General features: G+C 47.7%; 1 long non-coding RNA gene across 1 annotated transcript; it reads left to right on the top strand.

Annotated features, from left to right (window-relative positions):
* The first annotated feature begins 12,813 nt into the window (after nucleotides 1–12,813).
* Nucleotides 12,814–62,335, top strand: LOC146026511 (uncharacterized). Its single transcript, XR_014454474.1, has 4 exons — nucleotides 12,814–12,992; nucleotides 15,151–15,248; nucleotides 15,836–15,981; nucleotides 61,787–62,335. It is a non-coding gene; the product is annotated as an uncharacterized LOC146026511 (long non-coding RNA).
* Nucleotides 62,336–72,089: the final 9,754 nt, after the last annotated feature.

Raw genomic sequence — 72,089 nt, 5'->3', positions numbered from 1 at the left:
GAATGTCAGTCACATACAACACTCATTAATATACTGCATTAGTATTACCAGGCAGCAACCACTATATGATCATCAGTGAAGTGTTGGTCAGAGATTGTCTGTTTCTGTGAATATAGTGAGGAACAACATACACAGTCCTGGGGTACCAGTGGAATGGACCAAGCTAAAGGTGCCCATACACTGCTGCGAGGCCTCGCAGCAGTGTACGGACACCCGACAGCCTGCAAGCTGCCAGGACCTTCTCGGAAGCACGGACGCATGCGATCCGTTGTGATGGATGCATGCGTCCCTGCTTCCGGCCCGCCTCACCGCCAGGAGGAACGGGTGGACGGCCTGCCGGTCCGACCACCTGGTCGGGTCCGATGCGCACGGGACCCAACGGCATGTCAGTGAGAGGCGATTTGGTCCGATTTAACGTGGCGATTGGTCGCAATTGGCCAAAATCAGACCAAATCGCCTCAGTGTAGGGGCACCTTAACTGTTTTTATATATAGTGAACTATTTTTTTATATTACGTGACCTGTTCGCTCAGCGACTGAATTGCTGGTTATCAGTATTTTACTGGTGACCAGCGATTCTAGCAAGTTCCTGCGACCGTCGCTGGGCTGCGGTGGGAGCGCACACATGGCGAAGGTCGCTAGGTATCACCGGCAATATGGTCACTGAGCGACCATATAGCTGACGATGGAAGCTAGAATCGCCTAGTGTGTAGCATTATTAGTGGTGCCCCCTCAGATCCTGGCACCCTAGGCAGCTGCCTAATGGTAGAGCTGGCCCTGCTCTTTGCAATATTTATCTCACCATATTAATGATGTGATGACCACTGTACCATCATCTCCCTTATTTGTGTGTGTGTGTAGTTACACTTGCCTTAATAAATAGACATTTTCCTATCTGGAAAAATAGTGAAACCTAAAGCGAGTTAGTTTACAATTTATCTATTTTTATTACATTTTGATTACTTGCTGTTAAAGTGTTAATAATGTGTACAAAATGAATATACTACTTTATCATTGGGCATTGTGTGAATATTATATATGTATATTATACACACAATGTCCAGTGATAAAGTAATATGTTGCTCAGAGCCTGGGCCCTGTCACCAAACCCAATTACCACCTTACAAATGGCAATACAGGCTTTTGCGCATGCGCTAGTCATATAACTAGTTTTCACCATCGAATACTTTTGATGCGATGGTTAATTACCATCGCATCGAAAGTTTCAATGGTGGAAGTACTGCCATCATTTGATGGTTGGCTTCCAATGTCCATCCCTAATAAAGACTGTGCTTTACTGCTGACTGAGCCAACCTGAAGAGACTGTTACACATCATGTGATCTGCAGGATTATTACAAGGAATAGTGACTATTGAGTTGTATCTGGGTACCCAGTAGTAGGATGATATAGCAGAGTCTAGTTAATGTATGCAGCTATTGCACATAATAGTAAGTGTATTGTGAAGAGAAGTTTGCATATATTGCAGGTAAACAGATTGTGTTACAAGAATTGAATTGTTCATCGGATTGGATATATTGTACTCTTCCACTAAAGATGTGTACAGAAGTGTGCAGTGCTTTGTTTGCTTGATACCATAATTGCCGTTATTACTGAAGGTGATCATTTATACCCTCACCCAAGAGTCACAAAATAAACCATTATAATTGTACCAACTTGTCCATTCATTGTGAGCAGAAAGACTCCTGACCGAATTGGAAAAGAAGAACTGAAGTAACCTCACAGTGTGAACTCCACCCAGTTCAGGTAAACCCGGGCCACCACTGGCCTTGGGGGTGTCACATTAGCGCCTGTCTTTTTTCAAACTCAGCCTTTAACATGACAGTTAGAAGCTGATCTGATTGGCTGGTTGATTATCACTGTCCACTTTATCACTTTTTGAAGCTAAGTGCATCTGGACTAGTATCTTTAGTAAACTGGAGCATGCAGGCAAGATGAGCTGCTTTCCTAGCTCTGTAATTATTTTTTAAACACAATTAAAAGTGTTTATTATCTTTCTCTTCAGATGTGGCTGTGTTCGTATGCATGTGATTTCAAAGATCTATCAACCGTCTGTTCTGTTGCAATGTGGTCAATATGCCGGCAGTCGAAATACCGAAGCTGAAATCCCGACCGCCGCAATGCTGGCACTTTATCAATCTATGGGTGTCCATGACACTCACAGAGGAAGAATAAAATATTGTGCCGAGCGTAGCGAGGCACCGGGCCCGCTGTGCCCTCCCTGTGCTTTTTCATAGCATTATATCTTACACCTTTCATCACCCCTGTTTTGTATACATGTAGCACCCTTCACATTTTATTATTACCCCTTACTTATGTAAGAATTATCACATATCATTTTTCCTATATCCCTATACTATCACTTGAATTTTACACCAGTGTGATGCCATGAGGTGGTTCTGTTGGGCTGGCTTGGGGAGACCTGTGCCCTGGACTTGTACCATAGTAGTATTAGGGACCTGTCTGATAGAGGTTACCTGGGCGCGGTTGGCAGGTCCACAGTAATGGCCATCATTATGCTAAGATCCTCTGAAATGCGATATAGTAATATTATTAATAGGTTCAGCATTTGTATTTATAGTGTGCACCTGCACTCTCCTCCAGAGTCACAGGTGTGCCAAATGTGCCCACTTCACTCCACAGATCTCCTGTTCCCCCTCTTACTTCAGTAGGCATGTGGTGATGGGAGTGATGAGAGAAATACAAGCTGCATCTACTGTTAGGTAGGTACGACAGTGTTCTCTGCATGATGCCGTCCAGTATCTGTGGGTCTCGCTGGGCAAAAAGTGGTAAACTCGGCCCATCAATATTGTTTCCCCTACATGCTTTATCCAATGTAAAGCTTTGTTATTTTGATAAAATCTGGATATTAACACACGCATACAGTTTGTGTGTGCCAAGGGAGTATGGAAATGCCAGAGACCTACTCTGGGGAGGATTCAGACCCACCACCGATGGTCATACTCACCAGGGTCCTCCGGCATAGATCACAACCTCTTCTGTCCATGTAGACATCCATGGTATTTGGCAAAATAAAAAAACAACTGGTCGTGATGCCGCAGAAAGGTGTTTTTATTTTCTGCGGCTCCACCCCCCGAATAGTGCCATTGGCCGCCTATGGACTCCTGATTGGCTGCTAGGTGGCCAATAGCGACCTGAAAAGGTCGATATGGGGGTAAGGTCGACACAAGCATGATGTAGAAATGGGGAAGGTCGTCAGTCAAAAGATTGGGTTTTTCACTTTTTTTTAGCCGACAGGCGGTATTTCAAGCCCTACCATCCGCTAAGAGTAGCGAGGCACCAACCGCAAAGCATGGCGAGCCAGGCAAGGGGACGCGGTGCACTTTTTCAGTGTTCATGTCAACTGTGTCGACATCAGGGACAGAAAACATGAAAACCGGTAACAGATTGTAATTCTTATTTATGTAGCATCATATAGAAGAGATAGAATCTAATTGGTTGCCCATAGCAACCACCCATATTCAATAGAATTCCCATCTTTGTAACTAAACCCCTTACTGTCTGTGAGTGATTGAGCTTCTGAGTATGAAAACACTTCAGCAACACACCTGCAATACTCATATCATCATCATATAAGTTGGACCATTCATGTTTGGCTGTTTGTCTACTGCACCTCCCAGTCACTGCCCAAGAATGCCAAGCACTTATACATACAGTACATCTCTAATACAGAGCGTATCAAGCAAACCATCTCCTTTGTGTGTACATTCTGCTTAATGCTTTCACTATGGGAGTTTGTAGTGTTTGTGCTCACACACCCAGTAGAAAGAAATTGCACAACTGTGAGTACAATTGCATAGGGTGTGGCTCTGAATCATCGCACAAAGGTGCTTATGCATCTATCAAATGGTGCACAGTAAATAACGATGCACAGTGGCAGAAGCTTCTGTTTAGCTCATTCCTTGCTGCTCCCAGTCATTAATAATTTCAATAACAATGTCACTCCTATTACAGTAGCTGTTGAAATGGTATTAAGTATTTGATATTGGTCCATGGCATGAATGCAGGGTTGGACCATTTACATGAATGAATGCGGTGGAGACAAACCATATATAGGGTCATTTGTCTGCATTTAAAGGACTTTAATTCTCCACTATTGCTGAAATTTAATTTAAGGGGGCAATTTTGGGCTGTTTTCTAAGCATCATTATCCTCCAGGGCATAAATGTGTCCAGAAAGGCTTTGATGAAATCTCAGAGGGCAGAGTTTGAAAAGTCCTGTATCCAGTTGATATTCCCGACAGGGGGAGATATAAGAAATAATAAAAAGTCAAAAATAAAGTCACACTGGTAATCCTGTTACTATTCTTTCTTGCTCTTTAGCTGTACATCAAATAGCGTACCCCACTCACACGTAAAGGATGTAATTTAAAACATATAAAGGTTTCTTTTCTGTATGGTAGTCATCAAAGACTTTACAGGGGCGTACCTCTACTCACATGCATACACGATGTTACAGGCTTATAAAGGTATCTTTATTGTGGATATTTATACGAAGAGATCATACCCCTACTCACTCGCAAAAGGAGGGGATAACTCCTATAAAGGTATCTTTATTTAGGCTGAAAAAGTGATCACAACTCATGAAGGACCAGAAAAGGTGTCTGGCGTACCCTTTACTCACATCCAAATGAATGTGGAAACACTCATAAAGGTATCTTTTTAAGGATCAAAACACACACAGATGGTGTACCACACTCACGGTGTCAGAAGCAGGAACCAAGCATATCTGGGTATCTTTTTTACTCTTGTGTCCTTTAATACTCAGATGTGGGGTACATTTAGAAATCCCCAAAAAAGAAGAGTAGGTGTATAAAAAAAGTATCTATTACACAAGGCCCATAATAGGGCTAAAAAATTCCAACAAACATAACAGAAAAAGACAATATACTTCTAAAAAACATGAATTTAAAAAAAAAGGCAGGCTGAGCCTCAGAAACCAGAAGGAAACAAAAAGAAACCACAGCACACTCACTGCAATAGATGGTAAGGTCCGGACAAAGTGAATGGTGTTGGAATCCGAAGGTTACCTCCGTGGTTCTGGTGGGCTCAGGATGCAAGAAAAAAAAAAGTCCCCAGGTCAACGTGTTTCGGCTCACTTGGAGCCTTTTTCAAGACAAGTGAGCCTTAACGCGTATTTTAGTTTAGAGAATCTCCCCCTATATCACTTAGAAAATAAACAGGCATCGACCAATGTGTATGCCCTATAGCGATGGCGATGTGTGCCATTGCTTGTTCAGATCTAGATAGATCCCCTGCATGTGCTAAAGAAAGAAGTGATTAGCACAGATCTCTCAGCACATATTGCAATGTGTGTATAGGGCAATGAGGGAAGTTTTTTAAGCAAAAAACGGTACTTGTGTACTATCACGGCTCCCATCTCATTGCATACCATAAGGCTTAAGATGGTATGCAATGAGATGAGATGTGCTGCGATGGGACCCGATCTTATACAATTTAAAATTGTATACCATTGTATATGGCATACGATGAGATGAGATTTTAAATTGTATAAGCACACTAATGGGTGCTTTCAAGGTCAATTGGCCCCCCTATAAGATTTTTAATTGTATAAGCACCCTAATGGGTGCTTACAATGTTAAATGCACCCCCACGCCACCCCACTATCAACACGTCCTCCGACCTTTTCATACCCCCACTATCCATGTCGACGTGGAGTTGATTTTATATAGTGTGGCGAGCGCAGTGAGCCACCGAGCTTAAAGCGTGGCGAGCGGATGCGTAATACATGTAAAGTATTACGCGTCCGCTAGCCACGCTTCGGGCTCGGTGGCTCGATGCGCTCGCCACATTATATAAAATCAACTCCACGCCGACATGGATAGTGGGGGTATGAAAAGGTCGGAAAACGCGTACCGCCACCCCTCGCGGGCTCGCTGCGCTCGCCACGCTTCAGGTTGGCGTTGATAGTGGTGGTGGCGTGGGGGTGCATTTAACATTGTAAGCACCCATTAGGGTGCTTATACAATTAAAAATCTTATAGGGGGGCCAATTGACCTTGAAAGCACCCATTAGGGTGCTTATACAATTTAAAATCTCATCTCATCTCATCGTATGCCATTGTATGCCATATACAATGGTATACAATTTTAAATTGTATAAGATCCCATAAGATGGAAATCGTGGGAGCCGTGATAATACACAAGTACCCAAAAAACTCCTAAAATAGGCATACTTCTATAAGTAAATACACCTATTTTAGGCGTATTCGTATTTTCGGCATTTATTATGCTGAAAATACATAAATACGCATTCATGGCACATTTGTATTTGTATTTACGAATATCAAGTAGATACGCCATCAATAGAATATGACTTCGAATGAATGCTGATTCCCAATTTACTAAGCAGCCGTATGTAATATACAGTCGCTAATTAGCGAGATACGGCCGCTAATATACTCCTGGAAACTACACTTCATTTTACAGGCGTATTTGTCAGAAGCCTGCACGGTTCAGTCAGATCCGTGCAGGCTTCAGTGTACAATAAGGGGATTTTGATTACCTACCGGTAAATCATTTTCTCGTAGTCCTTAGGGTATCCTGGGATTCAGGTAGACAATGGGGTATAGATGGGTCCGTAGTAGCCAGTGCACTTTAATAAAAATTAACATCCCGTGTGCTGGCTCCTCCCCTTTATGCCCCCTCCCACAGCCCAGTTTAGAAAACTGGGCTGTGGGAGGGAGATGGGGGAAATTTACTAAGATGAATTCGAAAAAAAAAGTCGTATTCGTACATGAAAACACGTGTTTTTTTGTTGTATTCCTATTTTTATAATTTACTAAGTTGGAAAAACTTAGATTCGTATAAGGCGTAATGTCGTATTTATGACGTAGTAATGTCGGATTCGTAGTTATAAATACGAATACGAATGTCTACGAATGACTACACCATCGATAGAATATGCCTGCTTTTAACATTGGCCAACCGTATTTTCTGCATTTACTAACAAGTCGTATTCGTAAAACGGCCATATACGATTCGTAAATACATACGATTCGTAACCCAAATACGAAAAAAACTTTACAGGGGCGTACCTCTACTCACATGCATACACGATGTTACAGGCTTATAAAGGTATCTTTATTGTGGATATTTATACGAAGAGAGCATACCCCTACTCACTCGCAAAAGGAGGGGATAACTCCTATAAAGGTATCTTTATTTAGGCTGAAAAAGTGATCACAACTCATGAAGGACCAGAAAAGGTGTCTGGCGTACCCTTTACTCACATCCAAATGAATGTGGAAACACTCATAAAGGTATCTTTTTAAGGATCAAAACACACACAGATGGTGTACCACACTCACGGTGTCAGAAGCAGGAACCAAGCATATCTGGGTATCTTTTTTATTCTTGTGTCCTTTAATACTCAGATGTGGGGTACATTTAGAAACCCCCAAAAAAGAAGAGTAGGTGTATAAAAAAAAGTATCTATTACACAAGGCCCATAATAGGGCTAAAAAATTCCAACAAACATAACAGAAAAAGACAATATACTTCTAAAAAACATGAATTTAAAAAAAAAGGCAGGCTGAGCCTCAGAAACCAGAAGGAAACAAAAAGAAACCACAGCACACTCACTGCAATAGATGGTAAGGTCCGGACAAAGTGAATGGTGTTGGAATCCGAAGGTTACCTCCGTGGTTCTGGTGGGCTCAGGATGCAAGAAAAAAAAAAGTCCCCAGGTCAACGTGTTTCGGCTCACTTGGAGCCTTTTTCAAGACAAGTGAGCCTTAACGCGTATTTTAGTTTAGAGAATCTCCCCCTATATCACTTAGAAAATAAACAGGCATCGACCAATGTGTATGCCCTATAGCGATGGCGATGTGTGCCATTGCTTGTTCAGATCTAGATAGATCCCCTGCATGTGCTAAAGAAAGAAGTGATTAGCACAGATCTCTCAGCACATATTGCAATGTGTGTATAGGGAAATGAGGGAAGTTTTTTAAGCAAAAAACGGTACTTGTGTACTATCACGGCTCCCATCTCATTGCATACCATAAGGCTTAAGATGGTATGCAATGAGATGAGATGTGCTGCGATGGGACCCGATCTTATACAATTTAAAATTGTATACCATTGTATATGGCATACGATGAGATGAGATGAGATTTTAAATTGTATAAGCACACTAATGGGTGCTTTCAAGGTCAATTGGCCCCCCTATAAGATTTTTAATTGTATAAGCACCCTAATGGGTGCTTACAATGTTAAATGCACCCCCACGCCACCCCACTATCAACACGTCCTCCGACCTTTTCATACCCCCACTATCCATGTCGACGTGGAGTTGATTTTATATAGTGTGGCGAGCGCAGTGAGCCACCGAGCCCAATGCGTGGCGAGCGCAGCGAGCCCCGCGAGGGGATGCGTAATACATGTAAAGTATTACGCGTCCGCTAGCCACGCTTCGGGCTCGGTGGCTCGATGCGCTCGCCACACTATATAAAATCAACTCCACGCCGACATGGATAGTGGGGGTATGAAAAGGTCGGAAAACGCGTACCGCCACCCCTCGCGGGCTCGCTGCGCTCGCCACGCTTCAGGTTGGCGTTGATAGTGGTGGTGGCGTGGGGGTGCATTTAACATTGTAAGCACCCATTAGGGTGCTTATACAATTAAAAATCTTATAGGGGGGCCAATTGACCTTGAAAGCACCCATTAGGGTGCTTATACAATTTAAAATCTCATCTCATCTCATCTCATCTCATCGTATGCCATTGTATGCCATATACAATGGTATACAATTTTAAATTGTATAAGATCCCATAAGATGGAAATCGTGGGAGCCGTGATAATACACAAGTACCCAAAAAACTCCTAAAATAGGCATACTTCTATAAGTAAATACACCTATTTTAGGCGTATTCGTATTTTCGGCATTTATTATGCTGAAAATACATAAATACGCATTCATGGCACATTTGTATTTGTATTTACGAATATCAAGTAGATACGCCATCAATAGAATATGACTTCGAATGAATGCTGATTCCCAATTTACTAAGCAGCCGTATGTAATATACAGTCGCTAATTAGCGAGATACGGCCGCTAATATACTCCTGGAAACTACACTTCATTTTACATGCGTATTTGTCAGAAGCCTGCACGGTTCAGTCAGATCCGTGCAGGCTTCAGTGTACAATAAGGGGATTTTGATTACCTACCGGTAAATCCTTTTCTCGTAGTCCTTAGGGTATCCTGGGATTCAGGTAGACAATGGGGTATAGATGGGTCCGTAGTAGCCGGTGCACTTTAATAAAAATTAACATCCCGTGTGCTGGCTCCTCCCCTTTATGCCCCCTCCCACAGCCCAGTTTAGAAAACTGTGCCCGAAGGAGATGGGGGAAATTTACTAAGATGAATTCGAAAAAAAAGTCGTATTCGTACATGAAAACACGTGTTTTTTTGTTGTATTCCTATTTTTATAATTTACTAAGTTGGAAAAACTTAGATTCGTATAAGGCGTAATGTCGTATTTATGACGTAGTAATGTCGGATTCGTAGTTATAAATACGAATACGAATGTCTACGAATGACTACACCATCGATAGAATATGCCTGCTTTTAACATTGGCCAACCGTATTTTCTGCATTTACTAACAAGTCGTATTCGTAAAACGGCCATATACGATTCGTAAATACATACGATTCGTAACCCAAATACGAAAAAAATACACCTTTTTGAGGTGTATTTGGAAGTGTATTTCACCTGCTTCAATGGGACACGTGTTTTAAGTTTCAAATTACTTCACAGACAATTATAATCACAAATGTGTGCCTTATAAAAGGGAAATAAGCACCTAAACACACTTCCCAGCTTCTAACATGGCAGACGTTGTAATGTATGACAGTCTATCAGTGTGGGCTTTCAGGCAGCTAATGTCCTGTCAGTGGCAACAAAGAAGACACCGCCGTCATAAAACTGATCAGCAGGTACAGCCGGTATCCCAGAGGCTGTGTAGGCCTCATTTATTTAGAGAGAGTTTGTGCTTAGACGTATTGCCGGATGATGTGGTTATACAGATGTTCCGGCTTAATCGTACCAACATTCTCCTGTATGATCTCATTAGACTGGAGCTAGATCCTGTGACACAAGGCCAGATTATAATGGGGGCACAAGGGGTCAGTGCCCCTGGGCCCCCCTCTAGCTAGGGGCCCCCTGTGGTTGGCATGTATTTAAAAAAAATATATATAGGTTTTGTGCATGGGAGTGGGGTAATGCTGCAGCTTCACATATCTACCAATGTGACAATGATTAATGGTGCTGAGCATTGGGAGCCAAGTGTGCGGTGCATTACTGGGAGTTGACTAAGTCCCATGACACTTTGCACCAGAGGGCAGAGGCTGAGACGCTTGTGCTGAGCTCTGCTTGGTAGAGCTCATTACATGCTTCTCAGGCCCATGGATAACAGCAGCAGCAGCCTAGTCATGGGAGGGCAGCACTGGGACTGTGAGGTCTCCTACAGAGTAAGGTGCAGAGGGACAAACACAGGCTTTTCATGTGGTATGTATGTATGTATGTATGTATGTATGTATGTATGTGTGTGTATATATATATATATATATATATATATATATATCCCCTGAAGTTACCTATTGTCCAAGTTTATACTGCCTTTACTCTGTGTTTTGATAGTGTAATATTCCCCCATGCAGTTTGCGGCCAGTAATGACAAGTGCAAGGGGGCCCCCCTGTCTAAAGTGCCCCGGGCCCCCCGAAGGCTTAATCTGGCACTGCTGTGACAGGACGCTCATGCGCTGTCTCAGGTTTGCACAACCGGATGGCTGTGTTGTACTTTCTGCCGTCCGGCAGTTTTCAATATGTCACTGGCAGAGGCATTGGCATATCTCAGCCCACACTGTCCAGGTACCTGACCCAGGTGCTTGAAGCCCTTGAGCCGCATATAGATGCCTCAATCTGCTTCCCAAGCAGGAGACAGAGTGGCATGATGTTATGGTAGCATTCCATCACATTGCACGCATGCCCAGTGTGCTTGGTGCAATGGACTGCACCCACATTCCACTGAGACCGCCTCGTGATACTGTCCGTTCCTATTATAACCGTCATGGAACACAAGTACCAACGTGCAGGTGGTCTGTGATGCCAATCTTAAGATCATGAGTGTATTTGCAGGCTACCCTGGCTCATGTCATGACTCCTACATCCTCAGCCAGTCAGTCCTCTTTGATGAGTTTCAAGCCGGATTAATGCCAGAGGGCTGGCTACTGGGTAAGTGTCTAATAGTGTGTAGAGTGCAATCTGTGATACATAGGGAAATGATTGCAGCCATGTCTCTTTCTCTCTCTCTCTCTCTCCCTCTCTTTGTGTGTGTATGTATATATTAATATATAATATTATGTGATGGATGGCTGTATCTATGTTCAATCCTGCATGTTTACATGATTTATATATGCTTAAGAAGATGCAAATCCAAAATAGTTTTAATCTCTGTACGATACAAAATAATGTAACGCATATGTGTCTAAATGTGTGTCCTTTTTCAAACATGTATTGAAATGTTTTTGGGCGGGATGTATTAAAATACATTGCCCAAAGGTGGCGATACCCTGCCTGGCGATATCGGTGTAGTCGGATTTTAGTAAATATGAAAATGCGGAAAAGCAGGGATTTTACTGCATTTTCATTTTAATACATCTCGCTCTTTATGTATGGCCCTTTAATGTTTTTCAGGTGATAAGGGGTTTCCCTGTTTATCCTGGCTCCCGACTCCACTGTCTGCCCCCATTTCTGATGCAGATCACAATTTTCATTAGGCCATCAGATATGTGATAGAAAGATGCTTTGGAGTATTAAATTCTCGCTTCCGGTGCCTAGATAAGTCTGGTGGCTTGTTGTTTTACGGCCCCGAAAAGGTGTCAAAAATTGTGATGGCTCGCTGTTTTCTTCACAACCTCTGTCCGGATCAACATCTACCAGACATTGAGAATGGAGAAGACAGGGAGGCTGCATTGGAGAATGAAACATCTGGCGATAGATGGAGTTCAGCGTCTGGGTGGAAGATTCACAATGAACTCATACAGGCATCCTTTAGTGGTGAGTAACTATGGCATATAGGCAACATTGACTCCATGCTATATGCACATGGCAGCGCTAAATGTGATTGTACCTCCTAGACTTACAAAGTGCCTTCACATGTCTACCATTATTATTATTCTGAACAAGTTGTTTATAGATTCTGTGAAATAACAATTGTCTCATTGTTTAAATGAATGGTTTTAACATATGTTTTTTTTAGCTCACACCCACATACCAATACATGTTATTGTGGTAAGTCCAGTATAATTAATGACAATCTCTTTCTGTAGGCTGATTGTGTGCGTATCCCCCACACACACACACATGTGGGTGGTGCTTGTGTTCCTGGGTTGGCTGGTACCTGGATTACACCTGTATTTTTCCAGTAAGTATTGGTTTGAAATGATGCTGTTATTTGATATGTCTAAATGCTGTTGTTATGTGTTCCATTTTTGTGATGTAATATGTTGGTTTGGTAAGCAAACTTGTGTTTTGTATGTTTACCTCAGGCAAACACATCATATGGCATACTTGCCGATGCTCCCGCATTTTGCGGGAGCCTCCCGCTTTAGCCCCCAGTCCCCTGGCCCCCCGAAAAGCCCTCCCAATCCCCCGGAATTTCAAAGTCCAGTTTGAAAATCCGGACTGCGCATGTGCTAGTCCGGCGCGATGGGGGGGGGGGGCAGATCTTGGCACAGTGCTGCTGCGGCGCCCAGCAGACAGAGCCTCCAGGGAGACTTTACAGCAGCAGCTGCGGAGTCTTCACTTCACCCCCGCATTGTGGAAGCTGCTGCAGGCAGAAGACAGTGACAGGGGGAGTGACGGGGAGCTAGAACAGGAAGCAGCTCGGAGGACAGAATGGGGGAGGAGCAGGAGTGCTCCGTTCTCAGGTTAGTGCATGTGATGATGACAGTATTTCCACTTCGGCACTGCTGCTCCATGCTGGCTGGTACTGTGCAAGCAGCTGAGCTCTGTGATGTAGGGTGTTCGTTTTTGTGTTTAAATACTAGCTTGCCACTGACACCAATATGTGTGTAGGTGACCCCTGTGTGTGTGTGTGTGTGTGTGTGTGTGTGTGTGTGTGTGTGTGTGTGTGTGTGTGTGTGTGTGTGTGTGTGTGCTGGTAGTGGCCCCTGTGTGTGGGTGTGTGTGTGTAGGCTGGCAGTGACCCCTGTGTGTGTGTGTGTGTGTGTGTTTGTAGGCTGGTAGTGGCCCCTGTGTGTGTGCAGGCTGGTAGTGGCCCCTGTGTGTGTGTGTGTGTGTGCTGGTAGTGGCCCCTGTGTGTGTGTGTAGGCTGGTAGTGGCCCCTGCATACCTCCCAACTGTCACGATTTCCGCGGGAAAGTCCAGATATTCGGGGACGTTCCCGCATCCCGCCCGGGGCCGCCATTGTCCCGCGGTGGGGGGGGAGACAGTTGGGAGCCCCCCCAGCTTGCCGAGAATAGACGCTGTGCGCATGCGCACAGCGTCTATTCAGCGCTGACGAGCGGCGAAAACGGGGCGTGGCCGGAGTTCGCGTCACCCCCGTGAGGCCACGCCCCTTTTCTTGAGGCCGCGCGAACGTCCCGACCTCCCAACTTCAAAAGTTGGGAGGTATGCCCCTGTGTGTGTGTGCTGGTAGTGGCCCCTGTGTGTGTGTAGGCTGGCAGTGACCCCTGTGTGTATGTGTGCTGGTAGTGACCCCTGTGTGTGTGTGCTGGTAGTGGCTCCTGTGTGTGTGTGTGTGCTGGTAGTGGCCCCTGTGTGTGTGTGTAGGCTGGCAGTGACCCCTGTGTGTGTGTTTGTAGGCTGGTAGTGGCCCCTGTGTGTGTGTGCTGCTAGTGGCCCCTGTGTGTGTGTGTAGGCTGGTAGTGGCCCCTGTGTGTGTGTGCTGGTAGTGGCCCCTGTGTGTGTGTGTGTGTGTGTAGGCTGGCAGTGACCCCTGTGTGAATGTGTATGTGTGCTGGTAGTGACCCCTGTGTGTGTGTGCTGGTAGTGGCCCCTGTGTGTGTGTGTGTGTGTGTGTGTGTGTGTGTATAGGCTGGCAGTGACCCCTGTGTGTGTATGTGTGTGTGCTGGTAGTGACCCCTGTGTGTGTGTATAGGCTGGCAATGACCCGTGTGTGCGTAGGCTGGCAGTGACCCCTGTGTGTGTGTGTGTAGGTTGATAGTGACCTGTGTGTTTGTGTGTGTGTAGGCTGGTAGTGACCCCTGTATGTGTGTGTGTATATATAGTTAGGTACTGATCCCTGTCAGTGTGTGTGAGTACACTGGCATTGTGTGTTTGTGTATAGGAGAACACTGTCCTGTGTCTGTGTGTATTTGTGTGCACGTGTGTGTATGTGTAGGCTGGTAGCTGGCAGGAGGCTCACATTTTAGCCGCCAGTCCCCCCAATGCCATGCATAGCCCTCCCAATACCCCCAGAATAATCAATCCCCATCTAAAAATCTGGACAGCACAGCGGAGCCTGGCACAATCATGCCTAAGAGGCCTGCCAAGCACCGCTGCCCGTAGTTCGCACAAGAGCCACCCAGGCCAGCAAAGCCTGCTAGTGGCCAGCCACCAGGGGAAAAAAATGAAGAAAATGGGTGTCGCTGCACTGGGCCATGCCCACTTTAATGGAGACCACGCCCACCTTCTTTGTAGCCCCATCCCCATCCAGGCGTGGCAGGTCCTGGTTTTAACCATGCACAACTTGTGAGGTATGGAATCTCCCTGAAACCAGTTTCCGAAAGTAGGCAAGTATGTCATATGGTCAGAGCCGAATTTCCCATTAGGCACGTGAGGCACCGGCCTAGGGGCGGCACATGTTTGGGGGCGGCACTTGGATGCCTGTGATAGTACTGTCATCCCAAAATGTACCAATAACTGGAAAATATCCACTGTACTGTACTATATTCCATCTTAAATAGAGTGTAAATGGATAGGACATGCAGATACTGCCCCTATAATCTGTCCTACTTAGTAAACATTATTGTTGTGCCTAGGGGCGCCCTCATCCCTAAATCCGCCCCTGCATATGGTGGTATTGTGATTAACACCTACAGTACCTCTCTTTCTCCCCTGCAGCCTGATGGGGTGCTTGGAACACAGCTATGTGGATGTGTGCTGTGCTGCTGCTGCCATGCCCGATGTGTGCCTCACACCTCCATTCCTTCATTTTTACTGTAAGTGTGTCTGAAATCATGTGTGTCAATTCTGGCCTTACTACAGATAGCGCAGGGCTTGTCTTTGCTGGGGATGGCGGAGGACTCGCCACCCGCCATCCCCCGCCCCGCGCCATCTGTATGTCGGAAGGGGACGCGCGTGCACGAGGTGCACGCGCGTCCCGTTCCGACGGAGCTTTTGCCCGGGTCCCCGCCGGCTTCCCCGGGTCCCCGCCGGTCCACACCGCCCCCCCGCAGCCCCCCGCAGCCCTGCCCGTCTCCCTGAAGCTGGAGACGGGCAGGACTGCACCCGCCTCGCCGCCTCGCCGCCCGGCTATTGAGACGCTCGTGCGTGGGAGACGCACGAGCGTCTCATTCAGCCAGAGCGCCAGATTGCTGGCGGATCGCCAGGGACACGGTCCTGGCGCTCCGCCAGCAATAATAAGCCCTGCTCCATCTGTATATGTGAAAGGGTGAACTAATGTGGTACAGGATTGCCCCTTACAATGTTGGCATGCTATGCTAATTGATGTTGTTGTAAACCCTCACAGGCATACTTACTATTGTATTGTTTGTGATTAACACCTAACTCTCTTTCTCCCCTGCAGCCTGATGGGGTGCTTGGAACACAGCTATGGAGCTTGCTTCTGAAGTCCTGGTTTGGCTGGATTGTGCCTCCTGTGGCTTCATTGTTCACTAAGTGATTACAGTTATGTTTTGCAATATGTGGTGCCATGCTGTATACCTTTTAGAAGTAAGTGTTTGTTATATTTATATGTGGATATTTGTGGTGATTGTACTAATGTATTTTTCCTTTGTGTAGGATTTCTATTTTCTGAACACAGCGTTGATGTTTCCTTTTTGTGTTCAGGACTGGACATGTTGATCATTTCTATTCTGCATAGTTTTTTTTGTATTTTTGTGTGTGTGTGTGTGTGTGTGTGTGTGTGTGTATGTGGGTAAACACTAAGGCGCCTAGTGAATTATGTTGTTGTTGCTTATCTATACCACTCCTTAACTCTTATGCCTAGAAATAACTGACACGAACACCTTATCTAAAATAAGACACGGACACCAACTGCGTAAGGTTAAAAGGTCATAATTATTTATTGAAATGGTATGACCCCTATTTGTATAAGGGATGGCAAAGAAAACACTTGAGACCAGCACCAGTTCTGGGTGTTGCCATGGTAGCGACCGTAGCGCCCCAATCTGACAACACCCCTTCCCGTGGGGTACAGCCCGCGCTGTGACGGACATACCGCCCCCTTCTATTGCATGACGCGGACCTTCCAGGAAGTGTCCGACGCCCCCAGCCGGAGCATGGGGACTCGCCCGCCTTCTTGGCAAAGGGGGGGCAATACCGCACAGAGACCACCTGACACCCCACCTGACTGCTGGTCGAGAGCGCCTTCTCGCCGATTGTTAACTAAAGCTATGGCATAAATGCCGAATTTGGTGAAATGGCGTCAGGCCAGGTAGAACAGAGGAAAAAAGGGGGTAGGGAGAGTGGGGATCCAGACTCAAAGAGGCTTACTTCCTGGCTACAATCCCTAATATACCCCTCTCTAGACTGACGCCCCCTTGCACCCTGATTGGCAGGTCTACCTGCCACTCCACTGCTATTACCTATGGCTTCGCCCTGATGTTGCTGTTAACAATGCTTCTGGACAACAAATTCCCAGGCTCTTAAATTCCCTCTGACCTATGCGGCCCTCGCTCTATCTAAGGCGCCTAGTGAATTATGTTGTTGTTGCTTATCTATACCACTCCTTAACTCTTATGCCTAGAAATAACTGACACGAACACCTTATCTAAAATAAGACACGGACACCAACTGCGTAAGGTTAAAAGGTCATAATTATTTATTGAAATGGTATGACCCCTATTTGTATAAGGGATGGCAAAGAAAACAATTGAGACCAGCACCAGTTCCGGGTGTTGCCATGGTAGCGACCGTAGCGCCCCAATCTGACAACACCCCTTCCCGTGGGGTACAGCCCGCTCTGTGACGGACATACCGCCCCCTTCTATTGCATGACGCGGACCTTCCAGGAAGTGTCCGACGCCCCCAGCCGGAGCATGGGGACTCGCCCGCCTTCTTGGCAAAGGGGGGGCAATACCGCACAGAGACCACCTGACACCCCACCTGACTGCTGGTCGAGTGCGCCTTCTCGCCACAGCCTGAGTTCCAAAGACCCGAGGGGTCGTCACCCGGAACCAGGCCCCGCCATCCAACAAATAACAAACCTACGCTAAACTAACCTAAACTAGCAAAAATGTCCTGAAGAAAAACCGCCATACCGGTGTCCGACAGATGGACCCCGCCCGGCCTATACAAACCGGGGGACCCAGTCACTATGGAGGGATGCCTAACCGCCGTGCCGCCTATAGCGACAACGTGCCTAGTCACCGCGTGATTCAGCTTCCTCCTGGCCCTTTCAATTGCTAACACATTCCGGCACCCACGCCAGTTAACGCGTGGAATGACGTCAGACCAAACCAGTCTTAAACCAGGCCAGAGTTCCAATAAGCGCGACAAATCTGTCTTGATCTTGATCGTCAGATCGATACCAGTACTTTTTACCAAGTTGTTGCCACCGAGGTGGATGACTAGCACGTCGGGGCGGCCCCACCTACGGGCTTTGGCGGACATGAGGTCCCAGAGACCGTCCCACTGTAGGCCCCGGACCCCAAACCAGCGTGTTTCTAGAGCCCTCGCTATGACAGTAGCCCCGGAGGCTAATGGGTGCCTAGCAGCCCAGAAAATAAAGGAGAGCCCTACGAACCAAACCCTACCCAGAGTCAATAAGGAGGGGGAAGGGGCTGAAAAAGAAGAAACCTATTGGTTAACATCATGATATACTGTACACACAACAGAAATACATTTACTACGACCCAAGTGAAATTGAAAAACTTAAAAAACCTCCTGTGAACTTTAGGGGGGAAGCCAATTGAATTAGTCCACCATAGAAGGAAAAATTAAAAAATTCCCTTCACACCGTCGATTCCGGAACGCTAGCATTCCAGAACCGATTGTAAACAATCGTTTTTGGGCCGGCGCAACAGGCGCCTACTCTACTACTTATCTAACTTATCTAATCTTACATATCTCTTATAAGCGGAAGACTTCCACCTGCCAACCGCCTGAATAGCGGAAGCCCCGCCGCCGCTGCGCAAGTGGCTGCTCCAATTCGGAAAGAGTGAGTTCCGAAATCTTGCTCCCGCAGACCCAATTCACCCAAACATCGCCGAAACACAGCCGAAAACTGGAATCGGGTCAGCGGTAGCCCATCCGCATGTGCTAGGAACTGCAAGGCAGCCCCTGGTCTGCGGGAGCTATAGTCCTCATACAAGGACACTGGACATGTAGCAGCGTTAGCCTGCGCTTTCAGGGTAACCCAATGGCCCCTGCCTAGCTGGTCCGTTTTGGACCTCTTGATTTTTCACAACACCTGTCCTCCTCGTGAGATTACGTCCTCCCCGAGGAGTCCAGTGGGGGAGTGCTTGCTAGCTGCCACCAGCTCGCCTATGCGAAATGCGCCATAGAATGCGAATGCGAATGCAACCTTAAATAAAGACGCCTCAAACGCGTTCTCTGTTACTGAGGCTAAACATCCTATCAGCTCCCCTAGCAAGTTCTCGTCTATGGGTTTGCGTGAATCCGGGGGCACCGGACGCACCTTAGCCCAACCCTTCATGGCTTTAGACAGGACAAAGGACCTTGTGGGGTCGGGGTCGCCGCGCAAGCGCGAATGAAAAGCGATGCCTGCCAAAGCCGCCGCCATAGCCGACTTTGACCTGCCTCGCCTATGGTGACCCCAAACGAAAGCGAGTAACCGGTCGTTGACCGACTTACCGCTGGCCTCGGGAGAGCCCTGAAATCCTGCCAAGCAGCCCCTTAAGCTCTTCGGGTGGAAGGGGCCAAGGACAATAAAGCCAGGTCCGTCATGCCGGCTCTATGATCTGCCACACAGAAGGGGGACAACTAAGCCCCAGTGGTGAAGCTTCTGGAGCCAACTCCCGAAACCTCCCAAACTGAAATCTAGAAAGAGCGTCCGCTACACTATTATCCACCCCCGGGACATGCTTGGCTCTAAAGTGAATGTTGTGCCGTAAGCAGAGTAACACCAAATGCCTTAGGAGGCGTAAGGCCTCGGGAGAGGCCGTTCGCTGATTATTAATGGCATGCACGACCCCTAGGTTGTCGCACCAGAACACTATGTGCTGGTTCGCTAGACGCGAGGCCCACAGTTCTGCCGAGACTATGATCGGGAAAAGTTCCAGCAGCAGCAGGTTGACCGTGAAACCACGGTCAACCCACGACTGAGGCCACTTTGCGGCGCACCACTCCCCATGGAAGTACGCCCCGAAGCCCGACGATCCCGCGGCGTCCGTGAACAACTGCAGTTCCACGTTAGAGGCGGGGTCGGAAGGCCAGATGAGCTCCCTGTTAAAATGTTCCAGAAATGTGGACCACACCAACAGGTCATCCCTCATTTCCCTGCAAAGTCTAACGGTGTGATGGGGGTCCCTTACCCCTGCTGTGGCCCTTTCGAGCTTACGGCAAAACACTCTACCCATGGGGATGATGCGGCATGCGAAGTTAAACGATCCTAGCAGAGACTGCAACATTCGCAGCTGGACCCTCTTTTTTTGTCTGCATTCACCTATGAGGGCGAGTAGTTTGACCACTTTGTCCTCAGGGAGTCTACAACAACCTGCCCCTGTATCTATCTCTATGCCCAGATATGACAGAACCGTGGTAGGGCCCTCCGTCTTATCCGCTGCGATGGGGACCCCTAGTGAAACCATGATCTCCATGGCTGACGCTAATATGTTCGCGCAAGTGCCCCGGTCGCCTGGCCCTACAAAGAGAAAATCGTCCAGGTAGTGCGCAATTCCTCGACAGCCCGTGTCGGTTTGAATGCACCAATGTAAGAAGGAACTGAATTTCTCAAAATAAGAGCAGGAGACCGAGCACCCCATGGGCAGGCACTTGTCGATATATATCCCCCCGTCTAGCCGGAAACCCATGAACTTAAAAGACTGTGGGTGTAACGGGAGGAGGCGGAAAGCTGACTCTATGTCCAGCTTAGCCATAAGGGCGCCCCTACCGAAATCCCGGACCATGACGAGAACCTCATCGAACAATTGATATCGCATGCTGCAATAGTAGTCGGGGATGGCGTCGTTGATGGACGCCCCGTGGGGGTAAGACAAATGCTGAATTAGCCTGTATTTGCCGGGTGTTTTCTTGGGGACCACTCCCAAATGGGAGAAACACATCCCAGGCAACGGCTCAGTCTGAAAAGGCCCCGCCATGCGGCCCAGCCCTATCTCAGCTCTTACTTTAAGTCTTACCACCTCGGGGAAGTCCCTCGCTGACTTGAGGTTTTTGTGGGACACTACTGAAACTGACTCAGGGATGGGTAAGTGGAAACCGTGGGTAAAACCTAGGCCCAGGAACGATGCGTCGGCCCTGTTGGGATAACCGGCAGGGCGGCGCAACAGCTCCTGCACCACTATCGGGGAGGGGGCCTTATTTATTGCTAGTGCCGGCGTCGCCCTGGTCGGCGTGGCGCCCGGGCGCTCGACAAGATTTGGCCGGGTGGCCTGCTCCACAATAACGGCATTCGTGACGGAAGCGGCATTTTGCGCCCCGATCACACTTGCCGTCATTAAACGCAAAGCACTTCCCCTTGCCGCCGGGTTTAGCCCCGGGTTTCCCCCCCTGGAAAGGACTTTTTTGAGGTGGGCTCTGTGGAGGGTTGCCCCTTGCCTATCACCTCCAACCAGATTTCGACGTGCTTGCACCCCATAGGCATAACCCTGGACCCGTCGTGATTAAGCCGAAACTTCTCGTCATATTCACGCCAAGCATTAGCCTTGTAAGACATGAATGTCTCGTTAATCAAAAACAGGTAACGGACGACATTCATGTGTTCCTCGGGCCTGGTGCTAAGATAACACGAGGCGAACACCAGGAACCCCTTCAGCCAATTGTGAAAACTCTTAAAGGCGAGCTCACCATTGCCTGAGGCCTTTTTGGCTTTGTCCAGGTCCTTCTTCATGTCCGTGGTGAGTGCGAACAGGTCGACAAACTTGCCCCTTCTAATCCTGTCCTTGACCCCCCTGCGCAAACCTCGCGACACAGCTGTGTTAGCGCAATGCACCATGTCCCTGGAGGGGGGCGCCTCGGCTGAGGCGGTCTCCCTCCTAGGGCGCTTGGTACCCCTGACCTTCTTCGCTACCGCGCGTGCTATTAATTTAGCTAGCTTACGCGGGCGCTTAGGGGAACCAGACCCGTCACTACTGGCAGACGAGTGATAAGATGAGGAATCACACATCGAAGAACCAGTATGCTCACATCCCATAGATGTCTCGCCTTGCTCAACCGCGGCTGATGTCGAAGGTACTGTGTCGGCAGCCGCCGATGACAAGCCCAATGCCGGGTGATCACTTGACGTAGAGCCGGCGGATTCCATGCAGGCAGAGGCCGGCGGTGTGGGTGGTCGAGGTGGTGGAGCTGCTTGCCGGACAGACACGTTGACGGCACTGCGGGATGGCCCTCTAGCCACTGCATCGGGACCAGCACCTGCGTCACGCTCGGGAGACAAAGGCAAGAGATTACTGGCTGAGCCATAACGGGAAGCCTGCGCCTGGTCATACCCCACAAACTGCCCGCCCAAGGCGCTACTAGCGGATGAAACATGGGGCTGGGTGGGTGCAACGTGCTGCTGCTGCGCTTGGGGGTACCTGACGCCATGATTAATATGCTGCTGGCCGGTCGGCCAATGCTGAGCTGCTTGCGGAGGGTACCCCTGCCAGGGAGGGCCTGAAACCCTGCATCCCAAGCCACCGGTGCCAGGGAAATATGGGAAACCCGGTGATGGGCCCCAGGCTGGCTGATGTGCAAACTGCTGCGGTGCGGGCTGGTAGCCTTGGTTAGCACCCGCCAGAGGCGTGGCACCAGACCACACCTGAGGAAACTGTTCTGAGGGAGTGTGGTGTTGGTAGGGCCCGAACCCGTGGGGCCCTGAACCGGATGCCCCATGCTGCATCTGAGGGGGACCTTGGAAACCCGCAGAGTAACCCGCCCCCGGGCCCATGCCCGGATACCAGGGCTGTTGCTGGGGGTATGCTGGGGCTGGAGGAGGGGCGGGGGCTGTGGCCTGTGCCCCCTGGCTGCACCTGGATCACCATGGCAGCGAGGGGAAAAACTCCTGGGACTGCCTCCCCCCTTCTAGAAACGGGGAGCCCCCCGCCCCTGGGAAATGCCATGACCTGGCCAGCCATGAGGGGAATAGGACTCCTGGCTGGTCCCCCGGTAATAAGCTGTATGGGGCTCCCTATAGGAGTGGATGTCCTCAGATTGCCAGGGAGGGGACCTGCGGGAGAGCCCGGCGTCTGTGCGCCATCTAGGCCCAGGCGCCCGCCTCCTTCTTAGCGGCTTGCAGGGAGTGTTAATCCAGGGGCTTTAGCGCCTACATCCCGTCAGCGTCGTGCCCGGGGTGTCTCCACTTGCCCCCGTTGTCAGCGCTGCCCAGGCGCTGCCTATTTCACTGTGGAACTACAAGTACAAGTGGTAACACTATTGGCTAGAAGTGCTGTAGGCGAAACCCCTGCCGCCATTTGCAGATTGGTCCAGTTACACAGTAACCAATGCAGATCAGGTTCCTGCACAGACCAATCACAGAGCAAGAACTGGACCCTCCTGAGTGTGTATATAAGAGGAGGGCGATATCGCTGGCACAATCATTGTTTCAACTACAACTACAAGTACAACTACAAGCGCGCTGCTGCTGCCCGGCCGCTACGCTGTTAACGTAGCTGTCAATACGTAGCTTACAGCTAGAGCGGCACAAGCACAGTCAGGCAGAGCTAGAGCGGCATGCACACAGTTAAACAGAGCCTCTGGCAAGCTGCCAAGTTTCTGTAACAGACTGTGCGCGCGGCGGTGCCGTGAAACTACACAAGTACCGTCTTCCTTACTGACGAAGGCTATGAGGGGTTGGGCTAGGGTGCAGCCGGTGGCACCGAACTCACGTAGGCCTATAGACGAGCGCATGCTGGGAGAGCCTGTGGCCTGCTTAGCCATCGTGGCCCAGAATGAGTTTGAGATGGCCCTCTTTAGGGAAGCTTCTTCATTTGTTTTCTTTGGCGCATTTTGCATTGGCGAGCTGGTTTCTGCTGGCTAACGATCCCGCACCGGCCTTCTCCTGGAGGACGTAATCTTTTAGGATGGGCTGATAATGGGCGGGATTAGGAGGTCTAAAATGGACCAGCTGAGCAGGGGCAACTGGGTTACCTTTAAAGCCCTGGAGGACAATGCTATCTGTCCGGTTTCCCTGGCTAGGGAATATGGCTCTCACAGACCGGGTGCTGCCTTACAATTTTTGGCACACGCTGAGGTGTTGCCTCTGACCCGATTCCAGTTCATGGCTGTGTTTTGGGGCTGTTTGGTGGTTTCAGGTTTGCGGGAGCAAGATTTTGGGAAGAACTCGTCCCATATTGGGGCTGCTACTTACGCAGCGGTGGTTGGGGTTCCACCGCCATTCAGGCGGTTGGCAGGTGGAGGTCTTCCGCTTATAAGAGTCATATAAGATTAGATTAAATTGTAATTATGCGCCTGTTGCGCCAGCCCAAAAACGTTAGTTTCCAATCGGTTCTGAAGCAGGTAGTGTTCCGGAATCGACGGTGTGAAGGGAATTTGTTTACTTTTTCCTCCGATTGTGGACTAATTCAATTGGCTGTCCCATTAAGTTGACCAGAGGTTTTTTAAGGTTTTCACCTTTACTTGGGCTGTAGTCAATGTCATTTACAGTTGTGTTACAGTATATCATTGATGTGAACCAGTAGGTTTTTCTTTTACAGCTAAACCCCCCCCCCCTTCCCGGCATGACTCTGTGTAGGGTCTGTTTAGTAGGGCACTCACTTATTTTCTGGGCTGCTAGGCACCCCATGGCCGCTAGGGCTCCGGTTCTGTCTTCGGCCCGAGCTGTACATTGGTTTGGGGGCTTACAGGGGGAGGGTCTATGGGATTTGCTGTTTGCCAAAGCCCATAAATGGGGCCGCCCGGACGTGCTGGTTATTCACTTCGGGGGTAATGATTTGGTCAGGAGGACCAGCATTGCACTTACAATTAAGATTCAGTCAGTCTTTTTGGGCATGACATCTCGGTGGCCTGGGTTACGAGTTGTGTGGTCCGACATAGTGCCCCGTTTCCACTAGCGGGTTTGTCAGAGCGTAGTAGCCATTGAGAACAGGGCCATCTTAACAGCAGTGTGGGCCCCTGGGCAAGGCAATGCACTGGGGCCCTTACCCATTCGGCGCCGGCGGAGAGGTGCTCCATCTTTGTGATACGTAGGCGCGTCTCAGATGCTCCAGCTGCAAGGCAATGATGCCTCTGCCTCAGCAATGCAATGATACCCTCCTGCCTCTGACCTCTGAGTAGCTATTGCTCAGATGTATGATATGACAGGTTTGAATGTGTTCCTGAAACACCCCCACCATCCACGCCATCCCGAAGCGTGGCGAGCGCAGTGGTACGCGTCCTCCCGACCTTTTCCTACCCCACCATCCACGTTGGCGTGGAGTTGATTTTATATAGTGTGGCGAGTGCAGAGAGCCACCGAGCCCCAAGCGTGGCAAGGGGATGCGGATAACTTCACATGTATTCTGCGTCCCCTTGCCACACTATATAAAATCAACTCCAAGCGGACGTGGATGGTGGGGGTATGAAAAGGTCGGGAGGATGCATAACGCGTGCGCTCGCCACGCTTCAGGATGGCGTGGATAGTGAGGGTATGAAATGGAGGCATTTGCCAGTATGTAGCATGGAGCACTGGCAAATGTCTCCTTCATTGTGCATGATACGCAATTGCGTCCGCACCCGCTCTTTGGACAGGAGAGGCACGCGCTGCTCAGATTCAGGAGTCTCATTGCTGGAGCGTATAAGACGCTCCTACAGATGTAGACGGCCTTAGTGTTGCTGGTGAATCGCCAGCAGCATACTGCTGGCGATCCGCCAGCAACACGGCGCTCCATCTGACTGAGACGGGCGTGTGTCCCCCACGCACGCGCGTCTCAGTATCCGGGCGGCGGAGCGGCGAGGCGGACGCAATACTGTCCGCCTCCCGCTCGAGGGGGCTGGGGGGGACCCGAGGGCACTGCGGGGGGGGTGCGGTCGCCCGGTGTGGGCACCGGGCGACCGAGGGCAGCACCGTCAGAAGAGGACGCGCATACAGATGGCATACAGATGGCGCGGGGCAGGGGATGGCGGCTGGCGTCGCCATCGCCATCCCCTGCAAAGATGAATCTGTATGTATCTCAAAGTATCTCAAAGATGGAGCGCCTCTGCGCCGGCGCCCGCATGATCCCGTCTCCACAGGAGAGAGGATATCATGCGGGCACAAGCGCTGTGTGAGACGCGCTCACTAGGCTTCACAGGAGCTTAGGAGTACCAGCGCTGGGCTGCCTTGGAGGAGTCAGCATAGAACACTGATAACGTATAGACAGATGGCAAGCTGGGACCAATTCATAGAGAAAAAATACAACCATGACATAGTTGACAAGGCGTACACCGAAATAGAAAATTTGGACAGAAGTGAGACACTCACAACCAAATCATCCAAAATACAGACAGAACAACAAGAAGTCACATTTATCACACAATATAATCAATCTTCCAGACAACTCAAAAACATATTACAAAAACACTGGCACATTTTGAGACAGGACCATCAATTACAGACACATCTGACAGACAAACCTAGATTAATCTTTAGGAAAGCCCCGGACCTTAGACAAAAATTAGTTAAAAATCATATTAAACCTAAAGAACTCATACAAACAAGACTGACTGACAGAAAGGGATTCTTCTTTTGTGGTAAATGTGCTGGCTTCAAAAACCTTACAAAAATCACTACCAAAGGAACTGACAGTTGGACCTCTAGCACCACAAAAGACACATATAAACTCACACAACATCTTTCATGTGAAACCAAAGGGGTTGTCTATTTGTTAAGATGCCCATGTGGGTTAGAATATGTGGGGAGGACGGTCAGACCCCTTAAAAACAGGATTTATGAACATATCCGAAATATAAAAATTGGTTACAGGAAACACAGCGTCTCATTACACTTTCTTGAATTACATGGATCCAACCCAAAGGGACTCATATTCCAAGCCATAGAGTCACCTAATATTAACTGGAGGGGAGGGGATCATGTAGAAGTACAAAACAAAAGGGAGTTGTACTGGATTTTTACCTTAAAAACCCTACAACCCAATGGCCTGAACATTGACTTTCATAATGGACACCTAGGATAAAAGCTGCACGTTTATTAACTGCAAGCCATTAACTATTAGCAGCATGCACCCTGCATGACATAGAATACTGTGCAAAGACAGTTCATTACTCCTATGCAGTGAGTCAGAGACACACCCACTCTCGACGTCAGCACAACGCACCTGTGTGACAACAGACTTCACCTATCAAATCATTGGAGGCGGGACCTAACGTCCTATTTAGCCCACTCCACCATTGCACATAGTTATCCTTGAAAAAGGCCGAAGGCGGCCGAAACGCGTTGGACACAGCTACACATCATCTTCAATTCCATCTCTAAGTCTCCTCCATACAGGAGTTGAGCTCACACAGCTCCGGCTGACACCGACACTCCGGGCGCACGCTCCCCAGCTGAACCTCGGAAGTGACGGAAGACGCCGTTGAGCAGTGTGTTACTGCTGCCGGCTGCGCAAGCACGCACCGGTGAAACCCTGACAGACCTGCGGCGAGGGACCGAATATCAAGGAACACCAGGTATCGGGTAAGAGCTGAGTGTATCACCGGGTGGTTAGGGACGCCAGCCCCCGGCGACACTCACCCTCTCACCTTGACCTCCCCCACAGACTGTCTTTTCTTCCACCGGACATTTATTTTGTGACTGTACACAGTCACTTCCAGACATTCCCCATACCATGTGCTAGCCCGTACCCACCATTGTGCATTTATCATCCGGAACTTTGTGTGCCTATACGGCTCTGCTACTGCCTCCCACCCCCCGCCCACCTTTCACTCTGTGAGATGTTATCACAGAGGAATCACCCCCCTCCACCCATACGGCAATATCCCAGCCCATCTACCATCCAGGCTGCAAAAATTACCATCGTGCAGCAGCTTCTGGTTTGGCCAGACGGACTTCCATTGCTTTATAACTTTTATATTTATATTTTATTATTCTGTATAGCACAATAAACCTCTTAAAGGAACATTACGTTTCATTTTTCTCATTTCATACTTGCAACATACACCATTGTGTCACATAAGAGGTGAGCGCTAGGCTACCCACCTGCGATTATACTTAACGTTTAGGAGTCTGGACCACTCCAGCCCAGCAGCCCCCTCGCCACAGAAGGTATTTAGCGCGAGCACTCACCCCCATTTCTACAGATGGCAAGCTGCCAAGATTCCTAGCTAGAGCGTCCTCGCGCTGCCACTGTGAAACTAAACAAGTACCATACATTTTTTATGTATAAATAATATGAATTCATACTGGCTAAATTAAAGGGATACATGATGTTTGAACATGAATAACACACAGTAATGGATCAAACAAACAAAATAATATTACTTCATATTGATACCAAAAAAGAATATTTAATAATTTTCATAGGTATATGTTGTGTGTCCAAACAACACTGCTGTTGCTATGGGATACAACAAGGGCCGGCGCTACCCACTCAGCAGCTCCTGCAAAGCAGGGAGGCGCCATGCTAAAAAGGCGCTGTCTCCCTCCCTGCTCTGTTAAAGCTGCCTCAGCCCTCACTGTCACTGCCTCCTGCACGCTGCCCGTAGCGCCTGTCTGACAGTGGGCGGGTGGCAGTATAAAGAGATGCTCCCTGCACTGCGAGTGCACACAGCCTGCACGCCGCCTGCAGTGCCTGTCTGACAGCGGGCGGCAGTATGGAGAGGCTGAGCAGCTCCCTGCACCGCGCACACACTGTCCTCCTCCTGTGACCTGCCCCCTCTTAATCACGGACACTTGCGCTGAGGCATGTAGCGCTGTCTGTGAATGCCTGGATGACATGTCATGTCCGGATCCGCCCCCTACCCATTGCTCCCTGCGCCTGTCAGCTGTCATTCAAAGGATGAACAGGCAGCACCGCCGCCCTTCCTTCCCACTTATCAGTGTGCTGTGCCAGTGCCAGTGCCATTGCCAGTGTTCAACACTCCACCCCTCCATCTCCTCCCCTCTTCTTCCATCTCCTCCTTCTCTCCCCTCCTTTCCCCCTTAGTCACGAGAGGGGTGTAATGGCGTCCTCAGCGTCCTGCCTACGCAGATAGAAGGGGAGGGACTACACAAGAGTTAAACAGCAAAAGAACAGTGAGTCTTTTATTATACATGTTTATAACAAATTTTTTAATAACTGTAGATTTTTTTTATATTAATTTAGACACTTTTTGGTACTTGTTTCCTAACACGGCCACACCGATTTCCATCGGGGTGGTCGTGTCGGAAAAATTGCGTCGGTCGATGCGATGCGACCGACGCGACCGACCCGATTTTTTAATTGAATCAAATGTGAATAGGGTCCCTGGGACCAGATTTTACATTGGATTCAATGTAAAATATTCCCTAGACCCCCAAATTTTACAACGTAAACCCCACCCCACTATAGACGCCAACCCGAAGCATGGTGAGCGCTGCGAGCCCACGAGGGGCGGCGGTGCGCGTCCTCCGACCTTTTCATTCCCCTACTATCCCCGTCGGCGGGGAGTTGAGAATATAAAGTGTGGCAAGCGCAGCGAGCCACCGAGCCCGAAGCGTGGTGAGCGGACGCGTATAACTTCACAGGTATACGCGTCCCCTCGCGGGGCTCGCTGCGCTAGCCACGCTTCGGGCTCGGTGGCTCGCCACTCTATATATTCTCAACTCCCCGCCGACGTGGATAGTAGGGGAATGAAAAGGTCGGAGGGCGCGCACCGCCGCCCCTCGCGGGCTCGCTGCGCTTCGGGTTCACGTCAATTGTGGGGTGACGACGGGGCCATATATAATGGGAAATGGGTCATATTGGCCCATTTCACATTTTTCAAATTTTTTACTATGTGAGATGGACTTACTCAAGACCGACGCGATACTCCCGATTTCAATGTTAAAAAATATTTTAACATTGAAGCCTATGGCAAAATTGGGTACATCGCGTCGGTCGCGTCGGGGCCAATGTTAATGGTCCCGACCGACGCAATGCCCGCGATTTTTCCTTTGCCGGCAAAATGGACCTGATTTCAAAGGAAATCGGGTCCATCGCGGGCATCGTGTACCTTAACTTAAAGGTACACGATGCCCAAGATTGTGGCCGTGCTAGGAAACAAGTACCCACTTTTTTAAAAATGGGCTGGGTTATGTGCCTAAAGGTGGCCATACACGCTGCAATAGCAGCGTGCGATGCAATGTGCGCTCCTGCGGGCATCGCACAGTACAAAAAGTATGTGCTGCACATACTTTTTGTACTGCTTTCGGATTGCATCGCACACACATTGCATGCATGTTGTGCGATGCGATCTAGCCCATAATGTATGCGATTCTCGCAGCGTGTATTATTATTATTATTATAATTTTATTTATAAGGCGCCACAAGTGTTTCGCAGCGCCGTACAAAGGAACAATACAGGGAAACAAAACTTGGCATAACATTGAATAAATAACAAAAATACAGTACAAATAAAGAGCGCCACAGATCAATACACATTACAGCTTGGATATAAGTAGTGAGGACTCAATCAACATACAACTAGAGGCTTGAGGCCAATGATGGAGAGGAGTATGCAGATGAAGATGGTCACTGAGTGTTGGAGTAAAGGAGAGCTGTGAGTGAAATGTGAAGAGAAGTGGGCTTTGACAACAGGAGGGAAGAGGGCCCTACTCGGAGGAGCTTACAATCTAGTAGGAAGGGGAGACAGACAGATTACAAGAGGTGCAAGCGAGGGGGTGGTGGTTAGATAGCAGGATGTAAACAGGAAACAGGCAAGGGGTCGGAGAACCAGCTGGTTTATGCAGTGGAAGGGTACGCTTTGATGAATAGGTGAGTTTTCAGTGCCCGTTTGAAGCTTTGCAAGGTCGGGGAGAGTCTAATGGAGCGAGGGAGTGCGTTCCACTGAAGGGGTGCAGCACGGGCAAAGTCCTGTACTCTAGCATGGGAAGCAGTGATCAGGGTGGAGGAGAGACGACAGTCGTCAGCTGACCGTAGAGGGCGGGAGGGTGTATGAATGGAGATGAGGTTAGAGATATATGGAGCAATGGAATTAGAGATGGCCCTGTATGTGAGTGTGAGGTGTTTGAAGAGGATTCTGTAGGGGAATGGAAGCCAGTGCAGATTTTGTTGAAGGGGAGTAGCAGAATTAGAGCGGCGGGAGAGGAAGATAAGCCTGGCTGCAGCATTGAGGACAGATTGGAGAGGAGCTAGTTGGGATTGAGCAAGGCCGGTGAGAAGAGCATTACAGTAGTCAAGCCGTGAGATGACCAATGAGTGGATGATCAGCTTAGTTGCACTCTGTGAGAGAAAGGGCCTGATGCGAGCAATGTTGCGTAACTGGAACCGGCAAGAATGGGCCAGCGTTTGGATGTGGGGTGCAAAGGAGAGGGAGGAGTCAAGAGTGACACCCAGGCAGCGGAGTTGGGGAACAGGGGAGATGATGGTGTTGTTAACAGTGATAGAGATATTAGTAGGGGGCATAGCTCTGGGTGGGGGAAAGATAATAAGTTCGGTTTTGTCCATATTCAGCTTCAGAAATCGCTCAGACATCCAGGTAGAGATGGCAGCGAGGCAGTTGGAAACTTGAGAGAAAACATTGGGGGACAGATCAGGAGAGGAGAGGTAGATTTGGGTGTCATCTGCATAGAGGTGATATTGGAAGCCAAAGGAGTTAATGAGTGCACCCAGAGAGGAGGTGTACAGAGAGAACAGAATGGGGCCAAGGACGGAACCCTGAGGGACCCCGACAGGAAGGATAGAAGGTGGTATGGGCACCTTTAGTGCCTGCAACATTTTGCGGACACAGCACTGAGATGGTGTGTGCATACATGTACATACACCCAAGATCCTCCATAGGACCGCATGTTGCATATGCTCCCACAATCTGGCTGCAGCTTGTTGCAATGGCAATGTGAAAGGGCACAAAATGTATGGTTTGCAGGAGGGCGCCGGACACCCTAGCATCGGCCCTGTATACAACAACCATTGTGTCCACAAAATACATTCAAGACACATGCAGAATCACCAAATTATGCTAGAATGATGTTAACAATTAAACACTGCATAAGAAAATGCTGTTCAAACATCCATAACAATTATGTGGATAAATGACCAAAGAAAAAAAATCACAATGTTTAGGACAGTATCACACCCTAAACAGGAAATGTGAGTATGTCCATATATTTTAGCCTTCACATTACACATATTCATCACCCCCAACTGGAGCCTAACCATAATCAAACCACATACAGTTATTGGTGGTAACAATAGTTGATTAAGTGCTAATTTACACACACATTAATGTAAAAAAATTAGGGATGTGCACCGGTCATTTTCGTATTTTGGGTTCTGATTACCTTCAGGTTTTGGGTTCTAATGGGTTTTGGCAAAACATACAATCGTATGTATGCGATTCGATTTTTAATTGTACAAGCCCCCTGATGGGTGCTTACAATGTTAAATGCACCCCCATTGTCAACACCACCCCCACTATCAACGCCAATCCGAAGAGTGGCGAGCGCAGCTAGCCCACGAGGGGCGGCGGTACGCGTCCTCCGACCTTTTCATACCCCCACTATCCATGTCGGCGTGGAGTTGATTTTTTTTTTTATTCTTTTTTTTATTCATTTTAAAAAGTCATACAATACAGATCCATACAACATACCCAGACATTTTGTACATAATAACATAGACATTTATGTACATTAACATACAAACATAATCATCCAGTGCTGCTTTTATTTAACACATTCTTTCCTGTCTCAAGATCCCTGAGGATATATTTTACTTCTACCATTACATTATATATATCTCTCCCTATATAGGTATTTATTTCCTATCTCTTATATATTTAGCCAGATCTGTCACTCAACCCCTGTGGAGAACGTTCCTGTGTAGAACAGTTTCACTTTCATGTGTCTGACGTTCCACCCCCTTGACATCACCTCCCCCCGCCCAGCCAGGGCTACAGTACACGCCCACCATCCACCATTACTCCACAGCCACCATCCACCATTACTCCTGCACATCCCTACCCTCTGCCAGGACCCCCGCGACCCCCCTCCCGCGATTCGCGGGACCCCCCGCGACCCCCCCTCCCGCGATTTGTGCGACCCCCCCTCCCGCGATTCGCGGGACCCCCCGTGACCCCCCTCCCACGAATCGCGGGACCCCCCGTGACCCCCCCTCCTGCGAATCGCGGGACCCCCGCGACCCCCCCCCTCCCGCAAATCGCGGGACCCCTGCGACCCCCCTCCCGCGATTCGCGGTACCCCCGCGAGCCCCCCTCCCGCGATTTGCGGGACCCCCGCGACCCCCCCTCCCGCCATTCGCAGGACCCCGCACCCCCCTCCCGCGATTCGCAGGACCCCCGCTTTCCACCCTCCCGCGAGTCGCGGGACCCCCGCGACCCCCCCTCCCGTGATTCGCGGGACCCCCTCGAACCCCCCTCCCGCGATTCGCGGGACCCCCGCGACCTCCACGGTATCCGGACTATTGTTAGACAGCACTTACATCGACAGCCATTACATCGACACCATTAGTTCGACACCTCAATAGGTCAACATGGTTTTAGGTCGACATACCATTAGGTCGACATGTTATTATGTCGACAGCTCATTAGGTCGACAGCTCATTAGGTCGACATGTTTTTAGGTCGACACTGCCATTAGGTCGACAGTGTCTATGTCGACAGTCAAAAGGTCGACATGGGTTTTTTCACTGTTTATTGAGCCGACATGTGCCGACAGGCGGTATTTCATGCCCTACTATCCACTAGGGCGTGGTGGGAGAATTAAATAGTGTGCCGAGCGCAGCGAGGCACCGTGCCCGAAGCATAGCGAGCGGCTGCGGTACACTTCAAACTGTGTCCATGTCGACTGTGTCGACATTTCGGCCAAAAAAGTGAAAAAAACCCATGTCGACCTTTTGACTGTCGACATAGACTCTGTCGGCCTAATGGCAGTGTCGACCTAAAAACATGTCGACCTAATGAGCTGTCGACCTAATGAGCTGTCGACCTAATGACATGTCGACCTAATGGTATGTCGACCTAAAACCATGTCGACCTATTGAGCTGTCGAACTAATGGTGTCGATGTAATGGCTGTCGATGTAAGTGCTGTCTAATATCCGTCCCAGACCCGACCACCCCCTCCCGCGATTCGCTGGACCTCCGCAACCACCCCCTCCCGCGAAACGCGGGACCCCCGCGACCCTCCCGCAAATCGCGGGACCCCAGCGACCCCTCCCTCCCGCGAGCCCCCTCCCGCGATTCGCAGGACCCCTGCATCCTCCCCTCCCGCGATTCGCGGGACCCCTGCGACCCCCCCTCCCGGCATTAAAAGGGCCCCCCGCGACCCCCCCTCCCACGATTCACGGCACCCCCCCCCCCCTACTGTGATTTGCGACCCCCCTCCCGCAATTCGCGCCGCCCCCTCCCGCGATTCACGGAACTCCCCGTAGCGCCCCCCTCCCGCGATTTGCGGGCCCCCTCGGCACTTCTCGCGATTTGCGACCGCCCCCTAATTCACACATTCGGGGACCCCACCTCCCGCGATTCATGCCCCCCTCACGCAATTCACGGCACCCCCCACACCCCCCTTCCTGCGATTCGCAACCCCCCACGACCCCCCCTCCCGCGATTCACGAAACCCCCCGTAGCGCCCCCCTCCCGCAATTTGCGGGCCCCCTCGGCACCTCTCGCGATTTGCGACCGCCCCGTAATTCACACATTCGGGGACCCCCCCTCCCGCGATTCATGCCCCCCTCACACAATTCACGGCACCCCCCATACCCCCCTTCCTGCGATTCGGAACCCCCCACGACCCCCCTCCCGCGATTCATGCCCCCTCCCGCGATTCACGGACCCCCGCACCACCCCCCTGCGCCCACCCTCCCTTGATTCACGCCCCCCTCATGCAATTCACGGCAACACCCCCCCTCCTGCGATTCGCAGCCCCCCCACGACCCCCGCCTCCTGCGATTCATGACCCCCCCCCGTGATTCACGGACCCCCGCACCACCCCCCCTTGACTCACGGCACCCCACGCGCCCCTCCCGCAATTCACGGACCTCCGCAACCCCCCCTCCCGCAATTCACTAACCCCGACAACCCCCCTCCCGCAATTTGCGGACCCCCCTTCCCACGATTCAAGCCCCCCGCGCCCCCGCCCACGATTTGCGGACCCCCGCCCCCTCCCGCTAACCGCGGATCCCCACACACCACCCCCCCTCCCGCAATTTGCAGACCCCCCAGACCCCCTTCCGGCAATTCCACCCCCCAGCGGACCACCGCGGCCCCCGCTCCCGCATTTCACGTACCCCCGTGACAATGGGGGATCCTGTACCACCACAAGCAGGTACCGCCCCTAGGTGGGAAATCCGGCCCTGGCTGCCGCACTGCAGGTTTCCCCACTGCCCTCTGCACCAGCGCCACAACTTTTATCAATGTCTTGCCCACATACCACTATTATACAGCCTCCTGCTCTCATGCACGCTCACTCCCTCCCAGTGGGAGGAGACGCTCACCCACTGCCGGGAGCTGCATACTGTCCCCCACCCTCCTCCAGTTCTAGGGATGCCCATCGACCATCAATGATTTTCAAATAATCGATGGTTTATGGCCGATGTTGAATACTTTTGCCATCAATGTGGGAGGACACTGCCCTGCCTCCTGTTCTCCTGCCCCGTAACTTCCGCCAGTGGAGACCCGCTCACCCTGTGTTGCCCACATTCCCCTATCATGCTTTACCGCCCAGCCTCCTGCTCTCATGCACCCTAACTCCCACGCAGTCGGAGGAGACACTGACTCCTGTATTTCTGTGCTGCCACGCTGGACCCTCACCCACTGGCAGAAGCTGCACAGTGTCCACCACCCTCTTTAGTCCCCCGTATGCCCACACACCCCTATCACTACCCAGCTTCCTGCTCTCCTGAACCGTAACTTCCACCACTGGGTAATCGCTGACGCTGTGTTGCCCACATACCCCTATCATGCCTCATATCCCAGCCTCCTGCTCTCATGCACCCTAACTCCCACCCAGTAGGAGGAGACACTGACTCAGGGCCACCGTCCGGTACTCCTGTGCTGCCACGCTGGACCCTCACCCACTGCCAGAAGCTGCAATACAGGCATCTTTCATACAATTCTAACCATATTTCTCACAATACAAATGTTCACAAATTAAGGGGCGTACACCCTTACGCTGGTGTGAAGAGCGCCCGTAGGGCGCGATGAATCACCTAGTAGCAATATATCTCATATAGTCATGCATCACACGTGTTATCTTTTCCCATTTCACTTTTATGTCGAGGCATGGGGAGCATTCAGACATTCAATTAGTGTTTACCATTCTGTGTTTAGTGATTATTATCATTATGCTCATCTGATTATTACATGTACTCCATTTATAAGTAATTTTATTTTATTTTTTTTATTTACTTATCCTTTCTAATATGTGACCTGTGTTGGTTTTTCATTCTCTATTGATGATTTCTTATTTCTCCTTTCTAACATATCATAATTCAATTTCTTAATTCTTTAACCATTTTTGCCATATTTTATAATAATTTTTTAAAGTGCATCTCTTAGTGTGTATATATTTCTCGTGTAAAGCCGTGTAGTCTACCAGTGCTCTCCAGCCTTCAATGTCTGGGGGTGTCTTAGCCATCCATGTTCTGGCTATCATGACTTTCGCCAGTGCACATATGTTAGTAATGAATACCTTATCATCTCTATTTATTAACCCATCGTTGATTATATTTAATAGGCAACATTTTGGTGTAAGGGTAGTATCATTTATCCCCAGGTTTATTAATCTCGATTTTACTTTGTCCCAGAATCCTTGTACTGCTTGACACTCCCAGATTAGGTGAAAAAAAGTGCCGGGTGCATTGTTGCATTTAGGACATCTGTCCGATGTCTTCCCCCCGAACTTTACCAGTTTTTCCATAGTTATGTATGATCTATGTTGTACTTGTTGTACTCTGATGGAATTTGTACTTTTATATACCGATGCGACTGCCCTCTCCCATTCCTCTGTATCTATCTGCCCCATATCGTCTTCCCATTTTTCTTTTAATTTGTTCAGACCCTCCTCCTTTTTCACCCGCAAAAGAGGATTATAAACTTTTGATACCTTTTTTGGCTTTGTTGCCTTCTGTCAACATCTTTTTAACTGGTGATATCCCAAATTCTGGGGGGTTTCCCATAAATTGCATGTGCAGTGCTATTCTTAGCTGTATATACCTGAAGAGATATGACGGGGGTAGGGAGTATTCCTCCTGCATTTGACTAAAGGATTTCAATTTCTTATCTATATATAACTGACTCAATAGCATGATTCCATATGGACCCCATACCTTGGCTATTTGCAAATCTTTAAGCTCTTTTAACTTTTTAAGATCACATAATGGTTGGTCCACCTCTATTGCTTGAAATTTCATAATTTTATTAGCTTCTTTCCACGTTTTAATTGCTTGTATAACCAACCAAATATGTCTTGTTTACATATTTGACCCTTTATTAATCTTTGTAGGGGTGTATTATCCCCCGTCATTTCCTTTATCCCCTCATTATCCACTGCACCGTTCATCCAACCCGCCAGTGTTGTTATTTGCCCAGAGATATAATACAGTTTAAGATCTGGCAGAGACATTCCTCCCTCCTTCTCATCAGTGTCTGTAACTTGAATTTAGGTTGTGCATTGTTCCAGATGAAAGAGGAGAACATGCTATTTATTTTCCTAAAGAAGGAGTCCACTATATAACACGGTGATTGCTGCAACACATATAAGAATTTCGGCAGCACTATCATTTTTAGAAGGTTTACTCTGCCTATGGTGGTTAGCGGTAGCCTACCCCATTGTTTTGTTTTGGTACTCAGATATGTTATTAATGGGTCTAGGTTCAGCTTAATATATTCTTCAGAGTCTGGAGAAATCCATATACCCAAGTATTTAAAATTTTCCACACATTTGAGAGGTATATCTGCCGGGAGGCCTGCCGAGTTTCCAGATTGGACTGAGAGGATACTCGACTTTCCCCAATTCACCCTGAATCCAGAGTAATTGCCGAATTCCTCTATTGCTCTCAGAACCACTGGAACAGATCTCTTGCCATCAGCCAGAAATATTAGGAGGTCGTCGGCATATAATGCCACCACATGCGACCTTCCACCAGTTCCGAATCCATTTATTTCTGGGTGATCGCGCAATATACAGGCCAGTGGTTCGATCGCTAAAGCAAAAAGACTGGGGGATAGGGGACATCCCTGCCTTGTCCCTCTATAAAGAGGAAAGGGCTGGGAGATATCCCCATTTATTGCCATTCTGGCATTTGGTGCTGAATATAATAATTGCACCCATTTAATAAATATAGGGCCCAGTCCAAATGATCCCATTGCTGCCCAGAGGTAATGCCACTCGACAGCGTCAAACGCCTTCACTGCGTCGAGCGACATTATCACCGGACATGGGTCTCCTCCTCGGGGTGTCTGAAGATGCGTATACAATTTACGCAGATTTAGCGAGGTAGACTTTCCCAGCATGAAGCCGGTCTGGTCCCCATGCACTATCTCTGAAATATACCTATCGAGTCTAATTGCTAATACCTTTGCCAAGATCTTAGCTTCAGTAGCTATCAAGGATATCGTCGATAAGAGTCTAGCAGTATAGGATTTTTTTTCGGCCTTCAACAGAACTATAATTTTTGCTTCCAGCATAGATTTAGGGAGGCTATTACTTTGAAAGCTTGCATTGAAGGTTTCTAACAAAATCGGTGCTAGTACATCCAAGTATTTTTATATATTTCACCTGGTCATAGGCGTGCGCACGGGGGGTGCCAGGGGTGCACAGGCACCTCCTAATGACTATGCACCCCCCGCACGATTGCAGCCAGGCAGACCCCGCCAGCGGTGTCTGCGGTGGATGTCCAACATAAGCCTGCCAGGGACAGGCTGTGTGTTTAGTTAAGTAATCGCGCTGCGCTGCGCTCTGCTCCGGGTCCCGGGACCTAGTTGACGCTGATTGACAGCACCATATAGGGTGCCGGCGCCGTAAAGGACAGGACAGCTGAGCGATGGCTCAGCTGTCCAATCATATCTGACACAGCAGCCTGCAGCTCAGTGACTGGCTGAGCACGCAGGCTGCAGGGAGAAGGAAGGAGGTGTGTGGAGGACCTGCAGTGCTGTGTAGGAGTCACGTTGTGCACAGCCTGTCTGCCCCACCAGGCATCCACATAAGTGAAAGTAAGGCAGCACTTCCACATTTACAAGCACAGTATGAGTTTGTGTATATACAATATATATATATATATATATATGTATATATATATATACATATACACACACACTATATATATATATATATATATATATATGTGTATGTATATATACACACACACACACATACTGTACTTACATATATATAATCCCCCCCTTGCTCTTCCAAGCCTTTCCTTCCTTACAGTCCCCTCTCCCCCGCCCACCCCTGTCATGTCCCTCCCCCCCATAATGTGTAATGGGCATCACGTGTGTCAAATAATGTGTAATAATGTGTAATGGGCAACACTGTGTGTGGCTTAATGTGTAATGGGCATGACGGTCTGAGATGTAATGGGCATCACGGTGTGAGGCACAATGGCTAATGGGTATCATGGTGTGAGGCGCACTTGTAATGGGTATCACGGTGTGAGGCAAAACGTCTAATGGGTATCACGGTGTGAGGCGCACTTGTTATGGGTATCACGGTGTGAGGCGCAACATGTAATGGGCCTTATGGTGTGTGGCATAATGTGTAATGGGCATCACTAGTGTCAAATAATGTGTAATGGGCATCACTTGTGTCAAATAATGTGTAATGGGTATCACTTGTGTCAAATAATGTGTAATGGGCATCACGGTGTGTGGCATAATGTTTAATGGGCATCATGGTGTGTGGCATAATGTGTAATGGGCATCATAGTCTGAGACGTAATGGGCATAACCGTGTGAGGCACAGCATGTAATGGGCATTATGGCATGTGGTATACTATGTAATGTCTGTGTGATGTGTAATATGCATTACGGTGTAAATTTTAGGCGCGCACACTGTCTCTATGGTCCCTATTTTACAAAAATTTGTCAAGTCCTGGCATGTGGAATGGGCATTACGATGTGTGGCAATATGTGGAATGGGCATTACTGTGTGATGAGCATTATGGTGTGTGGCATTATGTGGAATGAGCATTATGTTGGATGGCATTATGTGGAATGGGCATTACTGTGTATGGCATTATGTGTAATGGGCATTACAGTGTAAGTTTTTGCAGCGCACCTTCGGCACGCACTGTCCCTGTTTTTAGTATTCTGAAGTGCATATACATAACTAAGTCACCTATTTAGTTTGCATTGATACCCATAGGCGGTGATGGACACGCCCAATAGGTGGTGATGGACACGCCCCCCCCCATGGTGCACCCCCTACAAAAATGGGCTGCGCACGCCTATGCACCTGGTATACCATCGAGCCCTGGGGATTTTCCATTTGGGAGCGCTCTGATAGCTTCTTTTATTTCCTGTAACATTATTGGGAATCTAGATCTTCTTTACTTTTGCTCGATAAAGTGGGGAGTTTTATATTACTTAAAAAGAATTCTATTTCTAGATGATTATAGATTAACCTAGACTAGTATATTTTAGAGAAATAGTCTCTGAAGACCTCCACAATGTCGAGATCCGCAGAGACCATCCTTCCCATTGTATCCTGTATTTTTATAATGATATTAGAGGGGCTTTCCGCTTGCGCGATATGTGCCAGGAAGTTTCCTGACCTATCTGAGCTTGCGTAGGTAGTGTAAGAGTCATACCGTAATATTCTGGAATTTTCTTCTTTTACACACTCTACCCACTCCCTCTGTGCTGTTAACCATTCTTTTTTTTATCTTCTGTGTTGTTTATTAAATATAATTTTTCCAACTCCCTACACTTTTTTTCCAATTCTGTTACTTTACTTCTACTTTTCTTTTTTATGTTACTGACCTCTTTTTTCAAGATTCCTATCAGGAATGCTTTGAAGGCATCCCAGACTATGGGCCTTATTTTGGTTCATTCTTTCTGACAAAATCCTTCTTAGATGGACAAAACCATGTGCACTGCAGGGGGGGCAGATGTAACATGTGCAGAGAGAATTAGATTTGGGTGAGTAATTTTGTTTCTGTGCAGGGAAAATACTGACTGCTTTATTTTTACACTGCAATATAAATCTCACTTTGAAGTAAAACCCCACCCAAATCTAATTCTCTCTGCACATGTTACATCTGCCCACCTGCAGTGCACATGGTTTTGCCCATCTAAGAAGGATTTTGTCAGAAAGAATGAACCAAAATAAGGCCCTATGTTTGTAGGTGCCAAACCCATGTTTGTTGACCAGAACTCCTCCCATTTTTCTCTCATCCCCTCTCCATCCCCCATTCTTTCCAACCACCTAGGATTGAATTTCCAAAAGGAACCCTTATTACCTCTGTCATTCTTTAGTTCTAGTACTACTGGTGAATGATCAGAGATCCCTCTAGTTTTGTACTCTACATTAATGACTCTTGGCATCAATCTGTTTGATATTAACATTAAATCGATCCTAGAGAATGAATGGTATGAGGCCGAGAAGCATGAAAATTGTTTATCTGTGGGATTTTTTCTCTCCATGCATCTACCCACCCCATATTATGTACAAAGGAGTCAAATCCACCATTCCCTCTTTTCATTCCGGCCGGTGATCTGCTCCACCTATCCAATTGGATATTCAGAATATTATTGAAATCTCCGGTGCAGATCACCGGCAGGTCCGGCATGCCAGATATGAACTCTGCAGCCTCTACCAAGACATAGAATGAGAAGGGGGGTGGTATATATATTACCAACAAAAACATCTGTATTGACTGTATTACACATTCCATAAATAAAAATTTTCACCTTGTTTGTGACAAAAGAAAGAGACTTTTTGATCAAGATAGATACGCCCCTTGATCCGGAGGTAAAAGGGGAATGAAATATCTGGCCCACCCATGGTTTTTTTTAGAGATTTCAACTTATTGCCCACCAAGTGGGTTTCAACCAGACACATGGGGGGGGGGAATTTACTAAAGGAAATTTGTAAAAAAAAAGTGTATTTGTATCCAGAAATACACTTATTACACCGGCAATTCATATTCGTATTGATATCACATCAATACGACTACGAATTAACACCTGGGTGGAAGAAGGTAAAAGCCTTCCATCCTGACTGTACAGTATATGTTAATTGTCTCAGTGATTGCATGGCAGACATTGTGACAAATGTCTCCCCTTCCACAGTAGGCTAAAAGTACTCTCAGTCATTGGCTCAATATTTACACCTGTGGACAGACTGACTCAGCTAGTGTGCGGCAAACATTGCAAAAATTGCCTCCCTCTTCACAGTGGGTTAAAAGAGCCCTTGGCTATTGATTGGATATCTATATCTGTACTCTCAGTTACTGGCTTGATACCTACACCTGTGGGCAGTTGTGACTCAGCTATTGTGTGACAGGAATTGTTATAACCGCCTCCCTCTCCACAGTGGGTTAAAAGTGCCCTTGGTCACTGGCTTCTGAGCACATTGTATGCCGGCTCTGTGGTGTTGCTCTCGCTGGGTTTTTCCCTTCCCTCTGGAGGTGTCCCCTGTATTCACACAGCCGCCAATCCAGCCCAGCCTCCTCTCACCGGGCTGTGGAGTTGATTTTAGATAGTGTGGGGAGCGAAGCATGGCAAGCGCAACGAGCCCCGCGAGGGGACACGGATTACTTTACATGTATTCCACGTGTGCTCGCCACGCTTCGGGCTTGTATTCCGCGTCCGCTCGCCACGCTTCGGGCTCGGTGGCTTGCTGCGCTCGCCACACTTTCTAAAATCAACTCCACGCTGACGAGTATAGTGGGGGTATGAAAAGGTCGGAGGACGCGTACCGCCGCCTCGAGCCCGCAAGAGGCGCTCGCCACGCTTCAGGTTGGCGTTTATAGTGGGGGTGGCGTTGACAATGGGGGTGCATTTAACATTGTAAGCACCCATCAGGGTGCTTGTACAATTAAAAATCGCATCGCATGCAATTTACAGGCATGCAATGCTATGCAATATTTCATTGTACAATCACTCCTGTTAATTTGACGGGAATATTGCATCACACGCATCGCACACCACTAAGTATGGTATGCGATGGGCGCCGTGCTAGGAAACAAGTACCCAATAAAGTCTCTGTATAACTGTTTTAGTGCTTTTTGTTAGTAGACATAAATTGAGAGATGGAACCTATGATTAGTCCATATTAGAAGATAGTTAGCATTCTTGCATGCAGTGTTACAAATGAGCGTTTGGAATTATATTACCACTCCTTTGCGGCAAACATGGTATCTACTGTTTTTCATGGAAACATAATTTGTGGGCAAGCCTGGTGGTCATCTGAGCAATAGATATGAAGCTGTGATCCCCGGCTGGGTTAGCACTTCCGATTCAGACTATTGTGGGGGTGCCAGTAATGAGAATCCTGCTGTACACAATAACCTGGTACCAGAACAACAGTTGATGAGTCACACTAAAGCATTTCTCCAACTTCCTCAGAGACAGTGTAAATGATTAGCAGAACTTTGCGTCTTTATAAAGGCCCACTGATTGCTGTAAATTTACGTTTTTGGAAGGCGAGAGTGCAGCACTTCCGCATCTTTCACCTCGCTTGTAATCTTGTTTGTATTCCAAGCCTTGCTTTCATTATTTACGGCTGTTGGTTTGAGCCGGATCACTTCAGCGTCTCATGCCTTATTTATGCTCTCATTTGTATTACATGCCTCGTTCTCATACTTTACAGTCATTGGTTTAGTCCAGGGGTGGGGAACCTTTTTTCTACCGAGGGCCATTTGGAAAATTTGAAAACCCTTCGGGGGCCATATAAAAATGATCAATTATCGGCATATACATGTGGGCATTATACACAGGGCAGCGGCATATACATGTGGGCATTATACACACGGGCAGCGGCATATACATGTGGGCATTATACACACGGGCAGCGGCATATACATGTGGGCATTATACACACGGGCAGCGGCATATACATGTGGGCATTATACACAGGGCAGCGGCATATACATGTGGGCATTATACACAGGCAGCGGCATATACATGTGGGCATTATACACATGGGCAGCGGCATATACATGTGGGCATTGTACACAGGGCAGCGGCATATACATGTGGGCATTATACACACGGGCAGCGGCATATACATGTGGGCATTATACACAGGGCAGCGGCATATACATGTGGGCATTATACACAGGGCAGCGGCATATACATGTGGGCATTATACACAGGGCAGCGGCATATACATGTGGGCATTATACACACGGGCAGCGGCATATACATGTGGGCATTATACACAGGGCAGCGGCATATACATGTGGGCATTATACACAGGGCAGCGGCATATACATGTGGGCATTATACACAGGGCAGCGGCATATACATGTGGGCATTATACACAGGGCAGCGGCATATACATGTGGGCATTATACACAGGGCAGCGGCATATACATGTGGGCATCATACACAGGGCAGCGGCATATACATGTGGGCATTATACACACGGGCAGCGGCATATACATGTGGGCATTATACACAGGGCAGCAGCATATACATGTGGGCATTATACACACGGGCAGCGGCATATACATGTGGGCATTATACACACGGGCAGCGGCATATACATGTGGGCATTATACACAGGGCAGCGGCATATACATGTGGGCATTATACACACGGGCAGTGGCATATACATGTGGGCATTATACACACGGGCAGCAGCATATACATGTGGGCATTATACACACGGGCAGCGACATATACATGTGGGCATTGTACACACGGGCAGCGACATATACATGTGGGCAGAGACACCATAAAAAGTGACAGTGTGGAGGAAGGGGGGGGTGTCACCCCCAAACAGGTTAATGTGATTATGTCTGATTATGAAAATCAGACATAATCACATTAACCTGTTTGGGGGTGAATCCAGGGGTAAATGACACTGGGGAAGCAGGGCTGGTGCAAGGCACCGGAGCGCCCCAGGCGAGTCGGGCTGGGGGCGCCCCGGTGCCGGGGGGGGGGGGGGTGGTACCTGGCGTTCGGCGCTGTCTATTTAAATCTGGCGGCGGAGGCAGCGGGGGTCCCTGCAGGTTATTAAAAATCACGAGCGCTATCCGCCGGGCTATGCGGAAGCGCTTCTAGTGTGAAAACACTGGCAGCACGCTGATTGGCTGCCAGAGTTTTCACACTAGAAGCGCTTCCGCATAGCCCGGCGGATAGCGCTCGTGAGTTTTAATAGACTGCAGGGACCCCCGCTGCCTCCGCCGCCAGCTTTAAATAGACAGCGCCGTAGCTAGGACAGGTACCCGGGCGGCATTTTCCGCCCTCCAGTGGCCGGCGCCCTAGGCAAATGCCTAGGTTTGCCTAGTGGTGGCGCCGGCCCTGTGGGGAAGTGAGGGTGAAAGAAGCAGCATTGACAGGCGCATCTTCTGCATATCTCCCCCGCCACCTGCCCGGCTATATTACCGAATAATCAGCTGCCCGCCCGCCTATATTACTGATGTATTATCAGCCGCCCGCCCTCCTATATTACATACCAGGTGCCGGGAAAGGCTGCTGCTGCTGCCGCCGGGGAGATGTGTAGAAGACGCGCCCGCCAATCACAGTGGCTGTGGAGGGGATGCGCCGGCAGTGATTGGCGGGCGCGTCTTATGCACATCTCCCCGGCGGCAGCAGCCATCCCCGGCGGCTGGTATGAAATATAGGCGGCCGGGCGGATGCAGAGCCGGATTAACAATGGGCCTGATGGAGCTATAGCTCCAGGCCCACTCTCCAAATAGGCCCATTTTGTAGCTGAGGGCCAGGTCTTTCCAACGAGACCAGCCCCGCGTCGCTAGACCCCCGGGAACCGGAGATACCGCCAGGCAAACCTGGAACGTTTTCCCCATAGGATAACATGGGACCCACTAATTCCGACCTCCATCCGTTTCCAACAGCTGCCATTTCCCCCTCCGGCATCACAGAAACTCGAGGTTGATCTCAGTCTAACCCAAATTGCTGGGCCTTCAATCTGATACCTGGTCCATATGGGTTCATTGGTTCTAGATATATTGCAGGTAAAACTATTTTTTTTTTTTTTTCATTTCTGAAATGTAATTTCATGGCTGTTCATGCTGTTTGAGGACAGATTTCTCTGGAACCAAACGGCCCAGTTTCACGGGACCAAAATCATTCGAAGCCTACATGTAAATGGGTCAATTGATTCTGAAGATATAGCTGGTTGTTTAAAGGGGGGCGGGGGTGGTTTTCTGTCCCCCTCACACCAGAAAATGCAGGGACTAGGCTGGTGTAAAAGGGGCCAGTCCGAGAATGTCCCTGCATGATCCTGGGACCATATTCCCTGCATTTTCTGGTGTGAAAGGGGTATTATTTCAAATAGCCGGGACATGCAGTGCTCTGAATACAGCCAGGCAGCCACCTGCTCTCTGCCCGGCTGTTAATGGCTGTCATTTCTACACGGCGGCGACTGTCCCCCAGTTACCACAAGCATGTATTCCCCCTTGGCAATGAGCATGTAAGCCCACATGACAAACAAGCATGGAACCCCTGGCAATGAGCATGGAACCCCTGGCAATGAACATGGAACCCCTGGCAATGAACATGTAGGTATGCAACACTTACGTAGCATAATTTTTAATAGGCATTATGGTGTTTGGCATAATACGTAATGGAGATTATGGTGTGAGGCTTAACATGTAATGGGCAGTATGGTGTAAATTTTTAATGTGTGCCTTTGGCGTGCAATGCCCCTATTTATGAAGCATATTGTGCATTATTGCTCAATCTGTTTGGTATAGTGCAGGCATGTCCAAACTATGGCCCTCCAACTGTGAAACTACAAGTCCCATCATGCATTGCCACAGTTTTGCAATTAGGGAATGCTAAAACTATGTCAAGGCATGCTGGGACGTGTAGGTTCACAACAGCTGGAGGGCCACTGTTTGAACATGCCTGGTATAGTGTGTATTTTGGCTCAATCTGTGTGGCATAACGTGAATTTTGACTCAATCTGTGTGCCATAGTGTGAATTTTTGCTCAATCGGTGTGAATTTTGTCTCATTCCATGTGGCATAATGTGTAAGAAGCAAGTACAGTATAAGGGGTTACTATTGTGTTGCATGATTTGTATAAGGGGTATATGGTGTGGTAAACTTAGGTTACCACATAAAAGGTGCTGACATATTGTCTACCAAGTTTCGGCTTTCAGTATTTTTTTATGACTGGAGTGCCGCCTCACCCCGCAAGTATCTTAGGACATTGGCGTCCTGCGGGTGCACTTTTGGAGTGCACCCGCCATTATATCTCCCTGCATTTTTCTTATGCCAGCCCCCTGCCTTTTCCAGGCATATATAAATATAATATAAATATATAAACAGAACACTGGTCATGCCACCCACATTATTAGGTGCTGGCTGCAACCCCTATTATTGCGCATAATAGGCCCTTGATCATTTTCAGCTCCAGGCCCATTTAGACCTTAATCTGGCTCTGGGCGGATGATACCTCTGTAATATAGGCGGGCGGCTGTAATATAGGCAGGCGGGCCGGACATACTGGGTGCGGGGGCCATATCCAGCCCGCGGGCCGGAGGTTCCCCACCCCTGGTTTAGTCCTTTCTAAAGGGAATTTTTTAAATGGTTTTAAAAAGGTTCAGAAAACCTGTAAATGAGGTTAAAAAAGTGTCAACCTCGTTTAATTTGTCCCTGTATGTTATACAAAAGTGCTACGTCTGAAAAATAAATACTGTGTGAATAAGACTATAAAAATGTGTTTGTTATGTCCCTGAGGTTGTAATGTTTAAATTAAAATATATACACTTTGTTTTGGTCTATTTTAAATTAACTGTTACATTCAGACATCCAGACATCACTGGATTTTTATTACGAACATCTAAAAAGTTTTTGGATACGCTGTGGGTTAGAAGACCCCTCTAAAGCTGTGTACACATGGTGCAATATATTGCTCAGTGTCCCATTTTCGTCAGTAAACAGAGATGGTTGCTAATCAAAAGGAGACTCTGACAGGGGAGCCGCAGAAAAAAATAGCTCCTGCGACCACCAACCATTAGGGGTTGAACACAGGAGCACGCACATGGCGATTTATCGCCCACAGCACATACAAATCACTGGCAATATGGTCGCTCAGTGACCATATTGCCAGCGATACAGTATGTGCTAAAATTGTACCGTGTGTACACAGCTTTAGGGTACAATGATCTCTGCTGGGCAAATTTGCAGAGCCCTGTGATCAGATTGTTGCCACCCAGACTCACCCTGTGCAAATCTGCATATGACTTGTGAATGGATCGCCAATTTATGGCCAGTTGCAAATCCATACACAACTCACTTACCATCGCATTATTTTCCCAATCTGTGCAAGTGTACATAGCTCTGACCCTTCCACAATTGTGCATCAGAATCTGGCTGACAGAGGCCATCCCTAAAAACTCTTTTTCTGACTCTCCCAGAAAACAGCTGGTTACCGTCCCCAAACGGTGGCTTCCAGTCATTTAAGTTGCGAGGGGACTGCGAATAGAGTAATCATTGCATTTTGATGCTGTTTGGCCACATGCATGCGCACTGTGATCCTTACACATGGGTGTTTGTCCTTCATATTACAATGCGAAAGGCATTCAAGTAAATAAAATGATTTCCTCTGTATTGCATGAGGGGTATCCTTTGATCTGGTATGATTTCTCAGTTTTCTTGGATTCAAATGTTAATGTTTTTGTTGTAAATTACCCAAATTCTCTCAATTACACGCTGTGCAATTTAAGCAACATTGAAAGGTTTTTCCTTCTTTTTCTTGAGAATTATTTTCTATTGGTAAAAAATCTTTTACCGGTTCTTATTTAATATTTCACACTTTCATAAATACTATCTGTAGTTTCACTGCAATGTACGGTTTTAGGTCCAAGTCTTATTCTATGGCAATATATGCAATGTTTCCTTGTGATTTTTTCAATTATCTTATGGATACTGTGGAATTAAGGGATGAAGAGGTGGTCCTGTCTTTGATCTTTTTTTTTACTCCTTGTAATGAATCAATCGTATTCCATTTATTTTTTGCACATTGTTTATTTGTTGTGTTAAGTGAGCTTCATCATAAACTTTTTGTATGAATTTTTGTTTTAGTTTATTACTTTGATGAACTAAAACAAATGTCTTCTGCACAATTCCATCAGGCACCAGTAATAGCAATCACACCAAGTTCCAAGTCCAGAAGGAAAGCTATAAGATACATAAGTGCCTCAGAGGGTGGAACTTAAATATGATAGGCATGCCTTTAATATAAGTTCTAGTTTGTATCGTGTTATTTAAAATAAAATCTAAATCCAGAATAGTTACTATAGTTTAAATGTTGAAAACTCCAATTTAAGGTCATTGTTGTTAATGTAGACTAGGAATTCTTTAAAATCCCCTTCTGTTACCTCCCATAAAAAGAGGACATCACTGACGTATCTAAACCAAAACTTCAGGTTATCTTTAAACTTACTGTTATTCCAAATGGTTCATTCATTCTGCAAATGGTGTGCCCATCACGGTGCCACAGTTTTGGCGGTAAAATTTCCCATTATACCAAAAATGAAATTAATTTGATGGTAATTCCTGTAAGAGTTGACAAAAATTATGAGTATGTTCACAACCTTTATCGTGGGAGTTGAAGATATAAAGAGATTTTACATCACTTGTGCCTAAAGTGTTGTTTCTGCTGAAATATTTGCAACACAGTTATAATGGTTTCAAGTGGAAAAAAAGTACACTTTAGGCAAAAGAGATGTAGTGATGATGGAGTAATCCAGGGCCTAAACTTTTTGAAGTGCATTCTGACCAATTTATTAAAGACTGTTCTCTAAGAAGGTCAGGGAAGGGTGACAGATCTTCACATCACAGTGTTTAAATTTACAAACTCTCTCATTTGGTATCTTCATCTTTAGCTTCCTCCGAATGGGACAGGGATATTAAGAAGGTCAATCTGAAAAACACTCCAGTCTATACTTATGGGCCCTACATACGCAGAGATTTGTGCCAGAGATTCATAACGGGAGATTCAGCATGAGAGATGTCAAATCTCATGGGTCATTATAAAATTCTTGCATAAAATAATAAATAAAAAATGGCTTGGGGTCCCTCCCCCACGAGCATGACCAGACCCAGGTTCTAGGACCGGTCCTGGATCCCAAAATACAGGGGGCAAAAGGAGTAGGGGGTCCCCATATTTTGGAAACCAGCACCGGGCTCACACAGCCATCAGGGTAATGCCACAGCTGGGGGACACTTATTATATAAGGTCCCGTGGCCAAAGCATTACCCCTGTGGCTGGACAGCCTTGCCCGGGTCCCTGGGGGAGAGGGGACCAACCCAATAAATGCCCCCCTCTCCAGGGTGACACCAGGCTGATAATAAAATCATTGATGGCCAGTGGCCTTATAAATAAACATTAATAATTTGTGGTACAGTGTTCTCCCCTCCCAAATGTTTAATCATTGGTGATACAGTGTCCACCCCAAAAAAAGCATTTCCTCATTGGTGGTACAGTGTACCCCCCCCCCCCCCCAAAAAAAGCATTTAATCATTGGTGTACAGTGCCCCCCTCCCCCCAATGTTTAATCACTGGTGGTACAGTGCCCCCCCCCCCCCCCCCAAAAAAAACAAAAAAAAAAAACACTGGTGATACAGGCATCCTGCATATACTTTTTTAATGAGCAGAAGATACTTGTACATCCAAATCACAGCCTCTTGTGAATAAAATACATTTTATGGGGAAAAAGTGACATGTACAGTACATGAGCTATTTTGACAGATCATAGTATATTTTATCTTTTTAAGTTTGGAAACAATTCTAAAAATGTTGCTGTAAATGTGGTGTATATGAGTACTTCATATCGATTTACAACATTTCTGGTTGCAACTACCCCCCAAAAAAACCAAGTCGAAATAGAGCTGTTTTGTGTCTGACGATCTAAATTGGACTCCATTACATTGGCTGACTTCTGTATTTAACATGGTGTAAAAGCGTACTTATATCTAAGTACTTTATAAAGCTTAAATATAATGGCAAAAGCTGAAATAATTGCACACCAACACAAACTTGTAAAAAATTTATGACAATGCTTAACTTAAAAGATAGCATGATTAAGGTATTTGCAAATGCAGACTAACACAAGAAACATAAAATCAATTGGCTTATACTTTAACAATAATTCTAAATCAAATCAAAATGGAAACCCAACAGGGAAAGTCATCAACCATGATAATCTCATAAGGTTCTTGTGTATTATCATGGCGTCCACTTTTCTTATGTACGTTAACTTAGTGAAATCACATTGCATAACGTTATATTGACATGCAATGCGATGCAATGCTATTTTACCCTTCCCGCCCCCTGTCACATCTTGTCAGAAATTCACTCTGAAGTGATTTTCTGTGGTGACAAGAGGTGTATTTCAGAGCCCGTGATTTGCCAGTGTTTTCCAGTTATTTCAACTGTGATTTCCATTAATTTCTGTGAGATGGCAGCATCATCAATGAGCCTATTCACGCTCCCTCAGACTGAGGAGGATGCTGTCCAATTTTTCCAGGAGCATCACCTGCTGCCAGTGACGGCTACGTGCATGAATGGGCACCGCATGCGCTTGTCCATCAAGGAGTGCATGTGGAGGTGCCACATAAAAGCATATGCCAGCAAAGGTGAGCCTGAGAGCGGCCCATTTCTTCCCGGGGTGCGCTTGCCATTCTTAACTCTTTTGAGGTTTATTTATTCCTGGTCAGAGGAGCTGACCTCAGTAGAGTATTGCCAGCATGAGCTGAAGATGTCCAATAAGACTGTGGTGCTGTTCAACGCTTGGATGCGGGAGGCCTGTAGCATGGACTTGATGGCACAGCCGCAGCGCCGTATTGGTGGCCCGGCACAGATCGTCGAGGTAGACAAAAGTAGGTTTGCTAATAAGACAAAGTAATGTTGGCCGCGTTTTACCGCAGCAATGAGTGTTTGGAGGCATCGTACGTGAAATGGGGCAGTGCTTCATCACTGTTGTGCCAAAATGGGACGCGAGCACTCTTATGGCCGCCATTAACAGTAACATTGAGCCCGGAACCACCATTTACAGCGATTGTTGGTGGGCATATAGCACGGAGGAGCTGGAATGGGCAAGATACCATCATGCCCGTGTAAATCATAAATATAATTTCGTTGACCCAGAAACTGGTGTGCACACACAAACAATAGAGCCTCTTTGGGGGTCTGCAAAATGGTGAAACAAGCGGCAACGTGGAACAGCACAAAATCATTTGGATTCTTATTTACAAGAGTTTATGTGGCGCAAATGTTTGGAAAAGATAAGCCCTTTGAACGAATCTTACATGCCCTGACTCTGCTCCCAAAGGCAGATTGACTGTTCTTTTACTCTTCTTATTTGTTACTGTTCCTATCAAAGGGGGTTATTCTAGTTCATTCTTTCTGTCAAAATCCTTCTTAGATGGACAAAACCATGTGCACTGCGGGTGGGGCAGATGTAACTTGTGCAGAGATAATTAGATTTGGGTGGGGTTTTTCTTCAAAGTGAGATCTATAGTGCAGTGTAAAATCATGCAGTCAGTATTTTCCCTGCACAGAAACAAAATAACTCACCCAAATCTAATTCTCTCTGCACATGTTACATCTGCCCCCCCTGCAGTGCACATGGTTTTGTCCATCTAAGAAGGATTTTGTCAGAAAGAATGAACTAGAATAAACCCCATTGTTATTGTTCTTATTTGTCATTGTTCTTTTTGATTATTGTCATTATTGATTATAATGTTATATGCTCTTTCATCGGCGGTGCGCGTCCTCCGACCTTTTCATACCCCTACTATCCACGTCGGCGTGGAGTTGAGAATATAAAGTGTAGCAAGCGCAGCGAGCCCCGCGAGGGGACGCGTATAACTTCACAGGTATACGCGTCCCCTCGCCACACTTCGGGCTCGGTGACTCGCTGCCCTCGCCACACTTTATATTCTCAACTCCACGCCGACGTGTATAGTAGGGGTATGAAAAGGTCGGAGGACGCACACCGCTGCGCTCGCCATGCTTCAGGTTGGCGTCAATCGTGGGGTGACGCTCACAATGGGGTTGCGTAACCCATGACGGGGCCATATACAATGTGAAATGGGTCATATTGGCCCATTTCACATTGTTTCCAAAGTGAGATGGACTTAATCAAGTCCATCTCATCTTGTGCCATTATAATGGCACAAGACCGATGTGATGCTCCCGATTTCAATGTTAAAAATATTTTAACATTGAAGCCTATGGCAAAATCGCGGGCATCGCGTCGGTCGCGTCGGGGGCCATGTTAATGCACGCGACCGACGCGATGCCCCCGATTTTGCCTTTGCCGGCAAAATGGACCTGATTTCAAAGGAAATCGGGTCCATCGCGGGCATCGTGTACCTTAACTTAAAGGTACACGATGCCCGCGATTGTGGCCATGCTAGGAAACAAGTACCAATAATTTATTTCAGAAATTTGTGTTCAAGATACAGGGCCGGCTCTACCACTAGGCAGCTTTAGGCAGCTGCCTAGGGCGCCGGGATCTGGGGGGCGCCACCAAGTCTGCAAATCAAAAAATCAAGGATGTCTATGAGGATCCTTGTACTTAATGCAGGTGGCGGCTGTGGAACTTCTAAGACCTCACCTTTATACTTTCTCTTGAGTCACACTTCCTATATTGCTGCCCCCTCCTCCTTGTACACTGTTTGTGGGTGGCAAAGGGGAGGGTGCAGAGGACCTCCAGGAAAAGTTGGGGGGACGGGGATTGGATGACCACAAGATCTAAACAAAAATTGGGGGGGGGGGGGGGGGGGTTGAAGTTTTGCCTAGGGTGCTGAGAAGCCTTGTACCGGCCCTGTCAAGATATGTTGTCCCATGTGCTATTAAAAATGACAGAGGGACAGGGAAGGTATTCTAAGTAATAGGCCAATATATGGGTATAAAAAAGTTGGTTCCACTCACCACTCAATAAAGGGTTTTAGTCATAATTGAACATGAAAAAAGGAATATTGACAACAAATTAGTGCAGGCGATTGTGGAGTTTACCATGAGTTGGCTTGAGGTTTTGCCTCTGATTTTGTATAACACTCACACCACACCTGAGCAGCCACTAACCCTGCCTCCTTATGAGATAATCATTTTTGTATTTTATATATCATTTTTTGGAAGACTGCCAAACCCCATTCAGCATCCAGCAGCAGACTTGTCACTAATATGAATTAACCAAAGACTATGTTACAAAATTCTCACAGCATCTAAAGACTTAACAAGAAAAACAAGTAAGCTTATGAAGGGAGGGCCAGAGGGACCTTGTTATGAAGTCCAGCCTGTAGAGTATACAATGGTGAGAAATTTCTTACAGTACTGTATCATAGATCAATGGCAAGATCCCTCCCTGTGAAACAAACCATTTGAATTCATGCGTCTCACTGCAAGAAGGTTTCAAACCCGGTGGTGATATCAGTTGAAGAAAAAGAAGACACTGACACAGATAAATATCGTGACTTTGATTTGAACTAAATAAAATTATTGGTACTTGTTTCCTAGCAGGGCGCCCACTAAGCTAATCGCATCGCACATCGCATCGCATGGCCCTTTTTTGTGGCGTGAGATGTGAGATGCGATCTCAGTAGTTCATATGATAAAACACCTAAAACACCACCACTCTCCACGTCACCCCGAAGTGCGGCGAGCTCAGCGAGCCCCGTGAGGGGTGGCGGAACGCGTCCTCTGACCTTTTCATACCCCCACTATCCACGACGGCGTGGAGTTCATTTTATATAGTGTGGCGAGTGCAGCAAGCCACTGAGCCCGAAGTGTGGCGAGCGTACGTGGATTACTTTACATGTATTCTGTGTCCCTTCGCGGGGCTCACTGCGCTCGCCATGCTTCGGGCTTGGTGGCTTGCTGCGCTCGCCACACTATATAAAATCACCTCCATGCTGACATGGATAGTGGGGGTATGAAAATGTCGGAGGACACATTCCGCCGCCTCTCGCCATGCTTCGGGGTGACGTGGAGAGTGTTGTTTTAGGTTTTACCATATTAACTACTGAGATCGCATCTCACACCACAAAATAGGGCCATGCGATGCGATGTTGCGATTCGATTTCACTACGTTAGCGTACGTAGGAAATCTGGGTTCCCTGCTAGGAAACAAGTACCAAATTATTTGATGATGGGCCTTTACAGGGCCACCATTCAGACCAAGACAAGATCCATGGAATCGGGAGACATCCTTAGTGGTATTCCTGCTAATTATTGGCAAGAAGAGGTCCATGGAATCAGGGGCATCCTTAGGGGGAAATTTACTAAAGAAAATTTGTAAAAAATAGGTGTATTTGTATTCAGAAATACACTTATTTTTTACATTTATTATGCCGAAAATACGGCAATTCGTATTCGTATTGATGTGCTATCAATATGAATACGAATTGCCATATTTTCGGGATAGTAAATGTAAAAAATAAGTGTATTTCTGAATACAAATACACCTATTTTTTACAAATTTCCTTTAGTAAATTTCCCCCTTAGTGGTGTCCCTACGGTTGTGGACGAGGTGTGAAAGAAGTATTCCTACGAGTGACCAAGTTTCCCATATAATCATCAACTTGAGCAGTCATTTTTGTTTTTTAAGCTCTCATCTTTTTATAGTGAATGAGGGTTACCAGGAATTAGTGGCTGACAAGGACAGTGTGTATAGTTATCAAAGCAGTATCGCTAGAGTCATGGTGGTGGATTCTACTTCTGCTTTTAGATTTAAAACCCAAAAGTAATTGTCGTAACAGACACATATTTATTTACAGTTTCTTATATAATGCACACATATTCCGCAGCGCTTTGCAGAGAATATTTGAACATTCACATTAGTCCCTGCTCCAACATATATATATTTATATATATAGAAATCCACGGTGTCCGGCACAACCACTTAGTAGGAATGGACGTCGGGTGCCAGCGTAAAGATAGATACACAGCACTCCAGACGATTTAGTTGCAAAATCTTGTTTTATTATAGCTATATAAGGCCGGACCTTGTCCTGAGGACGGGGGTCCGGCCTCCGAAACGTTGACCGGATAGACCAATGATGAAATAAAAGCTTGGTCTTGTTTCACCTGCTGTTGGAGTCCCTGAGTGCCCGTTATTCCTGTTATATATATATACAATGTAGAACAGGGCCGGCACTCCTTGCTGTTACAGACAGCCAAATTGCCCCGGTACCCTCCTAGGTATGAATTACCTTGTATATAGACAAAATATCCCAAGGGGGAGCTGTGGCACTCAGAGGACTGGTAAATAAAGAATCAAGACCAAGCTGTGGTGGTGTCCAACGTTTCAGTCGGGTGACTTTTTTCAAGAACAGATCACATATAGGGCCTTATTCGAGTTCACTCTTTCAGACAAAATCCTTCTTAGATGGACAAAACCATGTGCACTGCAGGGGGGCAGATGTAACATGTACAGATAGAAATAGATTTGGTGATTTTTTGGTGATTCTTTGCAGGGTAAATACTGGCTGCTTTATTTTAACACTGCAATATAGATCTCACTTTGAAGTAAAACCCCACCCAAATCTAATTAGATCTGCACAAGTTACATCTGCCCCCCTGCAGTGCACATGGTTTTGTCCATCTAAGAATGATTTTGTCTGAAAGAGTGAACTCGAATAAGGCCCATAGTGAGATGAGTGAACATATACAGGTTATATACAGATTGCACCTGTGTCATGAAGCCCCTCCCCCCGTCGGGCGCTGGCTGATGCGTCAGACCTCTGCACACCTCCTTACCTGCCTATACCGAGGGTTACCTGTCTCACCTGGCTCACGCTGCCTCTGGTGCTTCAGCGGCGCCCTGCTGATGACGTCATGCCGCTGACGTGCAGCCGCTCGTTGCCATGGGGACGCCCCACGCCGCTGGGCCTGGACACCTCTGGCTGGCTTGTAGGTCTGCCTGTCAGAGATCACGATCGCTCAGGCGCTGCTCCGGTTGGTTGCCTTGGCAACATAACAACATGGTGCTGTGAATATATAAAAAATACATTTTACAAAAACATCCTTAACCAACTAAGTGATCGACCAAGTCGAAAAGAGGAGGGGATAGAGAGAAGAAACTCCAAGGATTTCCTTGGGAAATATTGTCTATATATATATATATATATATATATATATATATATATATATATATCGTTGCATGGGACGCGGCACTCCTGGACTTCCTTCAAAGAATACATTGTACAAGTGTTAAACTTCTATGTTTCGGTTTTTATTCAAATCGTCATCCTGAATAAAGAAACACCACTGGTACAAGATTTATATACATACTAACAAAAAACATGTGCCTATCAGACGCGGCCGCCTGCTTCCGTTCTGCGTACTGATGCTCATTGTCAGGGAACACCCTCAATTCATGACGTCAGCTAGCCGGAGCTAGGCTTGCGAAAAAAATGTGCATCAAAGTATCACCATAACAACCATAATTGGGTGAAGAATTCAGCAGCTGTAAAAAAGATATTTGTTAAAATAATTAGAAGGTTTAAAATAAATACATAAGAGTAATACAATAAAGGTAACAAAGAATTTCCATGCTACAACTGGGGATAACATACATCTAGTGGGTTATTTTGGTTTACTCCTTCTTGCTAATTCCTTCTTAGATGGACAAAACCATGTGCACTGCAGGGGGCAGATGTAACATTTGCAGAGAGACTTAGATTTGAGTGAGTTATTTTGTTTATGTGCAGGGAAAATACTGACTACTTTATTTTTACACTGCAATATAGATCTCACTTTGAAGTAAAACCCCACCCAAATCTAACTCCCCCCCCCAAAAAAAAATCTAACTCCCCCCCCCCCCCCTTGCAGTGCACATGGTTTTGTCCATCTAAGAAGGAATTCGCCAGTAGGAGTAAATCAGAATAACCCCCCTAGTGAGGAAGTTCTTAGTTACCGTACATTTATTTTATTATTGTTATATATTTATAACATCTAGATTTGATTTTTCACGAAGCATCCAACTTTTAGTTCAAACATCAAAGGCATCTTGATAAATAATTTTTCATCTTGAATGTGTTGGCAGGAGGACCTGTTCTTGTAAAGTTAATTTGATAGAGGAATTCAGTGTTGCAACAACCTTAAAAGTGAAGGTAGGACTATTTTATTAATGAAAGGAATTGCACAAATGGAATAAAGTGCTGTGATTAAAACTGCCAAACATTTAGGGTCTAAGCAACTCCCCTGGCAGCAAATAATATGTTGTATAATTTTTTTATATACACTACCTTTTAAAATATTTGAACATTCACATTAGCTCCTGCCCCAGTGGAGCTTACAATCTATATATATATATATATATATATATATATATATATATATATATATATATATATATATATATATATACAGTTGTGCTTATAAGTTTACATACCCTAGCAGAATTTGTGATTTTCTGGCCATTTGCCAGAGAGTATGAATGATAACTCACAAATATTTCTTTCACTCACGGTTAGTGGTTGGGTAAATCCATTTATTGTCAAACAACTGTGGTTTACTCTTTTAAATCATAATGACAGAAACTACCCAAATGACCGGACTCTGATTAAACGTTTAAATACCCCATAATACCATGTATTGCCCTGTTTAACATCAATGACAGTTTGAAGTCTTTCGTGGTAGTTGTGGACGAGGCTCTTTATTTTCTCAGATGGTGAAGCTGCCCATTCTTCTTGTCAAAAAGCCTCCAGTTCCTGTAAATTCTTGGGCTGTCTTGCATGAACTGCATGTTTCAGATCTCCCCAGAGTGGCTCATTGATATTGAGGTCAGGAGACTGAGATGGCCACTCCAGAACCTTCATTTTATTCTGCTGTAGCCAATGACAAGTCGACTTGGCCTTGTGTTTTGGATCATTGCAATGTTGAAACGTCCAAATACGTCCCATGCGCAGCTTTCAGGCTGATGAGTTCAGGTTTTCCTCCAGTATTTTCTATTAACATGCTGCATATATCTTGCCATCAATTTTTATCAAGTTTCCAGTGCCTATAACATTTATATTTGTGGCCAAAAAGTTACATTTTGGTCCCATTATACCAAATGACTTTTGAGGCTTGTCTCTGTGCTTGTTGGAGTATTGTGGGGGGGATCTTAGAATGCACACCCTATATACATGAGGTGCCATCATGCTGAGACTTGTAGTTCTGCAAATCAAAATACATGGTGCCGATGCACACTCCATATTATTAATCAAATAATAGAGGTTCTTGGTATATTAATTGGCCAAGAAATATTTGCCCACCTTGTTGGAGTATTGTAAGCGGGATGCTTTGTGGCATTTGCATAGTAAAGGCTTTCTTCTGTTGACTCGACCATGCAGCCCATTTTTCTTAAAATGCCTCCTTATTGTGCATCTTGAAACAACCGCACCACTTTTTTTCAGAGAGTCCTGTATTTCAGCTGAAGTTATTTGTGGATTTTTCTTTGCATCCCAAACAATTTTCCTGGCAGTTGTGGCTGAAATTTTTGTTGGTCTACCTGAACTTGATTTGGTTTCCACAGAATCCCTCATTTTCCACTTCTTAATTAGAGTTTGAATACTACTGATTAGCATTCTCAATTGCTTGGATATCTTTTTATATCACTTTCCTGTTTTATATAGTTCAATTACCTTTTCCCGCAGATGCTTTTCCAGACACGTCAGTGCAGCACTGGATAAAAGATGCAAGGGTCTTTAAGAAGACCAGAAACTCACTGACCTTTAATACACACACACTGATTACAAGCAAGGTGAGGATGGTTACGTTTAGTAGCCATTCAAACCCATTTGTGTGAACTTGTGTTCATGTTGTGAGGCCAAAATCTCCAGGGTATGTAAACTTTTGATCAGGGTCATTTGAGTAGTTTCTAACTAACCATGAGTGAAAGAAAAGTTTATGAGTTATCATCCATACTCTCTGCCAAATGGACAGAAAATCCCAAATTCTGCTAGGGTACGTAAACTTATGAGCACAACTATAAAGTGCGATTTTTTGCGCAATTCACATCCTATTAAATGTGCGATCTACGGAAAATGTGCAAATTCTGCAGGTTTTTTTGTAAAAAAAAATCGCAAAAGTCTAAAAATTGCACTCTATTAAATCTTGCTCAATGATTTTCATTTGAAATATAAATTTTGTCCTTCAAACTTTGCTTTTGTCAAAGAATACTCCTTTTGCAGCAATTACAGCATTGCAGACCTTTGGCATTCTAGCTTCACCCCACTCTTCCTGAAGCACTTCCAATAATTTGGATTGGCTTGATGGGCACTTCTTGTGTACCATACTGTCAAGCTGCTCCCACAACAGCTCAATGAGGTTCAGATCTTGTGACTGCGCTGGCCACTCCATTACAGACAGAAACCTGCTGCCGACTTCTTTCCTAAATAGTTCTTGCATAATTTGGTGGTGTTCTTTGGGTCATTGTCCTGTTGGAGTAGGAATTTGACTCCAGTATATGGCCTTCCTTATTCAAAATCTCTTTTCCCTTGTACCAATCTCCAACTTTACCAGCACCAAAGAAGCACCAGACCATCACATTACCTCCACCATGCTTGACAGTTGGCATCAGGCACTCTTCCAGCTCTTTTCGTTTGTTCTGCGTCTCACAAATGTTCTTCTGTGTAATCCAAACACCTCAAACTTCGATTCATCTGTCCAGAACACTTTTTTCCAATCTTTCTCTGTCTAATGTCTGTGTTCTTTTGCCCATATTAATATTTCCTTTTATTGGCCAGTCTCAGAATTTAAAAATTCAAATAAGGGAGCACCACTGACTGCTAATGAGTCCCGGCCAACAATGTTTGCCAGAATTTGGTGTGGCAGTGAGTGTGACTCTCCTGTTTGAATTTGGACTGTGATACAGCCCCACCTATGGAACCACCACAGGGCACCACCATTGGTTGTACCATTGAAACTTGCACCAGACCAATGGAAGTTGCAGATTGAATGTCTGAGTATGGCCTCCACAGTGAATTTTTTTTAGCTTCTGAATATGCAAACACTTCAGCAACACATCTGCAATACTCATATCATGCCCATAAGACGGACAATTCCTCATTCATATGTGTCTGTTTAGCTACCACCCAGTTACTGCCCGAGAATGCCCAGCACTTTATACATCTCTAATCAATCACAACATCGCCTTTGTGCGCGATTACTGCTTAACACTTTGATAAAATAGATTTTGATTATATTAATTGTGCATCAGTTGTAAAAACATTTCTTATCAAAACCAGCAAGGACATTTTGTATTCCTGTCAGAAGTCATATGGCGATCCAAAAATATCCCAGTATACATTGCACTGCGACAGTGGAAACCTATTACCTCAGTGGACTGGAAGAGAAAACCTACAAGAGACTTGTCAATCAAAGACCAATCAACAAGCTATTATGAGGATCACCAGTTGTTCCTGTCAATAAAACATATACATTACAACATGTCTTACGTCAGAAAGTTAAAAGAACTGCCTATGACCATATATGAAATGATTTAAATAAAGGTAGTTAGCATTATCACCATATATGAAATCACCCCCATACTATTTGTGGCCATAGATAGGAGGTCTAAAAGGTATATATTGGATCATGTGACCACAGCTGATTGGGGAGTGCTGGGGCCGGGGCTGTAACGGTCAGCTGACACTACAGCTGGGACACACAGAGACTATGAGACCCCAGCCCTGCCCCTTCTCCTCCATGCTCCTGGATGCTGTGCTGTTCTGTCTGTCTGGAATTAAGCAATATTGTATAATAATAGATTATTTTAGATAAATATGTAATTACGTGTCATTTATTTATCCTCAAACTTAACAGTGGGTTTATTCCCAACTTAACACTTGCGCAGGTGGTTTCAGCGTTTTTTGCATACACACAGTAGAAGTAAATTGCTCAACTTTGGCATTGGATGTGGATCTAAATCAGCAAGCTAAGGTGCTTATGCACCTGTATAAATGATGATGATGATGATGATTTTGATTGGCTCATTGCTTGTTGCTCCCACCCATTAATAATTTTACGAATATCAAAGTTGCTTCTTTCATCTGTTGAAATAGTATTAAGTGTTTGAAATTGTTCCATGCCATTAATTACATTTCCATTTTTTTTTGTCTTTGTTACAGGGGAAGACTACATAGGTTTATGCAGTTGTGAAAGCAGACTGGGACAATTAAATGAATTAAAGGTCTTTGGGGGCATGGCCTGGAGTAGCATCTCATAGGACAAACTTTCCAGCTCTCCCGCTATCATCCTTCTGAATCATCCTGTAAAAGCATCTACCTTTAACTCTGGCTTGGTGGTAACAGCAGTATACACTCCCCAGTCCTGTGTGAGCTGTTTTCCGGGGGCCCTGTGTCGCTGTCTGGACGCTTGGTGTCTTGGGATTTGTGCAGTCCCATCTCGCAGCATGACACTCCCTTCTTAATTGGATGTTGTGTGCAGTGGCGTAACTACTGTAAGGCAGCCCCAGCTGCCGCTTGGGGGAGCAAGCTGCAGCGGGGTCTATGTGGGCACCAGCACTGGCTGAGCACCTGAGGCGAGACAACAAACCCCCCCACTGAATCAATTGACTGTACACAGAGCCGGCTATTGGCTACTTTGTACAGGATGGGCGGCACATTTGTGTGCTAGGGCAAAAAGAAAATTGAAGTATGGTACAGCGCTGTGTTGAATAATAAAGGTAAATTTATTAAAAAGTATACAATTTTATGGCCAACAATAGACAGACAAGACTCACAACATATATAGAACTGTTAGTCCATTCCCATCTCAACCAAACTGGTTAGTGATTCATTGTATGCATGCAAACATTTTGTTAATTTATAACCAAAACTTAGGTTAATTTTAGCTCAAGAGTCAACCCTTGATGTGCACATGCAAAGATAGAATATACTTAAATTGGTCTCCAGTCTTGAGGCAGGGATGGGGTATTCCTTAGGGCTTTGTAGATACCGCAATGTTGTCTCCGACCGTTGGTGCAGTCCCTATTACACGGTCATATCCAAGATCAATTGGTAGGTGTCTGTTTGTAGCCAAAAAGATGTCCCCTCTGACCTCTCTACGCGTTTCTCCGCCTCGAAAAACGTATCAGCGAAGCCGCTGATACGTTTTTCGAGGCGGAGAAACGCTGAGCCTGTTTGTTCGGAAATTTGTTCGGAAAATGGGCAAAACCATGTGCACTGCAGGTGGGGCAGATGTAACATGTATAGAGACAGTTAGATTTGTGTGAGTTATTTTGTTTCAGTGCAGTGTAAATACTGGCTGCATTATTTTTACACTGCAATTTAGATTTCAGTTTCAGCACACCCCACCCAAATTTAACTCTCTTTGTACAGGTTACATCTGCTCCACGTGCAGTGCACATGGTTTTGCCCATTTTCTGAACAAATTTGTACTGAGCTCAGTAGCCCTTATTCTGATTGAGTTGGACGGCTGCGTGTTTGGTCGGACGGCAGATGTATTGTGTTTGCGCATGTGCAGAGGCTTTCTACGCATGTGTGAAGCCTCGCAAGTCTGAACATGGCGTGAATTACGTGCTGAAAAGGATCATACGGATCCATCTGAACAGGGGGTGGAGAGGGGCGTAAAGGGCTGTTTGGGCTCATTACCATATGCGTACCCCCTGCGTTTCATGGGCGTTCCCTTTAAAATGCAGGGCGTACATATGGTAATCCGGCAGTGACGCACGTCACACACATAGCCGGATGTCAGCTGGCCGCCCATATCCCTGCTTTCACACGGAAAAATGTCCGAGTGGTCTGGAGCACTCGGGGCTGCCTGACCGCTCACTCCATCAATCACTCGCGGTACGTTCGCTCGGCGTCTTACCACATTCGGACGGTGTGAGCGATCCGTATGGTAGGCGGGGCTAAGAACACTTGGTGGCCGACCGAAATACGCATCCGTCCGTGTCAACTAGAATAAGGACCTAAGTGTGCAAAAGGTAGATCCAGGGTTTTAAAAGTCCGGCCACCCCTGCTATAGAGGGTACAACTGCACCTTTTTTTTTTTTTTTTAAATGTGGCTGCATTGTGAGTGTGAGCAGGTGACCCAGCGCTAATGAGAGGGACACAATTGCTGCTAGTTCCGGTTAAAGGGAGAACGGTCACTGCCTGCGCTGAAGAGCAGGAGACCCAAGCCGGCCAGAGCAAGCAGGAGATCCAGCGCAAGGCAGAGCAAGCAGGTGACCCAGCGCAAGGCAGAGCAAGCAGTCCCACTGTCGGAGGTATACATGCTGCTTGTACTAAGGTGGGAGAGAGGGACACGGCAATGGGGGTGTAAGTGATGGCTATCACAACCCTGTTCTTTATTCTTACCACCATCATCTTCCACATCCCATGCTCATCCCCTCCCTCCTTCTTGTCCTTACCCCTTCTCCTCCTCCTTGTCTCTTCAACCCCCTCCCTCTCTTCCTTGCTCCCCCCCTCTTTGTTCCCCCTCCTCCTTTCCTCTTCCTTGATCCCCTCTCCTTGTTCTCTCGCCCTCTCCTCAATCTTTCCATCACCTCCTTATCCTTACCCCCTCTCTCCTCCTCCATATCCTCACCCCCCTCTCTCCTCCATTCTCCCCCACCCCCTCTTCCTTGTCCCCTCCTCCTTGCCCTGCCCCCGTCCCCCCTCCTCCACCCTTTACCCTCTCTGTGTCTTCTTGCTTGGAAAGCCTGTTTTTAGCTAAAAACGAGGCTGTGTTCATGCAGTTTTATTTGCTAGCTGGAGGCCGGTGATACAAAATACATGATAAGCCATGGCACCACCCACTTCAAGAGGTTAATTGAATAGCCCAGCAATGAGACAATTAACTCCCCCCTCCGGCGATGTCCCCTCCAGCTGACAGAGCATCAGTTAACACTAACGCGCTGCCTGCTTCTCCCCGGTCGGCTGGACTGCGCATGTGAGGGATCTCGCTACTCACGAGAGATCCCCAGCGCAGCGGGGTGTCATAGATCAGGAGAAGCGCGCCATAAGGCACGGAAATAGCGCATATTCCCCTGATCGCCTAATAATAAATCTACCCCTGAATACCAACCTACCTTGTCTAGTTCTCTCCTCCCCACCTCTTTCCCCACAATTCCTCTCTTTCTCTCACTCCCTGTCTCTCCCCCTTTCACTCCCAGCAACCTCGCTCATTCCCAGGGTGGTATTCAGTGGCGTAGCTATAGCTCCGCAGCCCCCGCGGTAGCGGGGAGGCGCAGAGAACATGTGGGCGCCGGGGGTCTGCGGGGCTATAGTTACCCGCTGCTGTCTGGCCTGCCTTCATGGTCCCGTCGCCGTCTCCTGCTGCTATAATGAAAACGCACTCTTAGAAAATGGCTGCCCCCATACTGCAGACAGTTTTCTGTCTGCAGTATGGGGGCAGCCATTTTCTAAGAGTCCGTTTTCATTATAGCAGCAGGAGCCGGCGACGGGACCGTGACTGCAGATTCGGCCAGGAAGGTAAGAGCATCGGGGGGGTGCGCCGAGGGGAGGGGGAGGGCAAGGGGGGGGGCGCCGAAATTTTAGCGGCGGGGGGGCACATAATAGGTAGTTACGCCACTGGTGGTATTTGATGCTGGGGGCGAGCTGTGACAGCAAGCAGGGTCAGTATCCAACTGACCCGCTTCATACGTTGTTTCCCCCAAGCTCCGTTTTTGGAGCAAGGGGAATCGGCGTGTGCGGCTGCTAAAACAGCAAAACTCGCGGCTAAATGCAGCAGGCTCCCTGCATTAGCCACGAGCCTTGCTGTTTGGGGGAATTCTCATCATCCTCTGACAGCGAGGATTCCCCTGGAACATTGAATAGGGTGAGGCGATCCCCGCCATTTAACCCGCTCGCCGGACGCATTGAATACACCCCCCCCATCCCCCAGTCTCTCCCCCTTTCTTTCAATAAACCAGATTTAGTAATGTGGTACCCCACTTTGGACTTCATGGTGCCCTTACGCATGGCCCACATACCAGGGACCAGAAGTACCCCCCCATACTGTAAAGGGTTAATACCCTTCCCGGCATGGTTGCTAGGCGACCAGGACTCTGCAGAGCAGTGTTTCATGGGGCTGTGCAGGAGTTTAGGAGAGCGGGATACCAGGTCATGTCAGGATTAGGGATGGCCATCGTTGCCATTGCCATCGATGGTTGCCATCGATGGCATTTCTGCAACTGGCCATAGATAGTTCTAAACTATGCAATGGATGACCATCGATATTTTTATATATCGATGGTCATCTATTGTGTTTGATTGATTGGCCTGTGGGCCAATCAAATCACGGGGGCGTGGCTTTGTGGGTGTCGGTGGCGGAGCTATGCTCCGTGTCCCGGCACTTTGAAAAAAAAAAACATCTGGTTCTCCCCCATCGATTGCAAAAGTATTTGACATCGGCCATGAACTATCGATGATTTCGAATCATCGATGGTCATCCCTAGTCAGGATTGGTCAGCGCGGGGTGCGACTGAGGGAGGGTGGAACTTTGGCTGGAGAGAACGGCGCCCCCCCCCCCCCCCCGCCAAGTGTTGTGCGCGCGGAGTGAAACCTGGCGATAGAGAGCACCGAACAAGAAGGAGCGGTGTATTGGTGCGCGGCGCCCACTGTACCAGCGACCACAGAGAAGGAGCCACTGATGGAGCTCTGAGCTGAGGACGGAGTGAAGAGCTGAGATCAGAAGAGAAGTGCTGAATGGCAGTGAAGAGAGAAGGATGGAGGCTTACCGATCACCAGTGATCTAGAGATGGGTCGTTCGCGAACCAACCAGATCTTTTGAATGGATCCCACCCACGAACGAGTGATCCACTGATCCCAAAAAAGTGATCCGTTTCAGTTTCGTTTCCCATTAGAATGCATTTTCCTGATCTCAGTGCTGCCACCTGTGGCAGCTGAGATGTACTACCTTTGGAGACTGAGTACAGTGCTGTGACTACAAGCAGGGCCGGCTCTACCATTAGGCAGCTTTAGGCAACTGCCTATGGCGCCGGGATCTGGGGGGGCGCCACCAAGTCTGCAAATCAAAAAATCAAATCTGTCTATGAGAATCCTTGTTGTACTCAATGCAGGTGGCGACTGTGGAACTTCCAATACCTCACCTTTACACTTTCCCTTGAGACACACTTCCCTACATTACTGCCCCCTCCTCCTTGTACTCTGTTTGGGTGGCAAAGGGGAGGGTGCAGAGGGCCTCCGGGGGGCTCGGAGGACCACATGATTTTTTTTGTTTGGTGGGGAGGGTGGGAGTAGGTTGAAGTTTTGCCTAGGGTGCTGAGAAGCCTTAAGGCCGCCATACACTATGCGATTTGGCCCCGATTTCACCCGATCCAGATGGATCGGGCAGTGAAATCGGACCAAATCGCAGGTTTTGACACCCGGTCCGACCCGATGCGCATCGGGTCAGAGTCAGGGCGTCGGACCGGCTGCACATAAGATAAATCTTATGTGCAGCCGTGGGGACTCTGAGGACGCCGGCGAGGGAGGGGGGCGGGAGACGCCGGCGAGGGAGGGGGGCGGCAGGGGGAGCCGGAGCAGGGAGCTGTCATGCTCCGTCCGGGTAGGGGGGGGACACGCCGCTAGTAGTGCGGACGCTGCGGGGGACACAGGCGGCAGTGACATAGAGCCGGGTGGGGGGAGCCGGGAGCTGTCAGCACTGAAAAAAAAAAAAGCCCATACAATGAATGGGCAGCCTGTGATTGGCTGAGCGCTCTCTCAGCCTGTCAGCAATTGGCTGAGAGAGCGCTCAGCCAATCACAGGCTGCCCATTCATTGTATGGGCTTTTTTTTTTTCCAGTACTGACAGCTTCCGGCTCCCCCCGCCCGGCTCTATGTCACTGCCGCCTGTGTCCCCCGCAGCGTCCGCACTACTAGCAGCGTGCGTCCGTCCCCCCAGCTGCCTTGCAGCATCCCCCGCCCGCCACCTCGATGTCCCCGTCCCCCCTGCTCGCTCCACATTGCAGCTCCCCGGGAGTTGCAAATGATACATCGCTTGCAAACTTGGCACATCAAGTGCCAAATCGTGTGTCCCCCTCCCGGGGAGCTGCAGGGGGAAATCAGGTCCGACTTGTCCTTAGGACAAGTCGGACTAATGTATGGGGGCCTTTACACCGGCCCTGACTACAAGTGATAGAAAGATTAGCTGCTGCTGCCAGGGATGGCCATCGGTGCAGACGCAATCGATGGTTGCCATCGATGGCGATTCTGCACCCAGCCATCGATCAGTGTTTTTACTCGATCATGTATATTCCCCTTTTTTTTTTAAAGTGAGCTGAGGATTCGTCTAAAAGATCAGTATCTTTACACCGAGAGATCCGTCGGATTCCGGCTCAGCTTAATGATCCGTTTTGCCCATCTCTACAGTGATCACCGCGGAAGTGAGTGATGCAGAGTCCCCAAAGGCAGAGTGCGCGGCAGTAAGTGTAGAGAGGCTGGCTGTCTGGGAGGAGCGCACAAGAGAGGGGCGCTGCGCAGGACAGCGGGGAGAGAAGAGAGAATCTGGTGGAGGTGAGGAGCGCAGCCGTGTGAGGAGGCTTGGGGCGGTAGCTGCAGGAGAAATAGCCCGGCACACAGTGACGGAGTGCAAGCTAACAGGCCCACGGCAAGGGAAGGAGTTAATGGGGCTGGTCCTAGCCGCAGCGCCTGTGCCTGTCCACCGCTGATTAGGCAGACCCAGGAGCAGATGGGGTGTAGCGATCTACTGCAGTAGCTATATAGGAGGGATGGCCATCGTTGCCATCGATGGTTGCCATCGATGGCAATTCTGCAACTAGCCATCAGTAGAGCTTAACTATGCAATGGATGACCATCAATATTTTTACATATCGATGGTCATCCATTGTGTTTGATTGATTGGCCTGTGGGCTGATTAATTGGCCATGAACCATTGATGATTTTGAATCATCGATGGTCGATGGCCATCCATATACTGTAATAGGACCCACGTGTTTAGTCCAGGTCCCCAGAGACGATACTAGTGGTTGGCCTAAGTAGCTTATTTATACCGAATATCCCTGCAACACCTGCCTTTTAATAGTGAAGCCTATTTAAGTCAGACTGAAAGTGCAGACTGCTGTTAGTGAAGTAATTTTGCGTCCTTATACCAACTCCCTTGTAGCCAAGGCCGTCGCTTCCATTAGGCAGCTGCCTATGGGTGCCGGACATGAGGGGGTGGTCCGCTGTTGTTGGCAGATGGCTGGGGCTGACTGGCCCATAAGACAGGTTACATAGATGTATTTGGTCCCGTCACGGGTCAAGGTTTCATCACAATCTGCCACTCCTGCTGCCGTACACCCACTAGCCTCCTACTGTCGCCTGCACGCTTTCCTGGACCTGCTGCTAGCGCCCTTCTGCTGTCCTGCTGACGCCTGCTAGCGTCCGACCGTCACCTGCATGCTGTCCTCCTGCTGCTGCCTACCTGCTAGCCTCCTACCATCGCCTGCATGCTTTCCTCCAGCTGCTAACCCGCTCCAATACCAGCGCCTCACGGATCCATAAAGCAAGGGGCCATCTGAGTCAGTGTACAGAAGAATCCCCCACCCGCACTAATAAATATATATATATATATATATATTTATTTTATATTATATTATATTATATTATATATATATATATATATATATATATATATATATATATATATATATAATATATTCAGTATGAAATCCCGACAGGGTCAAAATCCCGACAGGGTCATAATACCGACAAGGTCAAAATACCGACAAATAGAATGTACAGGTGAAAAAGTCAACATGACTGTCGGTTCAATAGGTCGTGAGGTCGACATGGGTTTTTCCACAGTTTTTTTACCCGAATGTCGACACAGTTTGAATGGACACAGTTTGAAGTGAACCGCAGCCCCTCGCATCGCTCGCTTCACTCACGATGCTTCCGGCACGGTGCCTTGCTGCGCTCGTCACACTATTTTAGTCTCCCACCACGCCTAAGTGGATGGTAGGGCATGAAATACCGCCTGACGGCACGTCGGGTTAAAGAACTGTGAAAAAAAACATTTCGACCTGGCGACCAAAAGTCATGTTAACCTTTTCACCTGTACATTCTATTTGTCTGTATTTTTGCCCGGATCGCATTGCATATGCAATTGAATAATTAATAGGCCCCTTAATGAAACAGAGGATCTTAGGGAGTGAGAAAGATAAAGAGATGGAAGGAGACAGCATCAGAACCATAGAGAGTGAGGAAGACAGCACCAGAAGGAGAAAGAAGGGGAGGAGACAGCTTCACAGAGAGGGAGGAGGAGACAGCATCAGAGAGAGGGGGAGGAGGAGACGGAGCTCGCCTCGCCGTCTGTTCCCGACACTTGCCCCCACCTCCTCGCCCCCTCCCCAACCCTGCCTGTCTCCCTGAAGTGCAGGGTTTGCGTCCCCCCGCCTCAGTTATACCCCTTTTACACCGCCGAAAAATCCGGGTCAGCAGCGGGTCAGACCCAGATCTGCGGCAGTGTGAATGGGGTCAAGCCGTGTCAAGAACATAGTCAGGACCCATGTAGAGGCCGGTGTAAATGGTCCCGCTGCGGGTTGAGGCACCCGCAGCGGGTCCGTGCACGGCGTGCAGAATGGGAAACTGCCCCCTCTGCTGTGGGAGGAGGGGGGCATCTGCGGCTGCTGAGGGTGGGGGAGAAACTGTCAGGTAACTCGTTACTCCCCCCTGGATGATAATATGTTTTATCAGTGAGTGACGGTGTGTAAAGTCACGTTCCAGCTGTCCTAGATTCCAGCATCTTATTGCAGGCTGGAATCATGACAAATATGATAAAATGGGTAGTCAGGAAAGCCTTATGGGCCAGTTGTAATAAGCTTGAAAAGTGATAAAATAGAGAGTGATAAACCACCAGCCAATCAGCTGCTAACTACAATGTCACAGACTGGTTTTGAAAAATTACAAGTAGGAGCTGATTGGTTGGTGGTTTATCACTCTTCATTTTATCACTTTGCAAGGCTTAGTACATCCCGCCCTGTTTTCTCTAACCAGTACCAAATTTGGGTTGATCATACTTCAGCAATACAACCCGAGCAGTGTAGGCACCACCCTACTTTATCAGCTTAGTAATATTCAAACAACCTTGAGGAAAGCAGACTTGGGCCCCCTTTAGGGCTGATACAACTCTTCCCACAAAAGGGATATCCTATCAGCGGCGATATCCCATTTCATGGTAAAAATAGCACTTTTTCCACAAACCTCTATCACATTCTCCTTGCCGTCCTCTTACAGCGAGGATTCCCCCTGGAACGTAGAATAGGGTGAGCAGTCGGTGCGGGGGTTAAACGGTGAGGGTTGCTTGTTTTTTGCGATCCCTGCCATTTACCCCCTATACTGTTATCCTGTTATTTTTGCCATTTAAAGGGTACAGGCTGATCGCCTCATTTTCACCTACACTTTTCGTTGTTCAACACATCGCAGATCACCCATTTTCAAATAGGATAGGTCGAAAAGCGGGAGCGTGTATTCCAGCAATAAGCTGCTCTCTTGGGCAATAAGTGAAATAACTCTACCCATGATCGCAGGTCGAGATATCGCCACCAGTGGCGGATCCAGGGGGCACATGCCCCCTGTCGTGTAAAAGACATGTGCTGCGTGTCCCAAGGCCACAAGTCCCCTTGTGCACTATGCCAGGCCAGCCACCGGGTTTGTTACACTACAGGCAGGAGTAATGCCCCACCCCAGCAGCAGTGCACAGCTTCTCCTGACATTGCCCCACCCGCAGAAGCCGCAGACAGCTTCTTCCACCCCAGCCCTGCAGCAGCTGTGGCAAGATTCAAATTCCCCCTCTACTGCGCACAGCAGCCTGCTTCTGAAGTCTCCCTCCCCCCCCCCCCCCCCCCCCCCTTGGGTCCCGCTCACAGCAGTGGTCAGCTTGTCCTGAGCGCAACTAGGGGGGAGGCTTCTGGGCTGCACTGTTGGGTTTCTCTCTGCCTCCCCACCAGTAGAGACCTAAAACAGAAGAAAAGAGTCTGCCTCTCGCTGCCGCGGTGACGTTCCTGCACAGAGCAGGGCCCGGGGATTCTTCAGCACCTGCCTATATGGTCAGCCTACCTAACTCTTGGGTTGACAGATGTTTCCTGCACAGGGCCTCAGCTGCTGAACTCCACTTGGCCCTAGCTGGGCGGTGGGGTGATGAAGTGCAGTGTAGGATGTACGGGGATGTAGTGCAGGGTAGATTGTATGGGCATGTAGTGCAGTGTAGTGTGTATGGGCATGTAGTGCAGTGTAGGAGGTTGTAGTGCAGTGTAGTGTCACATGCCTCTACGGCGGGCACAGTACTCACACTTCCATGTCTGCCGACGGCTGGCATGTGTCCGGTAGGCTCCAGGGGCAGACAGGCGGTAGCGAGTACTGAGCAGCGCTGGAGGGAACCGGACGAGCAGCAGTATGCTATATGGGCTGGTGGCGTCGGGAGGCCGGCGCCGAACACCAGTGTGTTGGCCAGGTCAGGGTCTCTCCTCCCCTCTCTGCCCAG

Source organism: Crinia signifera, chromosome 8 (genome assembly GCF_055691185.1).
Source record: "Crinia signifera chromosome 8, ASM5569118v1, whole genome shotgun sequence".
Classification (NCBI taxonomy): domain Eukaryota; kingdom Metazoa; phylum Chordata; class Amphibia; order Anura; family Myobatrachidae; genus Crinia; species Crinia signifera.
The sequence above is the reverse complement of the archived record's forward strand: the minus strand, read 5'-3'. Positions and strand labels throughout refer to the sequence as shown.